Source organism: Talpa occidentalis, unplaced genomic scaffold, assembly GCF_014898055.3.
Source record: "Talpa occidentalis isolate TD23 unplaced genomic scaffold, MPIMG_talOcc4v2.1 talOcc4.8, whole genome shotgun sequence".
Taxonomy (NCBI): domain Eukaryota; kingdom Metazoa; phylum Chordata; class Mammalia; order Eulipotyphla; family Talpidae; genus Talpa; species Talpa occidentalis.
In genome coordinates, this window is record NW_023605194.1 from 119,528,085 (window position 1) to 119,600,173 (window position 72,089).

Below are 72,089 nucleotides of genomic sequence, written 5' to 3' on the forward strand. Positions count from 1 at the left end.
CATCGGGAGGCACTAGCCAAAACAAAACAGCAAAAATATCAAAATCACAAGAAGAAAAAAAAATCTTAAAAACTGATTAACTGATCTTAAAGTTCTAGTCCACCTTGATCCCAACTTTATCCAACAATATAGTAAAAATTTGCAAACTAAATCTATTTTTTTTAACTACTTGGTTGTGAACAAAGGAACCTGATTAGGGATTCATGGGAAATAAAAAGTCATTATGTGGTGTGCATTTTCTTCCACGTGGGAAAGTTCTCTGGAAAACATTGAAAGATGAGTCAGGAAAGGCCACAAACTTAAAAGAAGTTATGATGGAGAAACACAGATGGCTGTTTAGGAAGAACAAACAAAAAAACAAACAAAAAAAACCCCTAAATCTACTTTTAAACCATTTAACCTATTTTTGCATAAAACATAGGACAGCATAACCAACAGCAGTTTTAGCGGGCTGTGCTGGAATACCCCACATAGGATCAGAGTGAACTCTTGACATCTGGTCTGCGCAGGAACGAAGTTGGTCTCTCCAGAGTCCACCTGGTGTGTCCTCGTCTCAAGGTTTACCAGGTCTTTTGCTTTTTCCCGGTCGTCCAGTCCTACCAATGGAGGCAGCTTCCTCACCATCTTTGGAGGTCTCTGGAACCCTACAAACAAAAGAGCAGGTTCTCGTCCTGGTTCCGCTCAAATTCAACTGCCTGGAAGAATTCCAATCAAAGCCTCCCAATGGAACATGTTTCCAATTTTCTAGTTTAAGCAAACAAAATTCCCCATTGAAGTTATGCAAAAATACTCTGCCATGAGCACTGAAAATTACTACCACTATTTTTCATACTGTGTTGGTATCAAGGGGAGAGAAAACGCAAACACAAGTTACTCTGCTGGGAAACACAATGCAATATTGCTGCCTATCCTGGTTGGTCAAAATGAGAAAATTTCCTTTGAATCAAAACAAAATGCAAACAAAATTACCAGTATTATTTCAACCAAAACTTAGTAAAAATCAGGTTTATCTTCACCAGTCTATTCAGTCCTTTGTATGAAATTCTCACTGTCAAAGTTCCATTAATTGGAATCATTTGGGGTCTTTTTCTCCAGAAACAATTTCTGCAGATACCAAACCATTGACATATACAATATTGTGGGACAACAATCAACACAGGCAATTTACATACATAGGTAATGAAAGGTTTTACACAAGTTTCAGAAAACAGTGTTAACATTTCTGTACATGCCGAAGTTTTATCATTTTGCCAAGTTATGATGCTTCCCTTCCAGTTTTCTTTACTGAGGAAACCAAATAGGACAAATTCTCCCCAGAAGAAAAAGAGAAATTTTGTGGAGTGTCTCAGGTGCTCTACTGAGGTTCCACAAAATTTCCTTTTATCAACCAAATGACAGACTACCAAATTTTACTTCAATTTACATTTCTGGGAACGTTTTTTTTAAGACAGTTTTTTTTTAAGATTTATTTATTTATACAAGCACTGGGTACAGTCAGAAGCACGGGAGGGTGAGAGGATTCACCAGAGTCAGAGCAGGGAACAGAACAGGCAGAAGGACCGAAGGACACTGCTGAGGGGAGCAGCGGGCGCACCAGGAGAGGTCTGCGCACCATGTGGGACCCTCACTGGTGGCCGGGGATCGAACTGTGCCCGCAGAGGCTGCAGACAGCTTCGCAGCCCAGCACTCAACCACTGAGCCACCAGGGGAGGCCTGAATTTCTAGGAAGCTTTTGTCATAGAGCTCAGAAAAACAGCAGGAACAACAATATTTAATCTCTATGAAAGCTCCAGCCCAGGTCAGTAATACAATGTTGACACTCAAACCATAACCTTTAGTTCTTCCTCATAAGTGGAGACTTTTTTTCCCCCAATGTCTATAGGCACCATCTATACCAATTTTAAAACCACCAGAGGCCAAAGCAAGGACACAAGACATACAACATATAGACTGTAGATAACTAAAGAGAGCTCTTTAGTTTCACTCATAGACCAAGATGACAAAAACAAGCAAAAAAAAAAAAAAAAACCAAAAAAACAAAAAACCTCAAAGATAAAAAAAGGCAAAGGTTAAAAGGAAATACCAAAATCAAGATTGAAGGCCTTTCTATGTAATAAAAATTAAATTATTAAAGAGAAAGTACTGCCAGCAAAACTGCATGATTTCAGATGTTATTTCCTATGTCCTAAACTTTGAAAGGAAGATTGGTTAGAGCGTATTTGTCATCTCCGAGTTTTTTCAGAAAGTGAGTCCTGGAGTATCCTGCCACAGTAGCTGGAAAAGAAGACAAGAGAGTAACATACAAGTTTTCTCTTTTTTTTAAATATTTCGGGTCCCCAATGGGTTTACAAGACCAGTGGGTTTTTGTCTTTGGATCAGTTCCTCCCGGGGCTCTTTTAGATCTAGTGGAACCCCTGGGCCCCCTATTCTTCATCCGAACCTTCTCCATGTACTACCATCTGTCTCCTCTCCTCTGTAATTGCCTCTTGATTCCTTCTACTCTGTCCATATTCCCTCCTGTCTTCGTCTGAGCCTCTACTCTGTGCTATCCTTTGTCTCCTTTCCTCTATCCTGGTTCCAGAACCTTGCACTCCATCAGTATTCTCTCCTGGAACCCTTGTATGAATCATCATGTTGTGGTGTCATCAGCCATCTTTCCTGCCTTCTGTCATTATTTTGTCTCCTATTTACCTGTAATTTGGGACAACTGTACTTCCAATGTCCCTCTTTCCTGCAGTAAGTACACTGATCTCTCCCTAGGGGTTCACTTCTCCTGGGATGCTCTCCCCATTCTGTCACTGTTTCTCTGAACCTCTGTCCTGTGCTCCCTCTGTACAAAAAGCATCCAGGTTTTGGTCTCCTGTCCTCTCTGTTACTATAAACCCAAAATGCCAAGTCTACCGATTGGGATGGACTCATCTCTGTGACACCATCCACCTTTGCTAACTTTCTCCTCATTTCTAGGGCACTATGTGTCATGAACGCCATAGTGATCAGATGAGCATTTGCTGGGGCATCTGGATTTATATCCAGGTGGGTGGTACATCTCTGGATAATTCATTCAAGGAACTCTGATGGATCCTTGTTATCTCTATGTTCAAGCTGTACAATTTTACTGAAATTTCTTTGCTTGGGAGTTCCCTGCTGCAGTCCTACCAATAAACACTCTTTATAGACCAACATTTCATTCTCCCATTGTTGCGGTCCCAGCTGGGATCTACCACTGGGACAACCATCTCTGGTTCTGGGGATTCTACATCCTGTTGGTGGAGGCAATCAACCCCTCCCTGGTTTACCTGAAAACCAGTAATACAGAAGTGGGAGACGGAAATAATTAGGCATAATTTAACAAAATGTGAGCAGTGAAGAAGATCCTGTACACATTTGAGAAAATCTACAGTACTCTGATGAAATAAAAACTTGAAAAATAGAAAAACATACTTCCTGTTCACAAATAGAAAAAAATGCAATATTTTAAAGATGTCACTTTCATCCAAATTGATCTACATATTCAACTTAGTCCCCATCACATTTTCAGCCAGTTATTTTGTAGATGTCAACAAACTAACCCTAAAGTTCAAATGAAAAGACAAAGACCCTACAACAGTCAATACAATATTGAAGAAGAACAATGTCAAAGGAGTGATTCCCTACCTTTAAGATTCAGTAGAAAGCTACAGTAATCAAGACAGTGTGGTATTGGCAAAGCAACTGATAAGTAAACCAGTGAATAAAAACAGGGAGCCTAGAAATAGAGGCACACAAATATATTCAGTTGTTCTTATTCAAAAATGCAAAGGCAATTCAGTGGAGAAAATCGAACCCTTTCAATAAATGGTGGTGGAATATTTTTACATAAAAATATAAATCTAGACATGGACATAAATTTCATAAAAGTTAACACAAATCTGGTCATAAATCTATATGTAAAACACAAAATCACAAAATAATTAGAATTTAACATAGCAAAAAGAAATTTTGTGGCCTTGGGCTTGTTGATGATTTTTTAGATATGAAACTTTATATATCCTCTGCTTTATTCTGCAAATCTATAACTGCACTAAACAATAAAAGTCTTTATTTTAATGGCCACTTTTCCTTATTCAAAAATGTTAATTTTAGAACTTATAGATTAGCCAGAAATAATTCTAATTATTCTTAGAAACTATAGTTTAGCCAAATAAGAAAACATTTAAAATCACATATAATTTTTATGGGGAGTTAAACAATGTCAGCCTGTTATATATAGTTCATTTTAATATTCATACATTATGAATTAGGTTAATATTTTTTAAAGATTTATTTATTTATTTATACAAGCACTGGGTACAGTCAGAAGCACGGGAGGGTGAGAGGATTCACCAGAGCCAGAGCAGGGAACAGAACAGGCAGACTGATGAAATACCCAGTGCTGGGGGAGCAACAGGCACGGCAGGAGAGGTCTGTGCACCATGTGAGACCCTCGCCGGCAGCCGGGGATCGAACCGGCGCTGCAGAGGCTGCAGGCAGCTTCACAGCCCAGTGCTCAACTGCTGCGCCACGAGGGGAGGCCCACAAATTAGATTAATATTATATCTACTGATTTGTATTCTATTCAATTTAGCAACATCTTGTGATTATCTTATGTGTTATTAAATATTTTTTCTAAAACATTTTAACTTTGAGCATTTATTTTGTTTCTAATTTTTATCCATACTAAATACCAATATAGTGATTATATATCTAATGTCTCATCATATTTCAAATTAGTTCTTTAAACAAGGGAATGCTTAATTTCCATTGTAATTTATAATTTGAATGGCATTTGCTTTTATTGCTCACAAAATTACATATGAGGAATCAGTCATCTTCAACTCTAACCATCACTGAGCTTTGTCATATTTGACTTATAGAAAACAAAATGAAAAGAATGAGGATATCAAGTAGCTTGGACAAGTATCTTCCTAATTCCAGTTTTCATGAAACTTCTCCAACTAATTAGCCTTTAAATTTAAAGCTGATGGGACTCCCTCGTGGCGAAGGGTTAAGCACCACACTATGAAGCAATCCACAGCCTCTGCAGCCCAAGTTCAATCCCTGGCAGGACAGAGAGATACCCACATGGCATGGCAGACCTCTCCTGTTGCCCACTGCTCCCCTCAGCAGTGTATTTCAGTCAGTCTGCCTGTTGTGTTCCCAACTCTGTGTCTGGTGAATTCTCTCATGCCCCGCACCTCTGGCCTGTACCCCCGTTCTTATATGCATAAATCTTAAAAAACAAAACAAAACAAAATAGAAGATTGCGCCCACATGAAAGGAAACAACTATCAAGCCACCCTGGTGGCCAAAGGGTTAAGCACAGCACCGTGAAGCTATCTGCAGCAGCCTCTGCAGCACAAGTTTGATCCCCAGTCGGCCAGGGAGATACCCACATGGCACAGCAGACCTCTCTTGTCTCGCCCGCTGCTCCCCTCAGCAGTGTTTTCAGTTAATCTGCCTGTTCTGCTCCTCACTCTGTCTCTGGTGAATCCTCTCACCCACCCACCACCCCCCGCATCTCTGGCCTGTACCCCAGCTCTTGTATGCACAAATAAATAAATCTTTAAAATAATAAATTTAAAGCTGATATTGATATACCAAAGGTTCATAGTCTTATTTACCCAGAATGTGTTCTAGCCAACACTTAATTCAAGATCTAGGAGAGCAAGAAATCAGCACCATTCTATCAACTTGAGATCACATATCCTTTAACTTAAAAACTTCACTTTTTTAAGATATATTTTTATTTATATAAGAACTGGGGAACATGCCAGAGGTGCAGGAGGGAGCGAGGGTTCACCAGAGACAGAGTGGGGAGCAGAACAGGCAGAATGACTGAAATCCACTGCTGAGGGGAGCAGTGGGGGAGATAGGAGAGGTCTGCCACGCCAAGTGGGTAGCTCCCTAAACAGCCAGGAATCGAACCCATGCTGCAGAGGCTGCAGACAGTCTCACAGCACCGTTCTCAACCCACTGTGCCACCGGCGAGGCACAAAATTTCACTTTTTTTACAAAATAATTTTCAGCACTAACTTATATTGTATAAGTGAATATGCATTATTTATAGAAGTCTAATAATAAACCTGTGCTCTACCTACAAATCTGGTAGCAATACATAGTACTCCACAGTGACAGAAACTCATTTAGGAAATTGTAGAGAAATCAATTCTAAAATTCAGCAAGTCTAATAAAAATTCATATTGGGTTAAACAATAAAAATGAAAATCATATTCAGTAAAACACTAAACCTTCATTTTTAAGCTTCTCAGCAGGACTGATAAGTTAGAATGACAAGGATAGAGAAAAAGTCAGAAACATAGACATTAGTTAGACTCACTTTTTAATAGAATTCTTTCTTAAAAATATTCAATGACAATCTATGCACATTTACAAAAGTGTGTGTGCATATGCATATGTATTTCCCCAAAAAGTCCAAATAATGTCTGCATAAACTTTGTATCTTTTGTTTAACAAGACACAAGTCTGTCTTCAGTCCAGTACTGTGTCTTGGAGAGCTTATATACTTATAATGGTTTGGATTAGGATAGCTTAAACATCCTCCTTGTGTTTAATAAGAACTTATTTTTGAAAATAATTCCTTTTGCTAAAGCTATCCTTTCTGTTTTCTGTGACTGTATACAAAACCTTTAGTTTTAGAAATTCATTCTGCAAATTCCATTTTCAGTAAAATTGATAAGTTAAGGTGCTGTGGATGATTGGTTTAGAAGCATCAGTGCTATCAGAAACCACGGCTCTAATTACATTCCTATTGACAGTCCGATTTTTATGTAAGAAAGACCTGTACCATAACTTCTATGACACAGGACCTTTAAATATAAACATCTTGTGACTGGGGAGAGAGGATTTTAATTAAAAAATACCCTCAAGAAGATATTTTCATCTATATTTGCTCATATTTCTATAGGGTTCTTTATTGTAATTAAAGCAAGAGTATACATCAAAATTGTTCTGAATCTCTGAATATTTAAATGTGGTTGTAGGTTCCTACTGCCCTTGTGGGGTTTTATTTCTCAGGCTCTGATTACTGAAAGATATTGGGAGAAAATGAAATAGGTAATTTATAATCATTTATACAACTAGGTAAGCAGCACAAAAACAAGACTAGGTTGGAGGACTGTGGGTGCTTTGATGGTAGGAAAACTATGGTGCCACACCTGTGGCGAGAAATTCTATATCGTGTAAAAACAAATAAGGAAGTAAAATAATTATACATCATCAATAAATTTCCAGTATTCGTGGGTAGTTAGAACAGCTTATGTTTAAAAAAAAAAGATTAGTGCCGTAATCCATTGTAATCAAATAATCTCCCAGAGGACATAATGCAATTGTATCTAAGAACTACAAACTAGGAACTATTACTTTAAAACAAATACATTAAAGTGCACTATAGCAGAAAGATTGTTTTGGGAGTAAAAATATGTTGAAACAAGATGTTTGGATGCCTTTTGATTTCTAAGTTTTAAGTAAAAGTTAGCCATAGAGTAGCTAACATTTTGCTAGACCACGTAAGGCTTGTGACTTAAAGCAGATGATAGAATTTGAGATAACTAAAAGCATCTTGAAAGTGAGGGTACATCCAATAAATGCAAAGCCTAGCAAAATAAGTGCCCCAATTTTGTGTATAAACTCTGCGCAAATGTTTCATTCCTGAACCATACAATCTGAGAGCTTTCAGCAAAGGACTAGCAGACTAAACTGAATTTGAAAAAAAATGTGACTTAGAACTGAATTCCTAAAAACAAGTTCATTTCCAGTCCAAAACAACATCTATAACAACAAAATTGTAAACGCTTTAAAATGAATAAAATAGTCCTAAACGTCTATAGCAGAACAATGTTCAAAATATAATACAAAATAACCTACATATGAAAACCAAAATATTTGATCCATTTTGAAGAGGAAAGATAATCCTGAGATAATTCACAAGTTACAATTAGTAGCAAAGTATTTTTACTAGCAATTATAATAATATTTAAAGATGTAAGGAAAAGTATATAATCAATGAAAAAAGAAAATAGACATCTAGAAAGAGAAAGAAATAAATACTTATTCTATAGGTGAAAATACAAAATGCAAAAATATTTAAAACTTAAGAAATTTAACTAATTGAATGAGAGAAAGTCAGAAAAGTTAGAGAGAAAAATGTTGAAAAATAAAAGCCTCATACGTATGTCAAAATATTTAGCACAATATTTAACTGGAGTTCCAGAAGAAAACATGAGTGAATTGGGCCGACAATATATTTGAAGAAATAATGATCAATATTTTTCTAATATGGTGAAATATACAAATGCAAATATTCATGAAGTTTGCAAAAATAAAGCAGGATAAATATGAAGGAATCCATGCCTGTCACTTCATAGTCAAAGCAGCAAACACTAAATAGAAAAAAAAATATTGAAAGCAAGCGAAAGAAAACTGCAATTCCCGATGGAGAAATAATAATTTATTTAACACAGATTCTCATCAGAAATTAGTAAACCAGGGCCTCCCCGGTGGCGCAGCAGTTGAGCGCTGGGTTGCGAAGCAGCCCGCAGCCTCTGCAGCGCCAGTTCGATCCCCGGCTGCTCCCCGGCCACCGGAGGAGGGTCCCACATGGCGCGCAGACCTCTCCTGCCGCCCGCTGCTCCCCTCAGCAGTGTACTTCATCATTCTGCCTGCTCTGCTCCCTGCTCTGGCTCTAGTGGATTCTCTCACCCTCCCGCGCTTCTGACTGTACCCAGTGCTTGTATGAATAAATAAATAAATAAATCTTTAAAAAAAAAAAAAAGAAATTAGTAAACCAAATTCCTGAAAGCAATTAAAGAAAAAAACCTGAAATTCTATATTCAGAAAAATTCTCCTTTAGGAATAAATGTGAAATGAATCCACATCTAAATAGAGGAAAAACTAAGATAATTCATTTCCAACAGACCAGTACTACAAGTAATTCAAAAGAAAATGTTCAGAACAAGTTAAAACAAACAAATGTACATTGACTGTGGGCTTATAAGGTAACGTGTATGTGGTAAATATTTCTACTATGGCATAAGAGATGAATACCTCCTTTCTACAGTTTGTATGAAATGTTAGGAGCAAATTCAATGGGAAAAAAAAGATTATCTATTGTAATCCTTAGAGCAATCATTATAATAATGTAAAAGATTAAGCTAAAAAAGCTAGTAGTCACATGAAAATAAAATTCTAATAACACTTAAACAATGCAAAAAAAATCAGAAAAGAGTAAAACACTACAGAAGTAACAACCATAAAACAAATGGCAAAGCAATAGAACTAAATCACAATGTTGCCAATAATTGCATTACATGTTACATCACCAAGCTTTCCAATTTAAAGTCAGTGATTATCAGAATAGACTGATAATAGGCAGATCGACCTCCTCAGCCCACAGTCAGCTCAGGGGCCCGCCAGCAGGTCGACCTCCTCAGCCTGTAGGCTGGATTGGTGTCGGGCAGCACGGCGATCTCCTCAGACCTCCGCAGGGCTGGGGCTGACCGGCAGGGAGCCCTCTACCACCCCCAGGCTTGGGCGGGGCCGGCCAACAGGTCGACCTCATCAGCCCCCTGGCTGGACTGGGGCCGGCCAGCAGGAAAACCTCTTCAGCCCCCATGCTTGGGAAGGGCCGGCCAGAAGGTCGACCTCCTCAGACACCAGGGTGTGCTGGGGCCGGCTAGCAGGGAGATATCTAAAGCCCCCACGCTAGGGAGGGGCCGGCCACCCGGTGGACCTCCTCAGACCTCAGAGTGGGCTGGGTCCGGCCAGCAGGTCGACCTACTCAACCCCAGGCTCGGGAGGGGCCGGCCAGCAGGTCAACATCCATAGACTCGAGGCGGGGGTGGGGCCGCCCAGCAGGTCGACCTCCCCAGCACACAGGCTTGGGGGGTCCGACGAGCAGGTCGACATCCGCAGACTGCAGGCTGGGGTGGGGCTGGCCAGCAGGTCGACCTCATTAGCACCTAGGCTGGGAGGGGGCCGGGCAGCAGGTCCATATCCAGAGTCTACGGACAGCTGGAGCCGGCCAGCAAGTCGACGGCCTCAGCCCCACGGGTTGACTGTGGCCGGCAGAAAGGTGGACTTGCAGAGCCCCGAAGCTGAAATAATGAAGTAATGAAATGATTATTGAATTATAAAAATAGACCATTGAATGAGAATGAAATATTATAAAACAAGAAAAAGCTTTCTAAATAATTAAATAATAACTAAAAAGCAATTAAGTGATTATTTAAGAATGAAATGATGATTAAATCATTAGGGCATAGCAACTATAAAATAATTCAAAGATATTAAGATATTAAATGCTGATCGATAATTAAATAATGAGAAAGTAATTAAACTATAATTAATTAAGTAGATAATATAGAGTATTTAAATTTTCATCAGACAACTAAATAACAATCATAAAGTCATTAAATTATAATTAAATAATTAAAAACTAATTATACCGTAATTAAATGATTATTAGGTAATTAAATGACGATTAAGCAATCCTTCAATATCTATTATAAAATAATGAATATATTACTTTATAATCCAATGTGTATCACGTAATTATTAAAGTATAATTACCAAATTTTTGAATGGATGAGGAAATTCTCAGCCCGAAAACTAGGCTGGGACATGCCAGATGCTCCAATACCTCAGCCCCCAGGCTCAGCTGGGGCTGGCCGGCACATCGACCTCGTCATCCCACAGTCTGCTCATGGGCCCGCCAGCAGGTCCACCTGCTCTGCCTATAGGCTGGACTGGTGTCGGGCAGACTGATGAAACACACTGTTGAGGGGAGCAATGGGGAGACAGGAGAGGTCTGCCACGCCATGTGGGTATCCCTGGAGAGCTAGGATTGAACCTGCAGAGGTGGCAGATGGCTTTACAGCACTGTGCTCAACTGCCTGTGCCACCAGGGAGGACTGTAGGGAGCTATTTGTGAGTATATCTGTGTAGTGCTGGGTGATGAAGTAATCCTGCAGGAGACAGACAGACAGGCTAGGTCAAAATGAATTAATGGGGTGTAGAAGTGAATTCAGTAAGCAATGAAGCTATCCGTGTGTATGTGTGACTTGCAGGGAATGAGATTCATTGTGTGACTGTGGACTAGTGAAGAAGTTGTGTCTGTCAAAGAGCAGATGAGGGAAGAAGTAACTATAAATGCATGTGTGACAGTCTCACATGAGGAATCGTGCAAATGTACTTGGGACTGGTGAAAACTGATAGAACTGTAGCATTTTACGAGGGAGGAGGAAAATAATTTCTCGAGGGTGTATTGATCGAACAAAGTGAGGAAAGACGTGAAGGACGGTGCAATCCACCTGTTCTGCTCCCTACTCTGTTCTCTGGTGAATCCTCTCACCCCTCCCATACCTCTGGCCTGCACCCCAGCTCTTGCATGCATAATAAAATCAATAAAAAGCAAAGGACTGTATTTGTGTACATGTGGTTCTGATGACTTGCAGTAATTGTGAAGCATATGTGTGTAACTCCCTAAAGAAAGAAGTAACTGTGAAAGACTAGGTAAGAAATAAATTATGTGCGTTTGTGAGAACAAGTAAGGAAAAAAGTAACTGATTGTGTGTTCATGTGACGCTAGGTAGCAAACATAGTACCCACATGTGCGTGTGACCCCTTGGGGAATGAAGCACCTGTGTAAGTGTGTGTATGTCTATGTGAATACACAGAGAAAGTAGGTGGCTGTGTGAGACCAGGAGAAAAATGGAGTCGCTGGTATGTTTGCATGTTACTAAGGGAGGAATGAAGGAACTGTGAGTCTCTGTGTGAGGAATGAACAAACATACTGGATGTGTGCATGTGGTAAGTGAGGAATAAAACATCATGTGGCTAGGCAAAAAATCAAGAAATTGATTGTGTGACTAGGTGAGGAGTGATTCTGAATGTGTGTTTGTGGTGAGATGAGGTAACAAATGAGGTTACTGTGTGTTATTGTGCTTAACTTCAAAGGTAAGGGATGAAGTGATTTTGCGTGTGCATGTGCCTGTGACTGTGTGTGATTGTTGGGTGAGAAATGGTGATTATGTTTATGTGTGTAAAACAGGTGAGAAAAAAGTGACCATGTGTACGTGTGAGAGACAAGGTGAGCAATGAGAAACTGTCTATATGTGTGAGTAGGTAAGGAATGAAGTAATGGATGGGGTATGTGTTCACAGATGAGGAACATAACTGTGCGTGTGGAAGGTGACACAGAATGAGGTGACTGAGTGCGTGTGGGTGGACCAAGAGCAGGAGTGGAGTAAAGGATGATACATCTGTGTGTGTCCAGGTGAGAAATCAAGTAATGGCAAGTGTGTGTGAACGAGTCGGTGAGAAAAAGTCAGGATATATTGACACGTGTGGGCACGACAAGGTGAGAAATAAATACTTGTGTGTCAGCGTGTGAGAGGTTATGTGTGTGTGAATGTGTATCTGATGAGACCAGGTGAGATGGGAACAAAACAACTGTGTGTGGGAGCGAGGTCACTGATGAAGACTGACTGTGTGTGTGTCACTAGGTTCACTTTTCCTTCCCCTCTTCCTCCTCTTTACCTCTGTACTTACCTCCCCTCACCTTTCCTCACTGCTCCTTACCTTTTGTCCACAGGGTCCGATGTAGTCTCAACACCGAAGTGTTGACGGCGCCTCACCTCTTTTCACGGAGTCCAGGGTAGCCCCAACACCAAAGTGCTGCGGTGCCTCTGCTGAGGCCTCAGGAAACCAGCTCCTCTGTGTGGGCAGAGCCAGGGCCCCTGGCAGACGACCATGCACGGCAGGGATCTAAGTGGCTCCGGGTGCTCCGTGGGGGGTGGGTACAGTAGTATGCACAGCATTCACAGTCCCCACCCCAGACTTTCTACTTCAATGTCATGAAAGGATGGAAATTCAAACAAAAAGGGAAGCAACTTGATACATCCAACAATGATGATGGAGTGACGAATTGTGAAACAGTGGGATTGAAATGAATGTGAACACAAGTTTACAACTTACACCAAGTATCACCAAAATTATACATAAGCAAATAAAAAGGGTCAACCATAATTATTAATCATAGCAGAAAACAGAATAAGTGAATAGTGTGGACTTCAGAATATCAAATATTTTCTGTGACTATTTTTTGTGAAAGGACATGTTCAGAGAACCACAAGCCAAGACGAAAAGTGGAGCAAATTTGCAAACCACGAATCTGAACAGACATCTCACCAAAAATATACAGATAGTAAATGGGCGCACAAAATATATTCATTGTCATGTATAACCAGGGGGTTGTTAATTGGAACAAGGAAACATCACTACAAAGAACTGTTAAGCTCCCAACATCACTTTACCAGTTGACACACTGCTGGAGGGTGAGAACAGCAGGAAGACCCCTTCATTGCCGGTGGAATGCATGGGCAGATGCTTTGGAGGGCAGTTGGGCAGTGTTTCCCAAAGACAAAAAGAAAATCTCACCTTCAGATTCAACAATCAGGCCTCCAGTATTTAGACAACCCCCTTGAAAAACTATGTTCAAACAAAATCTAGCATGTTATTATGTGCAGATGCTCCATTCATAATGGCTAAAATCCTTTCTAAAATCAAGATGTCCTTTAATGAAGAGTGCCAAAGCAAACTGTCATTCCTTCAGGGAAACGGAGCAGTACGTGACCCCACAGAAGCCTCTTTGGCATAAGACCACTTGACAACCATAATATGAATGCAGAGCCTGTCTCATCGGTGTCAGGATTATTTGGGGTCTATTTTTAAAAACAGCAGATTGGGAGAATCTCTCAAAAACAAGAAGTTGCCCCTCTGTGAGAGTTGCACACTCATAAGGGAAATCACCAGTCCTGAGGTTGTCTGCTCTCTACCAGGAACAGAAGAATAACAAATTCAAACCAAGCCACCAACCTCATCCATGGCAAGCTCTGGGCATTCATCTAAAGAACAATGACTCCCTGGCTGATTTTTCTTTGCCTGATCACCTTCCATGGCTTTCCCCCTCTCCTGACATTTTCCTGTTTTGTTTTTACCTGAGGATGGCACTGAGGCTGATCGCTTGGGCCCTTCTATGGAGTTATTAGGTTTCCCCTGCTATCCCTCATGTATATAAGAAATATAAATGTTATGAAAGTTCAGTTTGCTTTTCTCCTCTAGTCTCTCTTGTATGATAGAGGATCTCATCTAAGATCTTAGAATAGTACAGGCAAAATTATTTGGTCATTCAAACATGCATGAATAAAATTCAGCCACAGGAACGAATGAACCATCAACCACTGTTGGAGGGAGGATGGGAAATTTCTCCCTAGCCCTCCAGCTGAAAAGCCATCCGATGAACAGCAGATGGATTAGTTGGAAAAACAAAAAATTTAAAGACACAACCACGCACTCATTCATGCTCACCTCATACCAGGCCCCAAATCCATGCTCGCAAAACAATCCAAATCAGAAACAGAACATATGCTCTCACCATAACCCTAGATCATGACTATCATCTTAGTTATCATAAAGCCTAAGCATCATGCACAACAACCCTCACCCTTACTCAAATTATTACCTGAATTCCTAGCCAAAGAAATTGACCCTATTTTTCTAAACCAGTAACACCCAACTATAATCAGTCGAATCAAAAAAAAAAAATCATCACAAGAACAGAAAACTAAAGACCTGGACCTTTCAGGCCTAGGAATCCTCCACAAAATAACAACAGGAAACCAACAGCCCATCAAAAGGTGGATACACTACAAACGAGTGTCTATCCCAGAAAGTCCAGTTGTTAACATACTAAAACCAAGACATGCAACAAACCCATGGATTGTATGAGGAACAAACATGGATCATGTCAAGTGATTCAGAAAACTCTTTCTGAAAAATCCAGTACCCTTCCATGATACAATCACTCCAAAAGCAGGAATAAAGGAAAGTTTATCAACAGAATATAGAGTATTATAAAAAAAAATTATGAGCATCATGTTCAGTTTTGAAACCTGGGCGCTTTACTCCAGGTGTAAAGAATGAGGCCAAGATACTGATTCTCACCACTGTCATTCCAAATTTTACTGGAAATTCTTTCCAGAGCAATGAAGAAAGAAAAAAAAGGCATCCAGTGTATGAAAGGAGAACATAAAACTCTGTCTATTCACAAACAGCAGCTGACATCATCTTATATATAACGAAAAATATTAAAACTGTAAACTAATTTTCTAAATATAACCCACCATTTACTTCATGTATATACACTACTAGTAAAAAAGGGAAGAGAATTTTGAAAACATTACATACATTTGACACAATGTCTACATTAATAACATATGTAAGAAGCCATTTATGCCTCCAGTGGAGTACTTGTACACTGAAAATTAGAAAACACTGATGAAAGAAACCCTCAATAAATGGGAAAACCACCCACAGTTGTGAACTGAAAGAATCGATACTGTTTAGATGACAATCATCATGGCACGTGCAGATTGAATGGGATTCCTATGAAAATGCACAAAGGGCTTTGGAGGGAACATGTGCAAGATGATCCTAACTTTAATATATGGATTTTCAAGGGCCCACAAGCAGCCAAGAAAATAGTTTTTAAAAAAACAATGTCAGAGGCTCATACTTCCCAATGTCAAATGCCACTTCAAAGCAAAGTGGCAGTGCACGAACCCTTCAGTACATAAACAGTGTCATGCCCCTTCACCTACATCCCATTGTCAATAATTGTAAAATAACAGATATTGTTTTGTTTTGTTTTTTGTGGGACCCTCGCCAGCGGCCGGGGAATGAACGGCGCTGCAGAAGCTGCGGGCAGCCTCGCAGCCCAGCGCTCAACCGCTGTGACACCAGGGGAGGCCCCCAGATATTGTTATTTTATGTATGCTTGAGGAAATCAAATATGTTTTAGGAAATCAAAAGCTTGGCAATCTATACATGACATAGCTGGACATTTTCCACTAAAGACAGAGTAACTGTATGGTTGAACATTTCCACTCCTAGATATATAGCCCAAATAACTGGAAGTGGGTGTTAAAGCCAAAGCCTGTACAGGAATGTTCGTAGCACCACTGTTCACAACAGCCAAAATGTAGACGGAGAGTAAACCCACGACTTACTTTAATTCTGTAAGATCAAATCACTCCATTTGACAAGTAGTCCTTCCTATTAAAACACCAGTCCTTTCAGAGGACTTCATATTCACATTACAATTGCAGCCCAGTAGACACTGCGGGTGGGGCATTGGTAGATGGGGCATTTCAGCAACCCTGAGCATGAGCCAATCACTGCATAATGATTGGCTTGGCGATCTTTTGTTCCTCAGGCCAGGAGTTGAGTTGTGTGTGTGTGTGTGTGTGTATGTATGTATGTATGTATATGTGTGTGTGTATATATATATACATATATAAGAAATGTTTGCTTTTTGATATTTGTGTAACCTTTCGTAAAAGTGTTTTTTGTTGAACTGCATAAAAATATTTTGTTCTAAACAAAAATCACATCAGTCATAAAAAGCATGTCAAAAGAAAATGTCAGTTAAACAAGAAACTATATAAAAACATGCTTATAGTATAAACATCAATAAATTGGTGTGAGAGAATTAGAGTTTTCCCACCTGCACCATTAGTGAACTCGAAGTGATCTTGAATGAACAGTTTTAAATTTGTTACTTTGCTAGCTTTTAGTTTCACCTTTGGAATATAAATAGTCTCTCGCTTTCTTTGTTGCTGCATTGTAAAAAAATCACCATTTTCTATAAGCTTAGTTGTATACCCAGTTTTTCAAATGATGCCGTGTTGTCCATGACCCACATACGATTGGACTTCCATGACACTATTTTCACCAAACGATGGCATCTGTAGAAGGATTTAGTATTGTCAAGTGGGAAAATACTGTTAATGTCCATCGAATGGTGAATAAGCCAAAGCTCTATTAACTTCAGTTTGATTCTGTCATTTGAGGAACAATATGACATGGCACAGCTGCCATGGGAAAGCATTCTGGCTGATTCTTTGAAAATGAAGCATGAACTGAATGGATGACAGAGCAATTCCACTTTAGGGAAAATCAAAAGAATTCAAAACAGCGACTCAAACAGACATCTGTATGCCCACAGTCATATCAGCATTACTCACAACCTGTCAAAATCTAGAAAGAACTCGAGTGTTGATGGAGGAATAAATGAAAAAACAAAATGTGGCATATAAGTGATGGACTATTATTCAGCCTTAAAAATGAAGAAAATTCTGAGACCGCACATGCAGGAAAGTGCATCTCCGACTCGCCATTTTAGAACAGGGATCTTCCTTCAATAAAGACTGTTTGAAACCAGCAGAAGGCTCACTGCAGAGCCAGAGGTGAGCTGGGAAGCACCCCAACACCAGGCCCCTTCTGGTCAGCAGTCTGAGCCCAGAACAGGAGCGGGCATCCAACCCCGGGGGCAGACCGCATATGCAGGAAAGTGCGTCTCCGACTCACCATTTTAGAATAGGGTCTTTCTTCAATAAAGACTGCTTGAGGGCCTCCCCGGTGGCGCAGCGGTTGAGCGCTGGGTTGCGAGGCTGCCCGCAGCCTCTGCAGCGCCGGTTCAATCCCCGGCTGCTCCCCGGCCACCAGAGGAGGGTCCCGCATGGCGCGCAGACCTCTCCTGCCGCCCGCTGCTCCCCTCAGCAGTGTACTTCGTCAGTCTGCCTGCTCTGCTCCCCGCTCTGGCTCTGGTGAATTCTCTCACCCTCCCGTGCTTCTGTCTGACTGTACCCAGTGCTTGCATAAATAAATAAATAAATCTTTAAAAAAAAAAAAGACTGCTTGAAACAGGGAGAAGGATCCCTGTGCAGCCAGAAGAGAGCTGAAGGCCCCCACAAGATTGGTCCCGCCTGGCAGGAAGTTGGAGCCAGAGGGGGATCCAGTGAGTTGGAGCCCAGAGTGCAATCCAGCCACCCCACCTCCAGGGTAGTCTGTGGGACTTCAAGACACATCTTTGGAATTAAACGCAGAAGGAGGCGATATTCTGTGACAGCTACCATTAACATACTCAAAGTACCACTGCCTCACTGGACTTCTGGCATAACAGTATTTGACTCATTTGGACCACCAGTTTCTGAAATCCCAGAAAGAGCACACCAAAAATATGCTGGCCAGTACCAGTGACACAGTGTCCCAACGCATAGGGCAAATTAGAAAACAGGCAGCAGGCAGAAGAAAAACTACATGCAACCTAGCCACTCCTCAGGAAAAAGACACCACAAAAAGAAAACCACCCAGAGATTGCAACAACAGTGACTTGGAAGAACTTCTGAGCCTTCCAGAAAGAGAATTTAAAATTGCCATGATAAAAAAAAAAACTGACAGAACTCATTAAGGAAAACAACACTCAGAAGAATGAAATTGAGTCCCTAAAGAGGGAAGTGAAGGAAATGCAGGCAATAAAAGGATTAACGGAAGAGCTACAGAACGCTGGGAAAAGCAGTGATAACAGAGTAGATGAAAGGAAAGAATGAATAAGCACTGTGGAAGACACAGAAATAAAAAGAACCAAAACAGAAAAGGAAAGAGAAGTACGAAAGAAAAAGAATGAAGAGAGACTTTGGGAACTATCTGACTCCATGAGGAAAGGAAATAGAAGAGTTACAGGAATCCCAGAAGGAGAGGAGAGAGACCTAGGATCAGAGAAAATATTCTAGGAAATAATTGAAGAGAACTTCCCAAATGTGAAGGAGGAACTGAAAATAGACATACAAGAAGCAAGAAGAACACCAAACTTCCATGATGAAAGGAAAAATACAGCAAGACACATAATAGTAAAGCTCCCTAGAATCCAAGACAAGGAAAAAATAATGAAGCTGACAAGAGGGAAGACACAGATAACATACAAAGGAAAACCAATCAGACTGACATCAGACTTCTCCGAAGAAACACCACGGGCAAGGAGAGAGTGGAGGGACATAGTCAACGGTCTCCAAGACAACAAATGCCAACCAAGAATACTCTATCCTGCAAAGCTTTCCTTCCTCTATGAAGAAAGAATAAGGACCTTCCCAGACAAACAGAAACTCTGGAATTTCATTACGACTAAACCCCCACTCCAAAAAATACTACAAGGAGTCCTAAAGCCAGAACCAACATAGGGATGAATAACAATGAAAGAAGGCAAAAAAAGGTATTAAAAGAATAAATAAATAAAATCAGAGGAGAGACAAACACAATGGCAAATACAGATGCTAACATATCCATAGTAACTCTAAATGTAAATGGACTAAACTCTCCAATAAAAAGACACAGAGTCGCAGGCTGGATTAAGAAACAAAACCCAACCTTTTGCTGTCTCCAGGAAACACACTCTACAGAAGATAAAAATAGACTCCAAGTTAAAGGATGGAAAGCAATCGTAGAAGCAAATACACCAAAAAAGAAGGCAGGAATAGCTATACTTATGTCAGATAAAACAGATTTCAAACTCAAAAAGGTAAAGAGACCCCAACGGTCACTACATTATGATCAAGGGGACAATACTTCAAGAAGAACTAACACTCATTAACATATACTCACCAAATGAAGGAACACCAAAATACATCAGACAACTATTATCATCTCTGAAAACAGACATCAGAGAAAACACATATGTAGTAGGAGACTTCAACACACCACTATCAACAATAGCTAGATCAACGAGACAAAAAATAAGTAAGGACACTAAAGCTCTAAATAAGGATCTAGAGCTCACAAGCTTAACAGACAACTACAGAACACTAAACCCAAAAAAATCTGAGTACACATTTTTCTCAAGCGCACAGGGATCATTCTCCAGCATCAACCACATACTGGGACACAAGACAAACATCGACAGATACACCAAGATTGAAATCATACCAACCATCTTCTCTGACTGTGAAGGCACCAAACTAGAAATAAACCATAAAAAGAAGTCAAGGAACTCTCCTACCTCGTGGAGATTGAAACCCATATTACTGGAAGACCACTGGACTAATGAGGACATCAAAGAAAAAATTAAAAAATACTTGGAGTTGAATGACAAAAAGGACACCAATTTCCTAAATGTATGGGACGCAGCAAAAGCAGTAATAAGAGGAAAATAAATAGCAATAGAGACTCACATCAAGAAACAAGAAAGAACTCAAAGAAACAACGTAATCTCAAAGCTCAAAGAACTAGAAAAAAAAGCCAGTAGAAGAAAAGAAATAATAAAAAGCAAAGCAGAAATAAAAGAAATCTAAACTAAAATAAAAAATCCAAAAGATCAATGAAACCAAAGGCTGGTTCTTTGAAAAAATAAATAAAATAGACAAACCCCTAGCCAGGCTCACAAAGGAAAAATGGGAGAAAGCACAAATAAATAGGACCACAAATGAGAGAGGAGAAATCACAGCAGACACAGCAGAAATCAAAAGAATAATCAGAAACTACTATGAACAGTTATATGCAAACAAGTTCAACAATCTAGAAGAGATGGACAAATTCCTACAACTCTACAATCACCCAAAGCTAGATAAAGAAGAAACAGAACACCTAAACAGACCAATTACAAGCAACGAAATTGAAAGGGTCATCAAAAACCTCCCCAAAAACAAATGCCCAGGACCTGATGGATTTACAGATGAATTCTACCAAACATTCAGAGACAAATTAGTGCCTATCCTTCACAAACTCTCTCAAAACATTGAGAAGGAAGGGATAATACCAAACACGTTCTATGAAGCCAACATTACACTAATACCAAAACCGAACAAGGACAACACACAAAAAAGAAAACTATAGGCCAATCGCTCTAATGAACACGGATGCAAAAATCCTCAATAAAATTTTAGCTATCAGAATCCAAAAATGTATCCATAAGATAATTCACCATGACCAAGTAGGATTTATTCCAGGGACACAAGGATGGTTCAACATCCGAAAATCAATCAACATTATCCAACACATCGACAAAAAGAAATACAAAAACCGTATGATAATATCAATAGATGCCGAAAAAGCTTTCGACAAAGTACAACACCCATTCATGATAAAAGCCCTTGAAATTCTTGGGATACAAGGAACATACCTCAACATCATAAAGGCCATATATGACAAGCCAACAGCCAGTAACATTCTCAATGGCAAAAAGCTGAAAGCATTTCCATTAAGATCTGGAACAAGACAAGGATGTCCACTCTCACCACTGCTTTTCAATATAATACTAGGAGTCCCAGCCAGAGCAATAAGACAAGAGAAAGACATACAAGGAATCCAAATAGGAAAAGAAGTTAAACTATCACTATTCACAGATGATATGATAATATACATAGAGAACCCCAAAAACTCCACAGGAAAACTAATTCAACTAATCAATCAGTTTAGTAAAGTGGCAGGATACAAAATCAACACGCAAAAATCAGTAGCCTTCCTATACACAAACAATAAATCTGAAGAAGAAATAAAAAAATCCCTTTTATTACTGAAACAAAAAAAAATCAAAACTTGGGAATAAATCTAACAAAAGAGGTAAAGGATCTATACAAAGAAAACACATAAAACACTGTTAAAAGAAATAGAAGAAGACACAAAGAAATGGAAAGACATCCCCTGCTAATGGATTGGAAGAATTAACATTACTAAAATTGCCATCCTACCAAAAGCAATATACAGATTCAATGCTAGTCCAATAAAAATTTCAATGACATTCTTCAAAGAAATAGAACAATTATTGATGAAACTCATATGGAATCACCAAAAACCCCAAATAGCCAAAGCTCTCCTGAAAAAATTAAAAGAAGGGAATGGAGGCATCACACTCCCGGTCTTCAAACTACACTACAAAGCCATAATCACCAAAACTGCATGGTATTGGAACAAGCAGAGACACACAGACCAATGGAATTGAATAGAAAATCCAGAAATAAATCCACAGATTTATGGTCAACTATACTTTGACAAAGGAGCAAAGAATATGCACTGGAGCAAGGAAAGTTTGTTCAATAAATGGTGCTGGGAAAACTGGGTCACTACATGCAAAAGAATGAAGCTTGACTATTACTTCACACCATGCACAAAAACCAACTCAAAATGGATTAAAGAACGAGACATAAGACCTGAAACCATAAAATACATAGAAGTAAATACAGGCAAAACACTACGTGACATGCACCACAAAGACATCTTTACAGACACATCACCCAAAGCAGTGACAGTGAAGGTAAAGATCAACAGCTGGGACTACATCAAATTAAAGAGCTTCTGCACAACGAAAGAGACAATAACCAAAACAAAGAGACACCCACCAACTGGGAGAACATTTTTGCACACAACACTAATGATAAAGGACTGATCACAAAAATCCACAAAGAGTTGATGAGGCTCAATAAAAACAAACAAAAAAAATAATCCAGTCAAAAAATGGGCAGAAGAGCTAAAAAGAAACTTCTCTGAAGAGGAAATACAAATGGCCAATAGGCATATGAAAAATGTTCAACATCACTTGTAATCAGGGAAATGCAAATCTCATTTGCATTTGGTACAAAAACTACCATGAGATACCATCTTACACCAGTGAGAACGGCACATAAAAAAACTAGCAACAACAACTGTTGGTGAGGATGTGGAGAAAAAGGAACTCTCCTGCATTGCTGGTGGGAGTGCAAACTGGTCAAACCACTATGGAGAGCTGTGTGGAGATTCCTCAACCTACTAAAGATAGAGCTTCCATATGATCCAGCAATTCCACTCCTAGGCATTTACCCAAATGACACGGAAACATTACTTCCAAAGGGCACCGGCATCCCTATGTTTATAGCAGCACTGTTTACAATAGCTAAGCTATGGAAACAACCCAGATGACTGGATCCAGATGACTGGATCAAGAAGATGTGGTCCATATACACAATGGAATATTACTCAGCACTCAAAAAGATAAACACATGCAGTTTGCAGCAACATGGATGGAGCTAGAAGGAATCGTCCTCAGCGAAATAAGTCAGAAAGAAAAAGAAAAATACCGGATGGTCTCACTCATAGCAGGAATTTAGAAAACCTAAATAAGGGACCAGGAAAAAGACTAATTAACACAAAGTAAAAATTAACATCAACAAGCATCTATAAACCAGAGACACACTACAGGGGCGGTGGAAGAGCGGGGAGAGGAAGGACTAGGGTCAAAATAAGGGGGGTGAAATTGTATGGGGAATATAACCAAAATTAAAATGCATACGTTGTGTAAAAATGAAAAATGATGTAAGAATTCTATAAAATAAAATATTTTTTTAAAAAATGAACCAAACTCTGATACATGCTACAACTGTAGGAACCTTAAAGTCATTACGTTAAGTAAGACACAAATGGACTAACAGGGTATAATTCCATTTCTATTAGGGGTCCAGAGCAGTCAAATTCAGAGACAGCAGTAGAATGTGGTTGCTAGGGGATGAGGTGAAGAGGAATGGGGAGCTTTGTTTAACAGGGGGAATGAAACATTCTAGACCAGGATGGTGGGGTATTTGTGCAACGATGTCAATGTAGTTGATACCATAACATGCCTGGCTTAACAAAATATATTTAGTGGTAAATATTATGTAGAATTTATAACAATGAAAAAAATTGCACATGGATCTGACACATTGACAACACACATCAACATGAGAAAGGAATCTGGAAGGCACAGGGAATGCCAGGCAACCTCCTCCACACGTTTACAGCCAGATTATCACTAAAAAACGGTAACAAGCAGGGCTTCCTGGTGACCTAGGGGTTAAGTATCAGGGCTATCATGACTAAGGCCGTAGTTTCATCCCCGGCCAGGGAGCTGACCCACATGGCGCAGCAGACCCACCCTGTCTCCCCACTGCTCCCCTCAACAGTGGATTGCAGTTAGATCCACCTGCCCTGCTCCCCACTGCATCTCTGGTGAATCCTCTCACACACACCCCTGCACCTCTGGCCTGTACCACAGTTACATGCAAAGAAAAAAAAAACCCTGAGTGCTCACTGACAGAGCATTGGATCAAGATGTGGTCGATCCACACTACAGACTACAAGTCGGCGTAAAACCATGAAAGGTTACCATTTACAGCAACATGGACGGAGTCTGAGGCAATCGTGTGCGGTAAAGCCAGATAGAATGACCGAGAGAAACACTGGAAGCTTCCATAGCAAACAAATCCATAAAGCTAATTACTAATAAAAGCCGCACCTGCTAATAAACAGTGAGGTTGAGCTTCAGAGGGCGGGGAAGGGCAAGGAGGTAAAAGGGATGAGGTTGGGGGAATCATCTCAGGTAGAGACAGGTGTCACGAATAAAAGGCTGGAACTGCGGTCAATGTACGGGGGCGCATTACAGACAGTACCTGGGAAGGGTCCCCTGAGAATATTCTTTCACACAAAGGACGGAACCTCAGGTGCGAAAGCCCTGGGGGGTGGGTGCATAACAAGAACGCTGTCCTCACAGGGGCGTCTGCTCGCCCCAGGCCCGAGCCCCTCCCTGGAGGCGCTGACGGGGTGCAGCCTCCGCCTCCGAGAAGCCCCGAGGGGCCCAGGCCGCGGGTTAAGCCTCCTCAGGGGCCTCCAGGGCTCGGGGTCGAGGAGCCGCCTCCCTGCCGGCGAGGCCGGGGCGGGTCGGGCTGCTCAGACTGGGGGTCGGGCCGGGGCTTCCCTCCTGCCTGCTAGGCCCGGGGAGGGGGGGGTCACCCCAGAAAACCTCAGTCTGCCCCAAGGACACCATCACCCACAGTAGCAGCCGCGCGGCCCGGGGCAGAGCAGCGCCCAGAACCCCCAGGCGCGGCCTCGAGGAGCCGGGAGCAAACTCGGGGGACCCATGGCCGTCAGGGGGTCCCCTCAGGCATGAAACTGACCCCCTAGGTGACTCCGTGCTCAAAACTGAACCCCAAAGACACCCAGTTGTCCTCACCAGCCCCCGTCCTCTGACCGGGCCCCTCCCGTCAGCCGCCCAGGGAGATGCGCTCGCCCTCCCGCCCGCCCTCCCCCGGCTCACCTCGTCCTCCCGCGACGCGCCTGGGCCCGCGGGGTCCTGAGGGGCGCGACCCGCAGTGCCGACCTCCTCGCGGCCCAGGACGCCAGGGACGCCTGAGGGAGCCGCGCGCAGCCAGGGCGGGCAGGGGGCGGCAGGGGGGCGTCAGGGGGCGGGCAGGGGGGCGGGCAGGGGGCGTCAGGGGGGCGGGCAGCTGGGCATCAGGTGGGCGCGCAGGCGGGCAGGTGGGCGGGCAGGTGAGCAGCCCAGACACACCTGGGCGCTCGCGTGGCCACGCCCGCCGGGCCGGCATTCCAGGGTTCAGTGACCTGGGGCCAGAGGCCGCGTCTTCCCCAAAATAATGTCCCCAGAGCCGCGGGCGCCCCTGAAAGGCGAGACGCGTCTATCTGGAGTGAAAGACTCGCGCCTGCGCCTCCCTCACGCCCTCCTGGGCGCCGCCCCCCTGCTCCCCGCGCCCCGCCCCGCCGCCCGCCCCAGGCCGCTCCCCGCCCCGCGCCCTCCTGCGCCCCCGGCTCCTTCCCGCGGACCCGGCCGCCGCGTCCCCCCGCGCCTCGGCCTTGGCGCCGCCTGGTCGCCGGCTTCGCTTCTCGCCGGCCCCCCCCCCCCCGCCCCCCCCCGCGCTCACCACGGCCGCTCCACCCTCCCTCGCCCCTTCCCGCCCTGCCTGCTCCCCATCCCCGCCCCGCCTTCCCTGCCCGTCCCCGCCCCGCCCCGCCCGCTCCTCCTCCCCGCCCGCTCCTCCTCCCCGCGCCAAGCCCGTCCCCGCTCGGACGCCGCCATCACACTCTCCGCGGCGCCGCTTCACGGCCTCCCCGCCAGGGGGCGCCTCCGCCGTTTCTGTGCCTTTGTCCCCCCAGGACCCCCAGCGTTCCTCTGCCCCCCAGTCCGGGTCCCCCTCGAACTGCTGCCCGTCATCAGATGGACATACAGCGATTATTCACCCGTTCCCGAGGGTTTTCATGCAGATGTTTCCAGACACTTGTTGCTATAAAGCAGGTGTTGGTCAGCAGTTTTATACGTAGATTGTATCAGTGTTTCCAGCATTTCCTTAGGTCGTTTCCCAAAAATAGACAATTACTAGAACAGGCAGCAGAAATAGTCTAAGCTCACAGTTCTCTGCAGAAGGGTGGAGCAGGTGTCCTCTCCTCAGGAATGAAATACAGCACATAGTTCACCTCACCCCCGCCAACACTTCATTCCGTCTCTCCATCCGTCTGCTTCAAGATGTTGATGCCACCTTCGCACTAGAACCAAGTGTTACAGGGCATCAACACAAAACATAGGAGACTTTAATGGGAAGGAACTTTAATAAAACTAGGAAACAACACAGGTAAGGCAAGGAGTCTAGTTTCTAAATGAAGCACCCATCCCCTCGTGGGTAAAAGTCCATCCATATGGGATCGGCCCACAACAAGGCCCCAAAGCCTGCCACAGTCTAAAGCCTCTTCCAGTGGGGACCCACAGAAAAGGGTCAGAAACAACCAGACAAGCCCGGAAGGAAAAGAGCAAAATCAACATCAAGATAAAAGCTGCCATGGTCACCTCCCCACGGGTCTCACCCACATCTGTGTCACCCCGTCCACAACCAAAAGACAAGCGCAGTTTCTTCACGTGTCTCTAGGCTCCATGTGCCTCCTCCAGGCTCCTTCTGGCTCCATCCTGCTTCCTTCCTCAGTCTCTTCTGCAGCTTCTCCTCTCCCTGCTCAGCTCCACCCTCCCTTGGGTGGGGCAGGGAACCTCCCCCTTTCCTGGGGACCACCCTGTTACACAAGGACACAAAGAGTTCCATTATGTATAAGCAATAAATACTTTAGACTCTCAAAAAGGAACATTAGCTCAGTATACTAGCAAATGAAAATGAAATTAAACTATCTTAAAGTTTAGGAAGGAAAATAAAAAGGGTAAAGAAATAAAAAGAGGTTTTTTCCCTAATCATGAAATTTTAATACCACAGGTAATTATCTGTGGATGCACTATATGTATACATACCCCCCCCCACACACACATAAAACTTTTCCTGTGTCTCCAACAATCAGTTTGCTCCCTATTCCAGTCGCTACTGACACCACTGAGAATGTCTTGATGATAGAACATGTCGTATTGGAGGAAGGTACTTCTGTATCCTTGTAGCATCCCAAGCAAGTGAGGAAGGAGAAGACACATGGGGCCTAATTTCTGGAGACCCGCTCCTGCTGAATGTCGTGTCAGGAGTCCCTGAAAGGAGAGAATGGCATCGGCGAAAACTTGGGGGGTTGAGGGGAAGTGGAGTGAAGTAGACACAGACACTCTCTCTGGTGCAAGTATCTCCTGCTGAGGGTCTCAGAGGGTCTTTATTTATACAGTCAGGCAAGCGGTGAGATTACATCAACATAAGCATTGAAGCAGAACAAAGACAATCATTACATATTTTCTCATGAACACACAGAGACTCCCTTGGTCTCATACCAAAAGGGCATTTCTTTGGTTGCCTTAAAAAACATCAGGGACATTTACTTTTCTTAGTCCAGCTCTTTTTCTAACATGATCAGTTATTTCAGACAGCACAACATTTGGTGACAATCATTCTACTAAACTTTCCTAGTTTTGGAGTGGGCGTGAAAGCCCTAGTCTATATTCTATTACTGAAATCAACCTATCTCCTTAGCACTCGATTAACCTGGCTAATTTATCAATTACTTCAAAGTGGCCTAAAGCAACTCATCAAATCTATGTTAGTTCTACGGAAGTCTAACTCTCCACTATAAATACCTAACCTCCACACAGCCTGCGAACTACTGACCCTTTGCACACACCAGGAAATGTACTGCTGCCGCAAACACATACCCCCTGGGTTAGGCTACGGTTTCCAAGCACAGCTGGTTCAGGGCAGCTTGTTCTCCATAATTCTCAGTGCCAAAACGTTTCTTTCCTGACTATACCTTTAGCATTTTTTACTTTCTTTAGTAATGATTCGAGCGTAAGAACAATAAACCAATTATCGCCTAGGTCTGAATTAGGTTTTTACAAGCCAATTTATAACTAACTTACTTCTGCATTAACCAAGAACAGACAGGAGAGCATTAGCAGGCGTTGCCATGGAGACTCCCTAGTTCAGGTCTTCTGGGAAGTGCAGGAACTCCCCTCTTCTCGGGAGTCTCCCCCAATGCCCAGACCTTGTCAAGAGACAGCATGGGTAGCACAGCCCGCCGCACCTAATGAAAGAAAAAACTCGTGTTTAGTCAGCATAATCTGGAGACAGCCTGAGAAAATAGCAGGAAGAGCAACTGGCAGGACTAGGAAGTGGAGAAGCGTCAGCAGTGCCCGCCTCAGGGGAGAGGCGTCAGCAGTGCCCACCTGATCTATTGAGAAGCTGGAAGAATCAAGGTACACACTCACCTTCCTATCATGGTAAAGAGTTTCTGCATGGTAGGCAATACACTTCAAAAAGATTTCATTGAGAGAGTAAATAATGTGATTATCAGATGTGATTCTGACAGGAAAAGGACTAGGCAGCTGCAGCTCCAAAGCTGCCTCATGCTTACAGCTCTGTGATTCCCAGGTGTAAGAGGAACACGGCTGAAGGGCTGCTCCTTGGCAACCTGACCTGGTCTGCTGCTCAACAAGCATCAACTCAGACACTCACCTCAGTTTTCTTTGGGGTTCTGAGTTCTACACAGGAAGGCATATAAGACAAGACACCGGCTTCTCAGTGCCCTTTTGTTCATGAGCGCATTGGCTGTAGCAGTTTTGGCGGCCTGGGGTGGAAGCCACAACCTTCCTCATCCCTGATTAGTGATACAAAACCACAAGGTTTCATTCATAGACATTTAAGGGAACCGTACACGATGGCCACTCGTTTGAACCCTTGATTATTTCCCTGCAGTCTTAACTAAGGTACCTTCTACATATCCATTAATTATCTGTGGTTCCCATAAGATCACATAAGATTTATTCATTTCAGCAGAAACACCCAGATACCCTGCTCACAGAAGAGACTGTCTTCCCGGAACATGAGCACAGCATTGGTATGTTAGGGATACTCAGACCTCAGCCTGCTTCGTTCACATAAAAATTCTCAATACAAAAACTATGATCTTTAAATTGTAAAGATTCTTCTTTTTAAAAAAGATTGATTTAGGGGCCTCCCCTGGTGGCGCAGGCAGTTGAGTGCCACGCTGGGAAGCTGTCTGCAGCCACTGCAGTGCCGGTTCAATCCCGGCCAGTCGGTGAGGGTCCCACATGGCGCGGCAGACCTTTCCTGTGTCACCCGCTGCTCCCCTCAGCAGTGTATTTCATCAGTCTGCCTGTTCTGTTCCCCGCTCTGGCTCTAGTGAATCCTCTCACCGTCCCACGCATCTGGTCTGTACCCTGGATCTTAAATAAATAAATAAATAAATAAATAAATAAATAAATAAATCTTTTTAAAAAAGATTTATTTGGGGCCTCCCCTGGTGGCTCTGCGGTTAAGCGCTGGGCTGTGAGGCTGCCCACAGCCTCTGCAGCGCCAGTTCATTCCCCGGCCGCCGGGGAGGGTACCACGAAAAACAAAGATTTATTTATACAAGAACTGGGGTGGAGTCAGAGGCACGGGAGGGTGAGAGAATTCACCAGGGACAGAGCGGGGAGCAGAACAGGCAGACGGATCAAAGACACTGCTGAGGGGAGCAGCAGGCAAGGCAGGAGAGGTCGGCTTCACCCTGTGGGTTGCTCCCTGGCTGGCCAGGGATCGAACCCACACTGCAGAAGCTGCAGACAGCTTCACAGCGTGGCGCTCAAGCCACTGCGCCACTGGGAGGCCCCTGTAAATGTTCTTCTTGTTCTCTTCCAGTTCTTAAGGAAAACCGGCACCTGTCACTGCAAATGTCACAATCTTTCCAATGTACACTAAGGATAAATAAACACCCTACAAGTTGTTCTATAAAATTAATTACCTGCAGTCTCAAGTGAAAGGCTACTTTTGGTGTTGTTACATGTATGACCTTAGCTTATTTTCCACAGTGTGGAAACCATGAAAACTCAACACCAAATATTGGGAACAAACAGTAGAGGAGGTTCACTAAACCCACCAGAACAAAATGGCCACTGAGGATGTCCAAGCAATAGCACAAACTTTGAGGACCTCCCTGGTAGACTAGGGCTTAAGTCTCAGCACTATCACCACAATGGCCCACAATACAGCCTAAGTTAGACCCCTGGCCAGGGAGCTAATCCACATAGGGCACCGCAGACCACTCCTGTATTACCCACTGCTCCCCTGAGCAGTGTATTTCACTAGATCCCTCTGCTCTGCTCCCCACTCTGTCTCTGGTAAATCCTCTCATCACCCGACACCTCTGACTGCACCCCAGGTCTTCTACACAAAAGTAAATAAAATATTTAAACAAAAAGAAAAACAAACTTTGAATTAGAAATCGGTAGAGTTCTTGTATGCATAAATAAATACAAATGCATAAATAAATAAAAATAAATCTTTAAAAACACCAACAATTCAAAGCAATAAAGCACGGCGATGTTACCATGATCCCAAATGTGGACAGTGATGTCTAGTTTGGGGAGCAAAAGGTTCAGAGTGTGGTGGCAGGGAGCACTGGCTACTTCAATGCAGACACATGCATTTACAGGCTGGGGAAGAAGTCAAGTCATATGTGTTTCCTCTGCAGCTGTTCAATAGCATAATAAAAACTAAACTCCCTATTTTCTACTTACAACTGAGATTCAACCAACGATAGCTATAAGTTTTTGACATTTTTAAAGGACCACAATGAATTTTAAAGAGGCTGTGTGTATAGCCCAGTCCCTGGCGGACCGCAGGCACTTAGCTAACCCTTGTTCACTACCTTGAGTGTTCATAGTACTTTCTATCATGGAAAAGAATATACACCCTCCCGGGCCTCCCTGGTGGCGCAATGGGTTGAGACGCAGACTATGAGGCTCTCTGCAGCCACTGCAGCATGAGTTCGATTCCCCCTGCCTGCCAGGGAGTAGCCCACATGGTGTGGCAAACTCTCCTGGTTAGCCCACTGCTCCCCTCAGCAGTGTGTTTCAGTCGGTCTGCCTGTTTTGTTCCCTGCTCTGTCTTTGGTGGGCCCTCTCACCCCCCCACACATCAGGGCTGTGCCCCAGTTCTTGTATGCATAAATGAATAAATCTTAAAAAAATACACACCCTCCCATGCTGACATAGCTGCTGAAAAAATAGTTATGTACAGACATCATCATTAAATTGAAGTCCACTTATCCAGATGTGTATACTTTATTAAAACCCAAAGGATCATTCCCAGAAGTGTCCATCAAGGCACACCCCATCGTGCTTGCTTTGCTTTATCAGATACTGCTTTTCACAGATTGAAGGTGTGTGACAACCTGGACTGGAGCAAGTCCAGCAGCGCTATTTTCCCATAAGTATATGCTCACTTCATGTCTTGGTGATATGTAATTAGGGTATTTTCTCATTAGACAAAATACTATTGCACACTTAATAGACTACACTATAGAGCTAACAATTTTTATTCACACCAGGAAACCAACAAAAAGTAGTGACTTGATTTATGCAATGTTAGGTTTGTTGTGGTATTCTGGATTTGAACCAACAATATCATCAAGGTATGCCTGTACCACCTTTCATTTTTTGCAGTGTAAGTACACCTATTAAAGCAAAGAAATTTATTTTGCTAAGGCTGCTGTTTGGAGCTGGCCCTATGCCCACTATGGCAAACCTAATAAAGATGGGAGGCGATCACAGCCTGTGCTTGGATGGAGAAACGCTTGTCACAGAATGCTTAAGAACATGTATCACGATGAAATAGACCTATTTTCAACTCCAGAGAATTTTTTTGTACTTTGCGACAAAAGTGAAGGTAAGTAAAGGACAGTGCACAGACACCAGCGGGCAGAAAGAGCTGCAAACGCAAAAGGTTTGTGAAAAGAAACACCTGCACAGTCACAGGCAGGCAGGAGAGCTGCCTCGATCTCCAGGGCATTTTTTTTAAAGTAGGACATATACATCTTTACACTCAACTTTACATTCGGTCCATTGTAATGACAAAAATAATCAAGATCATTTCAGAGAATGGATGTGTGCTCTCCAATACTGAAAGATAATTACTGAGAGCGATAGGCAAGAATCTAAACTTTAGAACTATGTAAATAACCTTTTTTTAAATCTAATCACAAAATGACACAAGTTCACTGATAAACTTGTCAACAGAAAGAACATGAATAACAAAACAATCACCACGAACACCAACATCCTGAGGACACTAGTCACTGCTTCTAGTATGTTTCCCACTTGTATAGATGAGACAGATCTAAACATTAACAATGAAAGGGGGGGTCTTATCCTCAATATCCTGCAGGCACTGCTGAGGCATCACTTCTTATCAATTGTTCTAGATGTGCAGGAATTCCCTCTGGTAGGTACAGCAGCTAAGCCTGCTGTATGGGAATAATTACAGAAAAGTCTATGTTGAAATGCGGTGTGTTACAAGTAGCAATCACCTTTGGGATTAGAGCTACTTCTAAAACTATTAAGTAAATCATGTGCAACATTAAAGACAGCATCTGCATGTAACACAATGACACATTAAACTTTTTGTTTTAACCTGAGGCTCCTTCCTTATGAAGGAGGAAGCCCAACACCCATGGAGTTGTTCTGAGTGTGGACAGGGTCACCCACATGCCTCCCTCCCCTGGAGTTGAGGGGGTTTACGGTATAGCCTCATTTGACAATCTCTGACTCGGACAAAAATATGGAGGCCAAAATCCCTGATCCTTGTCCATATTTGTATGATCTTAAAACAGGTTCCTGGTCTCTTTTGGACCTTAGGATTTTCAACTATGGAGTAGGAATAATATCTCTATAGTGCCATCAATGAGATCACATAACTTAAGTAATGAACTTGTTGCACAGGGTCAGGTAATGTCCAGCAGGTGCTCAACAAACATCAATTTCTTTCTCCTACCCTGAAGAGTTCAAAGCAAGCATGAAAGGTTTTACAACGGAGGAGGTAATATCAGTTCAACAGATTCTAAATATTAAAAAGTAAGTAGATAATCCACAAAATGTCCACTTCCCAGGTGAATGAGTGATTGTGGATTATTCACTTTCTAAAATGGGAGGGATCCTCTTAGTGCCAGGCATAAGTAGAGAAAAGATCTCCAGAGCTTAGAAAAGGGCCCTTCAGTGTCTCAGATGATTCCCCATGTAGAAACTTTCCGTCCCCATTGGGGATAGCAGCCAGCTGACCCTGCTGTGGGAATCTCGGGTGTGTCCTTTAGTCACATAGTGACGGTCACAGGTTTCAGTACAGTGAATCGGTGACTACAAACCCATTTTTGAAAACCAAACATTGTAGCCAGAGTGTGGCAGCCGTGTGGCTCTTGGTCATTCAAGGCTCAGGAAAGTCTGGATTCTATTCAAAGAGAGTCTAAAGTTGCCTCCTGAGGCTGTTTCCAGGTGTCAAAGTTCCCTCTTCCAGGCTCTCAATGGCCACATCAGCTGCACAACAGTAAGTGACACCTCAGACCTCAGATGTGGGCCCAGAACCAGCATGGGCAGCCTCTCAGACCCCATGAGATATGCAGAGCCCCAGGCACCATGCAACCCACTGGGTCAGAACCTGCACCTCGGGGAGACTGGGTCACAGCTTTGCCCTCCTGCCTGCTAGATCTGGGGAAGGTGATGTCAGCCCCAGAAAAGTTTACAATACGTTCCCCAAATTATAAGTCTACAGAAATAAAACACACAGATCAATGGAACAGAGTGGAGAACCCAGAAAACCCACCCTGGGGGGATCCTCCTAGTGTAGCAGGGCCGAACCAGGAGCAAACACGGGGGACACATTTTCATTCAGGGGCGCTGGGCACCCACAGGGTCACACTCAGGAATGACCTGACCCCCATGTTCCTCCAGGACACAAAATGACCTGCGCAGAGCTCTCCACAGCCAGCCCGCCCAGCCCTGGGTCCCCTGACTCACCGCTCTGCAGTCAGCCACCTGCAGGGAGTTGTCCTCGCCTTCCCCTCGCTTTGGGGTGGTTCCTGAAGAAACCAGGTTCCCCTAGGCAAGAACTTCACCCTGAGTCCTGGGAAGCAAGTGCCAAGGCGAGCCCAGCAGCTGAACAGGCAGGAGCCACGTGTAGGCGAGGGGCTGCAGGGGCGGGGAGCAGGGCTGCAGGTGCAGGGCCGGGAGCGGCAGCAGGCGTGTGGGGTGGGGCTGCAGGTGGTTGGAGCAGGGCTGCAGGGGCGGGGAGCAGGGCTGTGGGTGCGGGTGTACAGGGTGGGGATGTGGGGGCAGAGGCCAGCGGAACAGCCCCGGGTGCTCACGGGCCCGCGGCCGCCGGTCCTGCTGCAGCTGAAGTTTAGAAAATCAAACCGAAATGCAGCGAATCTCCCACATCTCTGAAAATACTACTAACCCAAAATGTCCACACGTCATTACAACAGCAAATCGCGTCCATGTGCTTTAAAGACCCGCCACCACAGAGGGCCCCCAAAACCCGCTGCTCACCCCACAGTGAGAGAAGGGGCGTCCCGCTCCGCCTGCCCGGCCTTTCCCTCCCGGCGCCTCCTCACGATTCCCCGCGAGGCCGCACTTCCCCGCCTCGCCACCAGGCGGCGCGCGCGCCCCTCACCCCTGCGCGCTGCCCCCAGGACTTCTCCTTCCTCTGCCCGCGGGCCCGCTCCGCCGGGGCGGGCGCTCCCGGCTTTCGCGTCTCCACCAGTTCCGCCCCCACGGCCGCTCCCGCGTCAGCGCGCAGTGCCCTGACGTCAACACGCAGGGGGCGGGGCGAGGTCGAGGAAGGAGAGGCTCTCAGGGGAAACCAGGGCTGGAGCCGTGGCGCGCGCCGCCTGGTGGCGCGGAGGGGCGGTGCGGCCGAGGCGGGGTAATGGTGAGCGGAGGCTCCAGGGCAGGCGGGAGGCGCGGGGTGGGGTTGGGGGCCAGAGCCGCGGCCAAGGGGCGGGTCGCCCGGGCGAGGGGGAGATGCAGCTGCGGAGAGTCGGGGGGGGGAAGGCCCACGCAGAGGGGGAGCAGGAAGCAGGAGTGTGTGCCGGTGTGACGTCAGAGCCTTGAAGATGGGGAGACAGAATGACATGGAGATAAGAACCCGCTGAAATCGGGATTCTCGCTCTTTCGGAGAAGAGAACAAATTGGTATCACCCTTTTGCTGGGGAAATTTGAATTTAGATATCAGAATCTGGAATATTATCTATATGTGTATGTATTAAAAGAAATAGTAATTCAATAGTAATTCCCAATAGTAATTGGGAAATGACCTAAGGAAATGATTTTGTCAGGGGGAAAGGATGTCCTGAGCTAATTCCATGCAGGCTTTGTGGACTCCACCCCCCTCCAGACCAAAGCCATCAAGACATTGGGAATGGTGAATACTGTCACCACCAAAGGGAAGGTGGCTGGGACCTGAGGGTGGAGTTAAGCAGCCAGGTTGGGTATCAAAACCAAACACGTGGGCCTTGGGGTGCTCGCTCCCTCTCCTCCTGGCTTCATGGCTCCTGGCTTGCGGCCAGCACTCACAGTGCCATTTGGGATTCCAGATCCGCGGATCGGGTAGGACACATTTAAAACTTTGTCTCCCACTTTTCTCCCTGAGTTGTACATTTCCTCATTTGCCCTTCCCTTGTAAATAAACCTTTTATTAACCTTTCGTGTGTGCCTGCAGTAGAATATTGATAAATCCTTTTAAGCGTGTGGGTGAGGACCCACAGTCAGGCACCCTGTTTTGTATCGGGGCTTCCCTTTAACAGTTTGAACACAAATAAAAATCTTTATTTGTAAAATGCTAACCAGCATTTTATTATACTACAAATACTTGGGAACACTCTAAATCAAAACGCCAGGAATCACTAAAATATATTACACTATATACATAAAGCAAATGTAGAAATTAGGTACAATAATTCTGAATAGTTTTCAATAACTTGAAAAACATGTATGTTATAATGTTAAATAAAGGAATAAAGATATAAAATTTTAGGCATACTGTTATTCCAGATATAAAATAAACATAATATGATTTATTCAAATCTTCAATACCAGACAAAATTAAAATTGTGTCTTAAGTATGCATTTATTGATACACACTTAGGTGATGAATTGTCATGAAGGGCAAGGAAAATAATTATAATGACAGACACAGATTCGTGAGGAAGATTAGTGAGGAAGATGATGATATAGTGTGGTTGTACATTTCCTCACTCAGCTAATGCGAGTTCATTTTGTAATTCTACAATTTCACGTTTATAGTCTCTGCCCATACACATGGGTCTTATAGTTCACAGTTCAAAACACTGAAAATTATGAGGAAAAAAGTAAGCTAACTCACAAAATTATCTCTTTTAAAAAGATTTATTTATTTATGCATACAAATACGGGGTGTAGGCCAAAGGTACAGCGTGTAAGAGGACTCACCAGACACAGAGTGGGGAGTACAACAGGTAGATCCACTGAAATCCACTGCTGAGGGGAGCAGCAGGGAGACAGAAGAGGTCAGCTCTGCCTTGGGAGTCAACTCCCTGGCCAGGGATCAAACTCAGGTCACAGTGGTTGGCAATAGCTTGACAGTGCTGAGACTTTAACCCCTGTACCACCAGGCAAGCACTAAAAGTATTTCTCTTTTGATGAACAAATCACAGTTCACTGTTCCTCATTGTATTTTATTCTAATGTTCATATTTTCCACAATGTACACAACTCCTTTTCAGTTTCAGAACCAGCCAACCAAAGCTAATAAAAAAATTAGTGCAATCAGTGGTTCAATTAGCCCCCTGTTCCTTGGCAGGTGAAAAGTAACCATAGAATATTTTTTAAAACCAGTCTTAAGAATTCTGTTGTGGGGCTCCCTGGTGGTGCAAGGGGTTAGCATGCAGCCTGTGGAGTTGTCCGCAGCCACTCAGCATGAGTTCAATCCCCAGCCAGGGAGCTACCCATGTGGCACAACAGACCTCTCCTGGTTCCCCACTGCTCCCCACAGCAGTGTATTTCAGTCAATCTGCCTGTTCTGTTCCCCATTCTGTCTCTGGTGAATCCTCTCCCCTCCGCCCCCCCCCCACTACTGGCCTGTAACCCAGATCTTGTATGCATAAATAAATAAGCCTTTAAAAAAGCATTCTGTTGTGGTTATGTAGCAGGGTGGTGCCCAGGAAAAGGGGGAGTTACAGGTCTTGCCTCACCCAAGGGAGGGTGGAGCTGAGCAGGGAGGACAAAAGCTGGACAGGAGACTGGAGAAGGAAGGAAGCAGTGTGGAGAGCAAGATGGAGACCTGGAGGAGACACATGGAGCAAGGAGACATGTGAAGAAACTGTGCTTGCCTTTTGGTCGTCGACTGGGTGAAACAGATGTGGGTGAGAGACCCGTGGGGGAGGTGACGATGGCGGTTTTTGTCTTGATTTTGATTTTGTTCTTTTCCTCCCAGACTTGTCTGGCTATTTCTGACCCTTTCCTATGGGTTCCCCTGGAAGGTGCTTTGTGGCAGCTTTTGGGCCTTGCTCTGGGCCAATCCCATTTGGCTGGACTTTTGCCCAGAGGGGATGGGTAACTTTGGGTGATTAATTTAGAAATTATATTCTTTGTCTTTTCTGTATTGTTTACTAATTGTATTAAAGTTCCTTTCCATTAAAGGTGTTATGTTTTTTCTTGATGTGGCAGATGGCAGAACCTATTTAGAGCAGGCAGATTTGGGGGTTTTGGGGTGCCCCTCTCCCTGCCCTGTAACAGTTATAAAAAATTTAAGGGTGAAAATATGGCATTCCTGATAGTAAAGCAGGGGTGGACAGAGCACCTGCATGTCAGTTAATGTCAAGCTCACCTCGTTTTTGTTTGTGTTTTGTTTTCTGTTTTATTACTGTGTGGTGATGGATTATTGGAATAGAAAAATTGAGAAAGGAAGATACTGTAAGGACAATTTATAAATCTTTATTAACCCAACTATGGAAGGTTCCAGCAAACTAAGGTGGGGTCAGAAAAGATGATCAGCCAGAGGTGGGAGCAGAGAGGATTATCAAACTTAGAAGACCAATCCATTCTGACACCAAGGCAATAATTTCCACAATAATTCCATCAAGGGACCTTATGAAAGAACGCCCCTTACCCTGGTAAAATGCGGCTTTTTTTCTTTCAGAAGCCTGTGCCTATGCAGACGTCTCTCTTTGCTGTTCTCTTTTCCTCAATAAACGTGATGCGTGCTAGTGAAAAGTAACATTACTCAATTATTTGTCAGAGGGATCCAAGAAGCCCCCCTATACTGAGCCCTATCACCTGAATTCCATCAAGGGGTTTTCAATTTTTAGTTTGAACTGAGGCTCCTATTCATTTGTTGGTCCAAATGAACACATTTTACCCTTTTTCAATTTTTAAAATATTTATTGTGCTTAGTCAACAAGCTTCATATAGTTATAGGTAAAAATAAAAAAAAATGGTGAAAATAATAAGGCACTAATTCAAAGTTCAGACCCTTTCAGCTTTCGATAGAAGATGTCTGGAGCCTCTCTCATGGCGCAAGGGGGTAAGTCTCAGCACTATCAAGCTACTGGCAGCCACTGTGGCATGAGTTCCATGCCCAGCCTGGGAGCTGGCCCACATGGTGCAGTAGACCTCTCCAGTCTTGCCCACTGCTAACCTCAGCAGAGTATCTCTGCATCTATGGCCTACAACCCCATCTTGTATGCATAAATAAATAAAAATTTTACAAAATAAACAAGTACAAGAGGCCTGAAACTTGAACAAAATTATGGGAAGAAAAAGACAAAATTTTGAATGGAGCAATGACATTTCATAAAACAAAATTTGAAATAACTAATAAAACCTTCCTGTGACTAGTTCATTGCCTTTAGAAAAAGAAATATAGAACATAATAGAATGAAATTCCTCTGTTCCAAGTCAACTTGTCACAGATCAATATAAATCTAGTGTCCTACTGTAACAGGGTGGTCCCCAGGAAAGGGGGAGTTTCCAGGTTTCCTGTCCCGCCCAAAGGAGGGTGGAGCTGAGCAGGGAGTAACGAAGCTGCACAGGAGACTGAGGAAAGAAGGAAGCAGGATGGAGCCAGAAGACCTGGAGGAGGCACAGGGAGCTGAGAGACACATGAAGAAACTGTGTTTGCCTTTTGGTCGTGGACTGATTGACACACATGTGGGTGAGGCCCATGGGGTGGTGACAATGGCAGTTTTTGTCTTAATTTTGATTTTGCTCCTTTCCTCCCAGACGTGTCTGGTTGTTTCTGATACTTTTCTGTGGGTCCCCACTGGAAGATGCTTTAGAATTGTGGCAGCTTTAGGGCCATGCTCTAGGCCAATCTTGCTTGGATTGACTTTTACCCACGAGGGAATGGTTAACTTTGGGTGCTTGATTTAGAAACGATAATCTTTGTCTCTCCTGTATTGTTTACTAATTGTATTAAAGTTCCTTTTCACTAAAGTCTCATATGTTTTGTGTTGATGTGGCGGATGGCAGAACATATTTAGAGCAGGCAGGTTTGCAGGGTCTGGAGTGCCCCTCTCCCTGGAAGGTAACACTACCAAACAGAACACTTTCATTTTCTGTCTCATCCTAGAACTGAAAACCTGATTATTTCAGTGGAGGTTCCATAATAGACAAGAAATACGGTGATATCAACATTTATATTGATTCATCTGTGGTAATACAACAGTGAGCCTATTTCTGGGTAAGCTTGCAAACCATACAAGGTCAGAAGCATCATAAATGAAGAGGGTGCTAAGGCTCAAGGAAAAGAAAGAAAAAACACTGGGGGGCCTCCCCAGTGGCTCAGCGGTTGAGTGCTGGGCTGCGAACCTGCCTGCAGCCTCTGCTGCACCAGTTCGATCCCTGGCCACCGGCGAGGGTCCCACATGGCACAGCAGACCTCTCCTGTCTCACCCGCTGTTCCACTCAGCAGTGTATTTCAGTCAGTCTGCCTGTTCTGTTCCCTGCTCTGGCTCTGGTGAATCCTCTCACCCTCCCGCACTTCTGACCGTACTCAGTGCTTGCATAAATAAATAAATACTTAAAAAAACAACACTGGGAATAGCAGAGTCATATGAGGAACCAAAGAATGCCAACAATATTTAAATCCCATTTTTTTAAAGGGAATTTTATTATTTGCTAAAAAGCTACCCTATAAATGAATTTTGTCAACTGTCAATGAAAGTAAGTCACTAATACATAGCAGACAACTATTGCAATGTCTGTCCGTGACTTTTATTGTTTTTGATGGGGTGACTTTCAAAGTAGCAATGATAGCAACAAATGTTGTAGTCTCAACCCATTTGAGCAATGTTGAAGTGGAATTGTGTACTGACCCACAAAATGGACATCCTCATCAACATTTCCACCCAAGACGTAAAGACACTCGAGTCTTCCCCATTAATCTTAGAATTTTTAGATTGTCACCATCTTTGGAGGAAAAATGGGCTATTTACTTGTATCTCACTTTAAATTTCCACACCATTATGATGCAGCAAGATCATCGGGTAGGTGTCGCCAACGTGAGTCCTGCCCTCCTTTGTCAGGACTCTCCTAAGAATTGGAGTGAAGTTCCGACCTGGGCCACGGGTACGTGAAGGTCTGATCACTGTTGTGCTTTGAGTGCTCTGAGCAGAGGACTCAATGGAACAAGATAAAAATGCACCATGGTCCACCCAGGAGCTCGCCCTGCAGCTGAGTCCATCACACTATGGGTCCCGGTGGAGCTGGTCGCTGCCTGTGACGGAAGCTGCACAGACTCTCTAAGCACCTTCATCCTCCCCGTAGCCAGAAGCTCTGCCCTGGGGGTGCAACAACCACACCATCTCCTCACTGGCCACGAGGGATTAGCGCCTGCCTGGCAGTGTCATTCCAGGCATCGAGGCCCCTGGCAGTTGAAAGAGAGGTGGATAGGGCTGCTCCAGCACTTCCCCCCGCCCAAGAAGATGCCAGGTCTGTGCTTCCACCTACACTGAATAAGGAGAGAGAGGAGCTGACTGGCAGGGGCACCAAGACTACCCCCTCTGCTGAAATGGAAGGTTCTAGGCTCAGGCAGGCCCAGGGGGTGTAGGTTTTTCTTTTTGTGGCTCCAATACCTGAGCCACAGTTTCCTCATCTGTACAAAGGAAAGTATCTCCTCAACTCTAGAGGTGGACACGACCCCTTCACCTGTTGTTGCTGAGCGCCCACTGTCTGCTAGATGCCTAGGACACAAGCTGAGCCGAGCCCACAGCTCAGGATACCCTCACGAGCAATCGGGGACACAGGGAACTTCAACAGATACACAAGAATTGTGACGGGAAGTTTGAGATGCCACGATCTTCCCTGGAAGGGGCACCTGACACGCTCCTGGCCAAGGGGGCATCATGCAGCCCAAGGGGGCTCCAGCGGAATGACCCTTGAAGTGGACTCGGTCAGGTGAAAGGGGTGGGGGAGAGAGAAGGAGGCTATCAGAGAGGGGCCGCGGGCCTGAGACAGCAGGAGCAGAGGGCAAGACTCTCGTCAGCTTGTCTGGAGGCTTGGACTTTAGCCTGAGCGCGGACAGTGGGAGCCACTGAAGAGCTCTTTGAGGCTGTAAATAAATGACGTGACCCAACAGGTTGTCTTGTGAGGGCAGCGAGGACCGAGGGAAGGACTGAGACAGCCCTCGGGAAACATTCTGTTCCTCCCTTTCCTCTCCCCAGCCAGGTAAAGATAGGAGGACGTGAACCAGCCCGCCCGGGACAGCAGCGACGTGCCCTTGCTCTCCAGGTAAATTCAGACCCCAGGCCCAGCTTCAGAAAGGACCATCCACGGATGAGTGGGTCTGGCCCTGCCTTGTCCAGCAGCAGGTGATCAGCCCACAATCAAGGATTGTGGATTTTACGGACACATGTGACCAGAGACGTGGTTCTATCTTTATGACCAACTTCATGTTTTCCAGTTTCACGTTTTGAATTTCATGACTTAATTCCCGTCCTTGATTCCTTTATAAAGCACACTGGCACTATCCTGCAATTAAGTCACTTGAGCGCAACGTTTTCTCAGGTGGCATCATGAAGCAGAAAGGTGGAAGAATATCCTAATATTATACTATCAATAACTTGTCGTCTATTATATGATAAAACACCTTTGCCTTTCAATCTGGAATATTCCTTCTTCATCTCTAGAGAACAGACCTACTTTGCTTTTTAGAAATTATAGAAAATAGGGCCTCCCCTGGTGGCGCAGTGGTTGAGCGCCGGGCTGCAAAGCTACCCACAGCCTTCGCAGCACTGGTTCAATCCCAGCCGCTGGCGAGGGTCCCACATGGCACGACAGACCTCTCCTGTCTCGCCCACTGCTCCCCTCAGCAGTGTGTTTTCGTCAGTCTGCCTGTTCTGTTCCCCACTCTGGCTCTGGTGAATTCTCTCATCCTCCTGCACTTCTGACTGTACCCAGTGCTTGTATAAATAAATAAATAAATCATTTTTAAAAAATAAAAAAAGAAATTATAGACAACGACACCTATGTTTTTTATTAATACTCTGTTTTATGAATGTTCCATAATTGGAAAAGAGTAGCATACCTAGGTGGGACTTCCTATTTGTATGCAATTGGCAGATTCAATGCAATTCCAGTAAAAATTTCAATGGTGTTCTTCAATGAAATGGAGCCAATACTGTTCAAATTCGTATGGGATCACAAAACCTCTAATAGTGAACGTTCTTCTGACTAAAAGGGGGGAAGGATGGAGGTATTACACTCACAGACATCAAACAATACTGTTAGGGGGAAAGGATGTCCTGAGCAAACTCCATACAGGTTTTGTGGACTCCACCCCTACTCCAGTCCAAAGCCATCAAGATGCTGGGAATGACAAATCCCATCATCACCAGAGGGAGGATTGCTGGGACCTGAGGGTGGAGTTAAGCAGCCAGGTTTGGTATAAAACCAGACATGTGGGCCTTGGCCCTCTCTCTCTTAGCCTCATAGCTCTTGGCTTTTCAATAGCTCTCAGCGTGCCATTGGGATTCCAGGTCAATGGAACTGGTAGGACACATTCACGAATTTTCTCCCTCTTTTTGTAAATAAACCTTTTATTAACCTTGTGTGTGTGCCTGCAGTTGAGTATTAATAAGTCCATTTTAAGCACGCAGGTGAGGAACCACAGGCAACCCATTTCATGTTGGGGTTGCCAGTAACAGGATTACAAAGCTATTATAATAAAAACATTATTGGAACAAAAACAGACACAGAGACCAATGGAATCTAATTTAAAGCCCAGAAATAAAACCACACTTCTATGACACAGGAGCAAGGAATATACATTGCAACAAAATAGCCTCTTCAATAAATGGTGCTGGAAAACTGGATTGCAACATGCAAAATAATGAAAGTAGACCACTATCTCACACCATGCACAAACCAACTCAAGTCGATGAAAGACTTGAATGTGAAACCTGGCATCATAGACTATAGAGAAGGGAACATAGGCAAACACTCAATGACACAATCCTCAGAACATCTTTGAGGATTCTTCTCCAGAAGCAAGGAAAACAAAGGAGAATGTAAACAGTTAGGGACACATAAACCTAAAAATCTTCAGAACAGCAAGAGACAGTGATCAAAACAAAGAGACGCCCCACTGAATGGGAGAAAATATTTGCAAACCATGTGACATATAAGGGACTGATATCAAAGAGTTACAAAGAGCTTACACAACTCAAAACAAACAAACAAACAACCCAGTCCAAAAAGGGGCAGAAGTCAAAAGACACTTCTCCAAAGAAGAAATGCAAATGACCAACAGGCACAGAAAAAAGGTTTAGCATCACTAATATCAAGGAAATGCCTATCAAAACCACATAGATGCCACCTCACTCCAGCAAGAAGGCTCTACATTAAAAAAAAAAAAACTGGAAACAACAAATGCTGAAGAAGCAGTGGAGAAAAAGGAGCCTCTGACACTGCCGGTGGGCGCGCAAACTGGTCCAGCCACTATGGGCAGCTGTGTGGAGGGTCCTCAGAACACTGAAAATGGGTCTACACATGTCGGGGCCCAGACCTGAACATCCGGGTTCTTGCCTGAAGCAGGTTCTGAATGTTAGCTCGAGTGAAGCTTTCAAGTTTCCTATTGTGACGACGGAACCTTTCCCCCTGCTTGCTGCTTGTGGCTTGTTTGCATTGGTGGTCTCTCCTTGTTAGAGATAACGAGAGACCTCCTCCTCTGAACCCTATGGAACATTGTACACATTCCTGAATAAATGAGACAGGCGATGATCCTGGCTTTGTCTCCACTCCTCGCATACCCCTGTCCTATACCAAGCCCCTGCTTCCTCCCCCGGGTACCGCGTTGATCTGCCTGGCTGGCCCGGACATACACATGATCCGGCGTTCCACTCCTAGGAATCCACCAAAGGGACAAAAAAACCCCAGGAAACCCGAACTGCTGTGTTCATTGCATCCCTATTTATAATAGCCGTGACATGGAAACAACTCAAATGCCAGAAAACAGATGAATGGATCAAAACGCTGTGGTACAGTTACACCACGGAATATTGCTCAGCAATCAAAAAAGACACATTCATGCCACTGGTGGCGATATAGATGGAGCTGCAAGGGATGATGCTACCACAATAAGGCAGGAGAAAGATAAATATCAGGTGGTTTCACTTACATGTGGAAAATAGAGAAACTGAACAAAAGGTAGAGAAAAAGACAACCCTAGCAGGCTGACCAAGACCTGAGGCACCCAGCGGGGACGGGAACGGAGGGGGGTGAACAGAGGGGAGGGAAGACCACAAGGGATTATGGTGATGGGGCACGGGGGCTATTTCAGTGGGAGCACTATGGGGACCACCCCTGAGGGGAGACACCAATCACTAAAAAAATGAACAACCATGCAAGAAAAGAAAAAAAGAGAGAGATGGTCTTTAAGGACAGGGAAGACCCGAAGATAATATAAATAAATAAATGCTCTAAAGGGGGTCTCACCTGAGCACTGCTGGAGGCACTGCCGAGGCATCCCCTCATCAGTTGTTCTAGATCTCAAGGAATTGTCTCTGGCCTGTGCAGCAAGTAAGCCTGTTGTGTGTGAATAATTAGAAAAATGCTATTTTTATTTTTAAAGATTTATTTATTTATACAAGAACCGGGGTACAGGCCAGAGGTGCGGGGGTGAGAGGAGTCACCAGAGACAGAGTGGGGAGCAGAACTGGCGGATGGATTGAAATCCAGGGCTGAGGGGGGCAGCGGGGAGACGAGGAGGTCTGCTGCAACCTGAGGGCTGCTCCTGACCCGCGGGTGTGGACTCGTCCTTCAGGGGCTGGCCAGAGCTGGGGATCTCCATCTGTACTCCCCTGCCCCCCAAGAACCCATGAATATGACCTGAAATGGTCCCCAGTTCTCATGGGGAAGCTGAGCACGATCTGAGCTGTAGGAGAGACGGCGCCGCCATGGCGATCACGATGGAGAGACCTCACGCAGGGCAGCGACAACCTGCCCCAGGACGGTGCGGGGGCTCCTGACCCCAGCTTCCCCTGCACGGGCAGCAGCTATCGGCCCCCCTGGTGCCCCCTGGCGCCCCCCACCCCCAGCCAGGGCCTCTCTACCCGCCGGCCCTCAGCAGAGGCAGCGCCAATCAAGGCCCCGCCCCTCCCGGAACCCTGGATATCCAGTTGCTGCATCCCCAGGACTACCCAAACCCTCTGAGCACGCCCTGGCCCTGGCCACACTCGCCGGGGGCTAGAGGGTCACCTGCACCCTCCGCTCCCACTAACACCCCCAGAAGCGGCGAGGGCGAGGTCACTTGTCAGGGAGGCTACCCCAATCTAGCCACCAGCAGTGACCGCGCCCACAGCCAGGAAATGTAAATAGGCCCCCTGCAGTCACCTCAACGCACCCAAGCCCCGGACAACCCGCATCCCTGATGGGGAAAAGCCCGCACCTGCCCCAGCTGACCTGAGAAACCCCAGGCTCAGCCCCCAGGTGAGCCAGGCCCCACCCACCCGCTGTGAAGGCACAAAAGTGACAATTTCAGAACCGTGGGTAGGGGCCTCCAGAAACCCCCTAGACCCTCTACTCCCTGCTTCTCAGTATGTGCTTCACAACGTGTCATTACTCCTCAGATACCTCTCAACACTCCTTACTGCAGTATTTCTCCTCAGATTTTTCTCCACAGAGGCCAGTCTTCTCTCCAGAATCTGCTTCCAAGGGTGTCACTTCTCAGATATTTCTCCTCAACACTCCCTACTGCAGTATTACTTCTCAGATTTTCTCCTCAGAGGCCTGTCTTCTCAGAATCTGCTTCCCAACGTGTCATTTATTGTCAGACATCTCCTCTGCACTCCTAACTACAGTATTGCTCCAGTTTTTTCTCCTCAGAGATCTGTCTTTGCAGTATTTGCTTCACAACGTGTTATTACTCCTCAGACACTTCTCCTCAATAATCACTGCAGTATTTCTCCTCAGACTGTTCTCCATTAGGCCTGTCTTCTCATCAGAATATGATGCCAAGGGTGTCATTTCTCCTCAGATATTTCTACTCAACACTCAATGCAATATTTCTGCTCAGATTTTCTCCTCAGAGGCCTGTCTTCTCCTCAGAATCTGCTTCCCAGGGGGTTATTTCTCCTCAGAACTTTCTCCTCAACACTCCTTACTGCAGTATTTCTCCTTAGATTTTTCTGCTCAGAGGCCTGTCTTCTCCTCAGAAACTGCTCCCAGGCGGTCATTTCTCTCAGATATTTCTCCTCAACACTCCTTACTGCAGTATTTCTCCTTAGATTTTTCTGCTCAGAGGCCTGTCTTCTCCTCAGAAACTGTCTCCCAGGCGGTCATTTCTCCTCAGATATTTCTCCTCAACAAGAATTACTACTTAGTTCTCAAATTTTTCTCATCAGAGGCCTGTCTTCTCCTCAGAATCTGCTTCCCAGAGTGTCATTTTTCCTCAGAACTTTCTCCTCAACAAGAATTACTACAGTAGTTCTCCTCAAATTTTTCTCCACAGAGGCCTGTCTCCTCCTCAGAATCTGCTTCCCAGGGGGTCATTTCTCCTCAGATATTTCACCTCAACAAGAATTACTACAGTAGTTTCCTCAAATTTTTCTCCTCAAAGGCCTGTCTTCTCCTCAGAATCTGCTTCCCAGGGGGTCATTTCTCCTCAGAACTTTCTCCTCAACACTCCTTATGGCAGTATTTCTCCTCAGATTTTTCTCCTCAGAGGTCTGTCTTCTCCTCAGAATCTGCTTCCCAGGGGGTCATTTCTCCTCAGATATTTCTCCTCAACACTCCTTACTGCAGTATTTCTCCTCAGATTTTTCTCCTCAGAGGCCTGCCTTCTCCTCAGAATCTGCTTCCCAGGGGGTCATTTCTCCTCAGATATTTCTCCTCAACACTACTTACTGCAGTATTTCTCCTCAGATTTTTCTGCTCAGAGGCCTGTCTTCTCCTCAGAATCTGCATCCCAGGGGGTCATTTCTCCTCAGACTTTCTTATCAGAGGCCTCTTCTCCTCAGAATCTGCAGTATTTCTCCTCAGATTTTTCTCCTCAGAGGCCTGTCTTCTCCTCAGAATCTGCTTCCCAGGGGGTCATTTCTCCTCAGACATTTCTCCTCAACAAGAATTACTACAGTAGTTCTCCTCAAATTTTTCTGCTCAGAGGCCTGTCTTCTCCTCAGAATCTGCTTCCCAGGGGGTTATTTCTCCTCAAATATTTCTCCTCATAACTCCTTACTGCAGTAGTTCTCCCAAGATTTTCTCCTCAGAGGCTTGTCTTCTCCTCAGAATCTGCTTCCCAAGAGGTCATTTCTCCTCAGATATTTCTCCTCATCACTCCTGACTGCAGTAGTTCTCCTCGACTTTCTCCTCAGAGGCCTGGCTTCTCCTCAAAATCTGCTTGCACGGCATCATTTCTCCTGAGATATTTCTCCTCATCACTCCTTACTGCAGTAGTTCTCCTCAGATTTTTTCCTCAGAGGCCTGTCTTTTCCTCAGAATCTACTTCCCAGGGGGTCATATCTCCTCAGGCATGTCTCCTCAACAAGAATTACTACAGTAGTTCTCCTCAAATTTTTCTCCTCAGAGTCCTGTCTTCTCAGAATCTGCTGCCCAGGGGTTCATTTCTCCTCAGATAATGAAATGATTGCATATTTATAATAATTAATCATTGAAATGATAATGAAATACTAATTATAAAGCATAACATGATTACTAAATAATTAAATAATAATTATAAAGCAATTAAGTGATTATTAAAGAATGAAATAATGATTAAATAATTATGGGATAAGAACTATAAAATTATTAAAAGATATTAAGATATTAAATGATGATTGATAATTAAATAATGAGAAAATAATTAAACGATAGTTGAATAATTAGTAACAATTATAGAGTATTTAAATATTCATCAGACAATTAAATAACAATCATAAAGTCATTAAATTATAATTAAATAATTAAATACTAAATATACCATAATTAACTGAGTATTAGAAAATTAAATGACGATTATGCAAACCTACAATAACTATTATAAAATAATGAAAATATTATTTTAAAATCCTATGTGTATCACATAATAATGAAAGAATAAGTACCAAATAATTGAATGCGTGAGGAAATTCTCAGTCCGAAGACTAGGTGGGACCAGCCAGCTGCGCGACTTCCTCAGGCTCCATGCTCAGCTGTGACTGGACGGCAGATCGACCTCCTTAGCCCACAGTCTGCTCAGGGGACCGCCAACAGGTCGACCTCCACAGCCTTTAGGCTGGACTGGTGTCGGGCAGCAGGTAGAACTCCTCAGACCCCTGCAGGGCTGGGGCTGGCTGGTAGGGATCCCTCTACAGACCCCAGGCTTGGGAGGGTCCGGCCAACAGGTCGACCTCATCAGCCCCTTGGCTGGACGGGGGCCAGCCAGCAGGTCGACCTCATCAGCCCCCCCTGGCTGGACTGGGGCCGGCCAGCAGGGAGAACTCTTCAGACCCCATGCTTGGGAAGGGCCAGCCAGAAGGTCGACCTCCTCAGACACCAGGGTGTGCTGGGGCCAGCTAGCAGGGAGATATCTAAAGCCCCCAGGCTAGGGAGGGGCCAGCCAAATGGTCGACCTCCTCAGACCCCAGACTGTGCTGGGCCCGGCCACAGGTCCACCTCCTCAGCCCCCAGGCTCGGAGGGTCCGGGCAGCAGGTCAACCTCCATATACTCGAGGCTGGGCTTGGGCCGCCCAGCAGGTCGACATCCCCAGCACACAGGCTTGGGAGGGACCGACTAGCAGGTCGACATCCGCAGACTCCTGGCTGGGGTAGGGCCGCCCAGCAGGACGACATCATTAGCACCCAGGCTGGGAGGGGGCCGGGCAGTAGGTCCATATGCAGAGTCTATGGACAGCTAGAGCCGACCAGCAAGTCCATGGACTGAGCCCCTCTGCTGGGCTGTGGCCGGCAGAATGGTGGACTTGCAGAACCCCAAAGCTGAAATAATGAAGTAATGAAATGATTATTGAATTATAAAAATAGAACATTGAATGAGAATGAAATATTAATTATAAAACAAGAAAATGCTTTCTAAATAATTAAATAATAATTAAAAAGCAATTAAGTGATTATTTAAGAATGAAATAATGATTAAATCATTAGGGCATAACAACTATAAAATAATTCAAAGATATTAAGATATTAAATGCTGATCGATGATTAAATAATGAGAAAGTAATTAAACTACAATTAATTAAGTAGATTATGTAGTATTTAAATTTTCATCAGACAACTAAATAACAATGATAAAGTCATTAAATTATAATTAATTAAAAAATAATTATACCGTAATTCAATGATTATTAGATAATTGAATGTCGATTAAGCAATACTTCAAAAACTATTATAAAATAATGAAAATATTAATTTATAATCCAATGTGTATCACATAAATATTAAAGAATAATTACCAAATAATTGAATGCATGAGGAAATTCTCAGCCCGAAGAATAGGCTGGGACATGTCAACTGCTCAACTTCCTCAGCCCCCAGGCTCAGCTGGGGCTGGCCAGCACATCGCCCTCCTCAGCCCACAGTTGCTCAGGGGCCTGCCAGCAGGTCCACCTCCTCAGCCTGTAGGATGGACTGGTGTCGGCAGCTGATCGAACTCCTCGGACACCCACAGTGCTGGGGCTGGCCGGCAGGGTGCCCTCTATAGCCCACAGACTTGGGAGGAGCTTGCCGACAGGTCGACCTCATCAGCCCCTTGGCTGGACGGGGGCCGGCCAGCACATCGAACTCATCAACCCCCTGGCTGGACTGGGGCCGACCAGCAGGGAAACCTCTTCAGCCCCCATGCTTGGGAAAGGCCGGCCAGAAGGTCGACATCCTTAGACACCAGGGTGTGCTGGGGATGGCTAGCAGGGAGATATCTAAAGCCCCCAGGCTCGGGAGGGGCCGGCCAGCAGGTCAACATCCACAGACTCGAGGCTGGCCTGGGGCCACCCATCAGGTCGACCTCCCCAGCACACAGGCTTGGGAGGGGCCGACTAGCAGGTCGACATCCCCAGACTGCAGGCTGGGGTGTGGCCGGCCAGCAGTCCACTCATTAGCACCCAGGCTGGGAGAGAGCCGGGCAGCAGGTCCATATCCAGAGTCTACGGACAGCTGGAGCCGGCCAGCAAGTCGATGGCCTCAGCCCCTCGGCTGGGCTGTGGCCGGCAGAAAGGAGGACTTGCAAAGCCCCGAAGCAGAAATAATGAAGTAATGAAATGATTATTGAATGATAAAAATAGAACATTGAATGAGAATGAAACATTAATTATAAAACAAGAAAATGCTTTCTAAATAATTAAATAATAATTAAAAAGCAATTAAGTGATTATTAAAGAATGAAATGATGATCAAATCATTAGGGCATAACAACTATAAAATAATTAAAAGATATTAAGATATTAAATGATGATCAATAATTAAATAATGAGAAAATAATTAAACGATAGTTCACTAATTAAGTAGCCATTATAGAGTATTTAAATTTTCATCAGCCAACTAAATAACAATCATAAAGTCATAAAATTATAATTAAATAATTAAAAACAAATTATACCATAGTTAAATGATTATTAGATAATTAAATGATGATTAAGCAATCCTTCAATAACTATTATAAAATAATGAACATATTAATTTATAATCCAATGTGTATCACATAATCATTAAAGAATAATTACCAAATAATTGAATGCATGAGGAAATTCTCAGCCCGAAGGATAGGCTGGGACATGCCAGCTGCTCGACTGCCTCAGCCCCCAGGCTCAGCTGGGGCTGGCCTGCACATCGACCTCCTCAGCCCACACTCTGCTCATGGCCCCGCCAGCAGGTCGACCTCCTCAGCCTGTAGGCTGGACTGGAGTGGGGCCGCAGGTCGAACTCCTCAGACACCGGAGGGCTGGGGCTGGCCGGCATGGAACCCTCTACAGCCCACAGGCTTGGGAGGGGCCAGCCGACAGGTCGACCTCATCAGCCCCTTGGCTGGACGAGGGCCCAGCCAGCAGGTCGACCAAATCAGCCCCCTGGTGGACTGGGGCTGGCCAGCAGGGCAACCTCTTCAGTCCCCATGCTTGGGAAGGGTCGGCCAGAAGGTCGACCTCCTCAGACACCAGGGTGTGCTGGGGCCGGCTAGCAGGGAGATATCTAAAGCCCCCAGGCTGGGGAGGGGCCGGCCATCAGGTCGACCTCCTCAGACCGCAGAGTGGGCTGGGCCCGGCCAGCAGGTCAACCTCCTCAGCCCCAGGCTCGGGAGGGGCCGGCCAGCAGGCCAACCTCCATAGACTCAAGGCTGGGCTGGGGCGGCCCAGCAGGTCGAGCTCCCCAGCATACAGGTTTGGGAGGGGCCGAATAGTAGGTCGACCTCCCCAGACTGCAGGCTGGGGTGGGGCCGGCCAGCAGGTCGACCTCATCAGCCCCCTGGTGGACTGGGGCCTGCCAGCAGGGAAACCTCTTCAGCCCCCATGCTTGGGAAGGCCCGGCCAGTTGTCGACCTCCTCAGACACCAGCGTGTGCTGGGGCCGGCTAGCAGGGAGATATGTAAAGCCCCAGGCTATGGAGGGGTGGCCAACCGGTCGACCTCCTCAGACCTCAGAGTGGGCTGGGCCTGGCCAACAGGTCAACCTCCTAAGCCCCAATCTCGGGAGGGGCTGGCCAGCAGGTCAACCTCCATAGACTCGAGCCTGGGCTGGGGCTGCCCAGTAGGTCGACATCCCCAGCACACAGGCTTGGGAGGGGCCGACTAGGAGGTCGACCTCCGCAGACTGCAGGCTGGGGTGTGGCCGGCCAGCAGTTCGACCTCATTAGCACCCAGGTTGGGAGGGGGCCAGGCAGCAGGTCCATATTCAGAGTCTACGGACAGCTGGAGCCGGCCAGCAAGCCCACGGCCTCAGCCACTCGGCTGGGTTTTGGCCGGCAGAAAGGTTACTTGCAGATCCCCGAAGCTGAAATAATGAAGTAATGGAATGATTATTGAATTATAAAAATAGAACATTGAATGAGAATGAAATATTAATTATAAAACAAGAAAATGCTTTCTAAATAATTAAATAATAATTAAAAAGCAATTAAGTGATTATTAAAGAATGAAATGATGATTAAATCATTAGGGCATAACAACTATAAAATAATTAAAAGATATTAAGATATTAAATGCTGATCGATGATTAAATAGTGAGAAAGTAATTAAACTACAATTAATTAAGTAGATAATATAGAGTATTTAAATTTTCATCAGCCAACTAAATAACAATCATAGTCATAAAATTATAATTAAATAATTAAAAACAAATTATACCATAGTTAAATGATTATTAGATAATTAAATGATGATTAAGCAATCCTTCAATAACTATTATAAAATAATGAAAATATTAATTTATAATCCAATGTGGATCACATAATTATTAAAGAATAATTACCAAATAACTGAATGCATGAGTAAATTCTCAGCCCGAAGGATAGGCAGGGACATGCCAGCTGCTCGACTGCCTCAGCCCCCAGGCTCAGCTGGGGCTGGCCTGCACATCGACCTCCTCAGCCCACACTCTGCTCAGGGCCCCGCCAGCAGGTCGACCTCCTCAGCCTGTAGGCTGGACTGGTGTCGGGCCGCTGGTCGAACTCCTCAGACACCGGAGGGCTGGGGCTGGCCGGCATGGAACCCTCTACAGCCCACAGGCTTGGGAGGGTCCGGCCGACAGGTCGACCTCATCAGCCCCTTGGCTGGACGGGGGCCCGGAAGCAGGTTGACCAAATCAGGCCCCTGGTGGACTGGGGCCGGCCAGCAGCCCCCATGCTTGGGAAGGGCCGGCCAGAAGGTCGACCTCCTCAGACACCAGGGTGTGCTGGGGCCGGCTAGCAGGGAGATATCTAAAGCCCCCAGGCTGGGGAGGGGCCAGCCATCCGGTCGACCTCCTCAGACCGCAGAGTGGGCTGGGCCCGGCCAGCACGTCAACCTCCTCAGCCCCAAGCTTGGAGGGGCCGGCCAGCAGGTCAACCTCCATAGACTCGAGGCTGGGTTGGGGCCGCCCAGCAGGTCGACCTCCCCAGCACACAGGCTTGCGAGGGGCCGACTAGTAGGTCGACCACCGCAGACTGCAGGCTGGGGTGGTGCCGGCCAGCAGGTCGACCTCATTAGCACCCAGGCTGGGAGGGGGCCGGGCAGCAGGTCCATATCCAGAGTCTACAGCAGCTGGAGCTGGCCAGCAAGTCGACGGCCTCAGACCGTCGGCTGGGCTATGGCCGGCAGAAGGTGGACTTGCAGAGCCCCGAAGCTGAAATAATGAAGTAATGAAGTAATGGCTCGGGAGGGGCCAACAAGAAGGTCGACCTCCTCAGACCCCCCCCAGGTGGGCTGGGCCTGGCATGCAGATAGATCTCCTCCGCCCCCATGCTAGCCTGGGGCGGGACAGCAAGTGGACCCCAGGCCGGGTGGGGCCAGTAGGCAGTTTGACCTGCTCCGCCCCAAGCTGAAATAATTAAATAATGAAATGATTATTAAATTTTAATTATGAAACATTAAAATGATAATTAAATAATAATAATAAAACAATAAAATCGTTAAGGTCTGAATTGGAAAAAAATGTGTGTGTGTGTGACCAGGAAAAGAGTCATTTCACATATTAGAAATAAAGCATCTGAATGTTTGTGTATGTAAACTTGGGAAGACTGAAGAAACTGGTCGTGTTGTGTGTTTGTGACCAGGTGAGCAGTCCGGTCACTGGTGTGTAGGAGAACAGATGAGGAATGAAGTCGGGATTCTGTATCCTTGTGGCCAGTTAGGAATTAAGAAGCAGCTTATTCCTTTTTTTTTAAGAATTATTCCGGGCCTCCCCAGTGGCACAGTGGGTTGAGCGCAGCGCTATGAAGCTGGCCTCATCCTCTGCAGCACTGAGTCGGTTCCTAGCCACTCAGGGTGATACCCACAAGGGGCGGCAGACCTCTCCTGTCTCGCACGCTGCTCCCCTCAGCAGTGCTTTTGGTCCTTCTGCCTGTTCTGCACCCCGCTCTGTCTCTGGTGAATCCTCTCACCCTCCCCCACCACTGGCCTGTACCTCAGCTTTTGTATGAATAAATAAATCTTTAAAAATAAATCAGTGGAAAAAAATTATTCCTTTATTGTAACATTTTATTTTGCTTACTATTGCGTAGAATAACTGGGGTGTAGACCAGAGGTATGGAGGGGATGAGAGTATTCAATAGAGACAGAGTGGGGAACAGAACAGGACGATCCATTCAAAGACACTGCTAAAGGGAACAGCCAGCGAGACAGGAGAGTTCTGTGGTGTCATGTAGGTTAGATCCCTGTCAGGGGATCAAACTCAGGCCACTCTGTCTCAGGAGACCGCCTCAACGGCAGTGCTGAGACTTAATCCCTAGGTCACCAAGGATGCCCTGCAGGTTACTGCTACGTGTCTCTCTGTAAGACTGGGCGAGAAATAGAAACTGATAGTGATGCATGTGTGTGAGAGAGACTGCATGAGAAAAGGAAGATACTGTGTATGTGTGACCAGGTGAGAAGACAAGTAATTGATTGTGTGTGTGTTTCCGTGCATGTGTCTGTATTGACTAGGTGAGGAATGAAGTGATTGTAAATGTGGAGAGACCAGGTGTGGAGAGAAGTAACTATGAAACTACGCATTTGACAGAGAAAGTAGATTAGAAATGAAGACCTGTCTGTGAAGGCGTGTGCCTTGATGTGGAATGCAGAGCTGATGTGTCTGCAAGATTAAGTGAGGAAACATTAAGTGATCGTGGGCTTTGCTTGTGATCAAGGGTGGGAAAAATTAATGGATTGTGTGTTGTGAACCCAGGTGATTTATGAATCATGTGTGTGAGCCTACATGAATAAGGAAGGAAGTGTATTGTATGTAAAAAGAGGTGATCTATAAAATACTGATTGTGTGTTTGTGATTAGGTAAGAACTGATTTGACATGTACATGTGTGAGAGAGGTAAGGACTGAAGTAAATTCTTTGTGTGTACACTTAAGAAATGAAGTATCAGACTGCACATGGTTGTACTAAGGAAGAATGAAGAATGTTTCTGTTGCACAGACGATGGAACCAAATAGAGAGCCCAGAAATAAAGCCACACTTATATGGACAACTGATCTTTACAAAGGCGCAAAGGATATGCAGTGGAACATGGACAGTTTGTTCAATAAACGGTGCTGGGAAAACTGGATCTCCACATGCAAAAAAGGAAACTAGACCACTACCTCTCACTGTGCGCAAAAATCAACTCCAAATGGAAAAAAGAACAAGACATAAGGCCTGAAGCCATAAAATACATAGAAGAAAATATAGGTGAAACACTGCAAGACATACAGCTCATTAACATCCTTACAGACGCATCTCCCAAAGCAAAGAAAGTCAAGGAAAAGATAAACACCTGGGATCACATCAAACTGAAAAGCTCCTTACATCCAAAGAGATTTTAACTGAAACAGAGAGACACCCCACTCATTGGCCAAAAATTTTTGCACTCCATATAACTGATAAGAGAGTGATCACAAACATATACAAGGAATTCACCTGACTCAACAAAAACAAAGTAAACAATCCAGTCACGAAATGGGCAGAAGAAATTAAAAACATTTCTCCAAAGAGGAAATGCAAACGGCCAACTGGCATATGAAAAACTGTCCAACATCCCTGATAATCAGGAAAATGCAGATCAAAACCACACTGAGATACCACCTAATGCCAGTAAGAACGACACATATCAAAAAAAAAAAACTAGCAACAACAAATGTTGGCGAGGATGTGGTGATAAAGGAACTCTCCTGCACTGGTGGTGGGAGTGCAAACTGGTCCACACTGTGGAAAGCTGCCTGGAGGTTCTTTGGTCTACTGAAAATGGAGCTATCATACAACCCGGCAGTTCCACTCCTAGGGATCTACCCAAGGGACACAAAAACATTGATCCAAAAGAACACCTGCACCACTATGTTTACTGCAGCACTATTTACAATAGGCAAAACCTGGAAACAACCCAAATGCCCAAAAATAGATGACTGGATCAGGAAGATGTGATACATACACACAATGGAATATTACTCAGCAATCAAAAAAGATAAACTCATGCAATTTGCAGCAATGTGGATGGGGCTGGAAGGAATTATGCTCAGTGAAATAAGCCAGGAGAACAAAGGAAAATAGTGGATGGTTTCACTCATAGAAGGAATATAGGGGAACGAATAAGACATCAGTGTAAAAAAATAAGAGTACAAAACACAACAAAGCAAAAACAGACAATTATAAATCAGAGACTACTGCAGGGAAGGAGGAGGGAGGGGATCAGAGGGAGGGAGGGAGGAGCACAGGGGAGTGAGGTGAAGGTGCACGGGTGCACTGGGGAAGGAAATTCTATGGGGACTACACCTGAGGAGGTGGGAGAAGCAAATATTGTTTAAAAATGAAAAATGATGTAAAAAATTTTTAAAAAGAGAATGTGTGTGTTGGAGAAACTATGTAAGGAGATAATTTTTTAAAGGTTTGTGTATTTATGCAGACAAGAACCGGGGTACAGGCCAGATGTGCGGGAGGGTGAGAGGATTCACCAGAGACAGAGTGGGGAACAGAACAGGCAGACTGATGAAACACACTGTTGAGGGGAGCAGCGGGGAGACAGGAGAGGTCTGCCACGCCATGTGGGTATCCCTGGAGAGCTAAGATTGAACCTGCAGAGGTGGCAGATGGCTTTACAGCACTGTGCTCAACTGCCTGTGCCACCAGGGAGGACTGTAGGGAGCTAATTGTGAGTATATCTGTGTAGTGCTGGGTGATGAAGTAATCCTGCAGGAGACAGACAGACAGGCTAGGTCAAAATGAATTAATGGGGTGTAGAAGTGAATTCAGTAAGCAATGAAGCTATCCGTGTGTATGTGTGACTTGCAGGGAATGAGATTCATTGTGTGACTGTGGACTAGTGAAGAAGTTGTGTCTGTCAAAGAGCAGATGAGGGAAGAAGTAACTATAAATGCATGTGTGACAGTCTCACATGAGGAATCGTGCAAATGTACTTGGGACTGGTGAAAACTGATAGAACTGTAGCATTTTACGAGGGAGGAGGAAAATAATTTCTCGTGGGTGTATTGATCGAACAAAGTGAGGAAAGACGTGAAGGACGGTGCAATCCACCTGTTCTGCTCCCTACTCTGTTCTCTGATGAATCCTCTCACCCCTCCCATACCTCTGGCCTGCACCCCAGCTCTTGCATGCATAATGAAATCAATAAAAAGCAAAGGACTGTATTTGTGTACATGTGGTTCTGATGACTTGCAGTAATTGTGAAGCATATGTGTGTAACTCCCTAAAGAAAGAAGTAACTGTGAAAGACTAGGTAAGAAATAAATTATGTGCGTTTGTGAGAACAAGTAAGGAAAAAAGAAACTGATTGTGTGTTCATGTGACGCTAGGTAGCAAACATAGTACCCACATGTGCGTGTGACCCCTTGGGGAATGAAGCACCTGTGTAAGTGTGTGTATGTCTATGTGAATACACAGAGAAAGTAGGTGGCTGTGTGAGACCAGGAGAAAAATGGAGTCGCTGGTATGTTTGCATGTTACTAAGTGAGGAATGAAGGAACTGTGTGTCTCTGTGTGAGGAATGAACAAACATACTGGATGTGTGCATGTGGTAAGTGAGGAATAAAACATCATGCGGCTAGGCAAAAAAGTCAAGAAATTGATCGTGTGACTCGGTGAGGAGTGATTCTGAATGTGTGTTTGTGGTGAGATGAGGTAACAAATGAGGTTACTGTGTGTTATTGTGCTTAACTTCAAAGGTAAGGGATGAAGTGATTTTGCATGTGCACGTGCCTGTGAATGTGTGTGATTGTTGGGTGAGAAATGGTGATTTTGTTTATGTGTGTAAAAATAGGTGAGAAAAAAGTGACCATGTGTATGTGTGAGAGACAAGGTGAGCAATGAGAAACTGTCTATATGTGTGAGTAGGTAAGGAATGAAGTAATGGATGGGGTATGTGTTCACAGATGAGGAACATAACTGTGCATGTGGAAGGTGACACAGAATGAGGTGACTGAGTGCGTGTGGGTGGACCAAGAACAGGAGTGGAGTAAAGGATGATACATCTGTGTGTGTCCAGGTGAGAAATCAAGTAATGGCAAGTGTGTGTGAACGAGTCGGTGAGAAAAAGTCAGGATATATTGACACGTGTGGGCACGACAAGGTGAGAAATAAATACTTGTGTGTCAGCGTGTGAGAGGTTATGTGTGTGTGAATGTGCATCTGATGTGACCAGGTGAGATGGGAACAAAACAACTGTGTGTGGGAGCGAGGTCACTGATGAAGACTGACTGTGTGTGTGTCACTAGGTTCACTTTTCCTTGCCCTCTTCCTCCTCTTTACCTCTGTACTTACCTCCCCTCACCTTTCCTCACTGCTCCTTACCTTTTTTCCACAGGGTCCTATGTAGTCTCAACACCGAAGTGCTGACTGCGCCTTACCTCTTTTCACGGAGTCCAGCGCAGTCCCAACACCAAAGTGCTATGTTGCCTCTGGTGAGGCCTCAGGAAACCAGCTCCTCTGTGTGGGCAGAGCCAGGGCCCCTGGCAGACGACCATGCACGGCAGGGATCAAACTGGCTCCGGGTGCTCCGTGGGGGGTGGGTACAGTAGTATGCACAGCATTCACAGTCCCCACCCCAGACTTTCTACTTCAATGTCATGAAAGGATGGAAATTCAAACAAAAAGGGAAGCAACTTGATACATCCAACAATAATGATGGAGTGACAAATTGTGAAACAGTGGGAATGAAATGAATGTGAACACAAGTTACAACTTACACCAAGTATCACCAAAATTATACATAAGCAAATAAAAAGGGTCAACCATAATTATTAATCATAGCAGAAAACAGAATAAATGAATAGTGTGGACTTCAGAATATCAAATATTTTCTGTGACTATTTTTTTTGTGAAAGGACATGTTCAGAGAACCACAAGCCAAGAAGAAAAGTGGAGCAAATTTGCAAACCACGAATCTGAACAGACATCTCACCAAAAATATACAGATAGTAAATGGGCGCACAAAATATATTCATTGTCATGTATAACCAGGGGGTTGTTAATTGAAACAAGGAAACATCACTACAAAGAACTGTTAAGCTCCCAACATCACTTTACCAGTTGACACACTGCTGGAGGGTGAGAACAGCAGGAAGACCCCTTCATTGCCGGTGGAATGCATGGGCAGATGCTTTGGAGGGCAGTTGGGCAGTGTTTCCCAAAGACAAAAAAAATCTCACCTTCAGATTCAACAATCAGGCCTCCAGTATTTAGACAACCCCCTTGAAAAACTATGTTTAAACAAAATCTAGCATGTTATTATGTGCAGATGCTCTATTCATAATGGCTAAAATCCTTTCTAAAATCAAGATATCCTTTAATGAAGAGTGCAAAAGCAAACTGTCATTCCTTCATGGAAGGGAGCAGAACGTGACCCCACAGAAGCCTCTTTGGCATAAGACCACTTGACAACCATAATATGAATGCAGAGCCTGTCTCATCGGTGTCAGGATTATTTGGGGTCTATTTTTAAAAACAGCAGATTGGGAGAATCTCTCAAAAACAAGAAGTTGCCCCTCTGTGAGAGTTGCACACTCATAAGGGAAATCACCAGTCCTGAGGTTGTCTGCTCTCTACCAGGAACAGAAGAATAACAAATTCAAACCAAGCCACCAACCTCATCCATGGCAAGCTCTGGGCATTCATCTAAAGAACAATGACTCCCTGGCTGATTTTTCTTTGCCTGATCACCTTCCATGGCTTTCCCCCTCTCCTGACATTTTCCTGTTTTGTTTTTACCTGAGGATGGCACTGAGGCTGATCGCTTGGGCCCTTCTATGGAGTTATTAGGTTTCCCCTGCTATCCCTCATGTATATAAGAAATATAAATGTTATGAAAGTTCAGTTTGCTTTTCTCCTATAATCTCTCTTGTATGATAGAGGATCTCATCTAAGATCTTAGAATAGTACAGGCAAAATTATTTGGTCATTCAAACATGCACAAATAAAATTCAGCCACAGGAACGAATGAACCATCAACCACTGTTGGAGGGAGGATGGGAAATTTCTCCCTACCCATCCAGCTGAAAAACCACCCGATGAACAGCAGATGGATTAGTTGGAAAAACAAAAATTTAAAGACACAACCACGCACTCATTCATGCTCACCTCATACCAGGCCCCAAATCCATGCTCGCAAAACAATGCAAATAGAAACAGAACATATGCTCTCACCATAACCCTAGATCATGACTATCATCTTAGTTATCATAAAGCCTAAGCATCATGCACAACAACCCTCACCCTTACTCAAATTATTACCTGAATTCCTAACAAAAGAAATTGACCCTATTTTTCTAAACCAGTAACACCCAACTATAATCAGTCGAATCAAAAAAAAATCATCACAAAAACAGAAAACTAAAGACCTGGACCTTTCAGGCCTAGGAATCCTCCACAAAATAACAACAGGAAACCAACAGCCCATCAAAAGGTGGATACACTACAAATGAGTGTCTATCCAGAAAGTCCAGTTGTTAACATACTAAAACCAAGACATGCAACAAACCCATGGATTGTATGAGGAACAAACATGGATCATGTCAAGTGATTCAGAAAACTCTTTCTGAAAAATCCAGTACCCTTCCATGATACAATCACTCCAAAAGCAGGAATAAAGGAAAGTTTATCAATAGAATATAGAGTATTATAAAAAAATATGAGCATCATGTTCAGTTTTGAAATCTGGGCGCTTTACTCCAGGTGTAAAGAATGAGGCCAAGATACTGATTCTCACCACTGTCATTCCAAATTTTACTGGAAATTCTTTCCAGAGCAATGAAGAAAGAAATAAAAGGCATCCAGTGTATGAAAGGAGAACATAAAACTCTGTCTATTCACAAACAGCAGCTGACATCATCTTATATATAACGAAAAATATTAAAACTGTAAACTAATTTTCTAAATATAACCCACCATTTACTTCATGTATATACACTACTAGTAAAAAAGGGAAGAGAATTTTTGAAAACATTACATACATTTGACACATTGTCTACATTAATAACATATGTAAGAAGCCATTTATGCCTCAAGTGGAGTACTTGTACACTGAAAATTAGAAAACACTGATGAAAGAAACCCTAAATAAATGGGAAAACCACACACAGTGTGAACTGAAAGAATCGATATTGTTTAGATGACAATCATCATGGCACGTGCAGATTGAATGGGATTCCTATGAAAATGCACAAGGGCTTTGAAGGGAACATGTGCAAGATGATCCTAACTTTAATATAGGGATTTTCAAGGGCCCACAACAGCCAAGAAAAAGTTAAAAAAAAAAAAACAATGTCAGAGGCTCATACTTCCCAATGTCAAATGTCACTTCAAAGCAAAGTGGCAGTGCACGAACCCTTCAGTACATAAACAGTGTCATGCCCCTTCACATACATCCCATTGTCAATAATTGTAAAATAACAGATATTGTTTTGTTTTGTTTTTTGTGGGACCCTCGCCAGCGGCCGGGAATGAACCGGCTGCGGGCAGCCTCGCAGCCCAGCGCTCAACCGCTGTGACACCAGGGGAGGCCCCCAGATATTGTTATTTTATGTATGCTTGAGGAAATCAAATATGTTTTAGGAAATCAAAAGCTTGGCAATCTATACATGACATAGCTGGACATTTTCCACTAAAGACAGAGTAACTGTATGGTTGAACATTTCCACTCCTAGATATGTACCCCAAATAACTGGAAGTGGGTGTTAAAGCCAAAGCCTGTACAGGAATGTTCGTAGCACCACTGTTCACAACAGCCAAAAAGTAGACGGAGAGTAAACCCACGACTTACTTTAATTCTGTAAGATCAAATCACTCCATTTGACAAGAAGTCCTTCCTTTCGGAGGACTTGATATTCACATTACAATTGCAGCCCAGTAGACACTGTGGGTGGGGCATTGGTAGATGGGGCATTTCAGCAACCCTGAGCATGAGCCAATCACTGCATAATGATTGGCTTGGCGATCTTTTGTTCCTCAGGCCAGGAGTTGTGTTGTGTGTGTGTGTGTGTGTGTGTGTGTATGTATGTATGTATGTGTGTGTGTGTATATATATATATATAAGAAATGTTTGCTTTTTGATATTTGTGTAACCTTTCATAAAAGTGTTTTTTGTGAAAACAGGGATCATTCTCCAGCATCAACCACATACTGGGACACAAGACAAACATCGACAGATACACCAAGATTGAAATCATACCAACCATCTTCTCTGACTGTGAAGGCACCAAACTAGAAATAAACCATAAAAAGAAGTCAAGGAACTCTCCTACCTCATGGAGATTGAAACCCATATTACTGGAAGACCACTGGACTAATGAGGACATCAAAAAAAAAATAAAAAATACTTGGAGTTGAATGACAAAAAGGACACCAATTTCCTAAATGTATGGGACGCAGCAAAAGCAGTAATAAGAGGAAAATAAATAGCAATAAAGGCTCACATCAAGAAACAAGAAAGAACTCAAAGAAACAACGTAATCTCTAAGCTCAAATAACTAGAAAAAAAAGCCAGTAGAAGAAAAGAAATAATAAAAAGCAAAGCAGAAATGAAAGAAATCGAAACTAAAAAAAAAAAAAATTCAAAAGATCAATGAAACCAAAGGCGGTTCTTTGAAAAAATAAATAAAATAGACAAACCCCTAGCCAGGCTCACAAAGGAAAAATGGGAGAAAGCACAAATAAATAGGACCACAAATGAGAGAGGAAAATCACAGCAGACACAGCAGAAATCAAAAGAATAATCAGAAACTACTATGAACAGTTATATGCAAACAAGTTCAACAATCTAGAAGAGATGGACAAATTCCTACAACTCTACAATCACCCAAAGCTAGATAAAGAAGAAACAGAACACCTAAACAGACCAATTACAAGCAACGAAATTGAAAGGGTCATCAAAAACCTCCCCAAAACAAATGCCCAGGACCCGATGGATTTACAAATGAATTCTACCAAACATTCAGAGACAAATTAGTGCCTATTTTCACAAACTCTCTCAAAACATTGAGAAGAAGGGATAATACCAAACACATTCTATGAAGCCAACATTACACTAATACCAAAACCGAACAAGGACAACACACAAAAAGAAAACTATAGGCCAATCGCTCTAATGAACACGGATGCAAAAATCCTCAATAAAATTTTAGCTATCAGAATCCAAAAATGTATCCATAAGATAATTCACCATGACCAAGTAGGATTTATTCCAGGGACACAAGGATGGTTCAACATCCGAAAATCAATCAACATTATCCAACACATCAACAAAAAGAAATACAAAACCGTATGATAATATCAATAGATGCCGAGAAAGCTTTCGACAAAGTACAACACCCATTCATGATAAAAGCCCTTGAAATCTTGGGATACAAGGAACATACCTCAACATCATAAAGGCCATATATGACAAGCCCAGAGCCAGTATCATTCTCAATGGCGAAAAGCTGAAAGCATTTCCATTAAGATCTGGAACAAGACAAGGATGTCCACTCTCACCACTGCTTTTCAATATAATACTAGGAGTCCCAGCCAGAGCAATAAGACAAGAGAAAGACATACAAGGAATCCAAATAGGAAAAGAAGTTAAACTATCACTATTCACAGATGATATGATAATATACATAGAGAACCCCAAAAACTCCACAGGAAAACTAATTCAACTAATCAATCAGTTTAGTAAAGTGGCAGGATACAAAATCAACACGCAAAAATCAGTAGCCTTCCTATACACAAACAATAAATCTGAAGAAGAAATAAAAAAAAATCCCTTTTATTACTGAAACAAAAAAAATCAAAACTTGGGAATAAATCTAACAAAAGAGGTAAAGGATCTATACAAGGAAAACTATAAAACACTGTTAAAAGAAATAGAAGAAGACACAAAGAAATGGAAAGACATCCCCTGCTAATGGATTGGAAGAATTAACATTACTAAAATTGCCATCCTACCAAAAGCAAAATACAGATTCAATGCTAGTCCAATAAAAATTTCAATGACATTCTTCAAAGAAATAGAACAATTATTGATGAAACTCATATGGAATCACCAAAAACCCCAAATAGCCAAAGCTCTCCTGAAAAAAAAAAGAAGGAATGGAGGCATCACACTCCCGGTCTTCAAACTACACTACAAAGCCATAATCACCAAAACTGCATGGTATTGGAACAAGCAGAGACACACGGACCAATGGAATTGAATAGAAAATCCAGAAATAAATCCACAGATTTATGGTCAACTAATTTTTGACAAAGGAGCAAAGAATATGCACTGGAGCAAAGAAAGTTTGTTCAATAAATGGTGCTGGGAAAACTGGGTCACTACATGCAAAAGAATGAAGCTTGACTATTACCTCACACCATGCACAAAAACCAACTCAAAATGGATTAAAGAACGAGACATAAGACCTGAAACCATAAAATACATAGAAGTAAATACAGGCGAAACACTACGTGACATGCACATCAAAGACATCTTTACAGACACATCACCCAAAGCAGTGACAGTGAAGGCAAAGATAAACAGCTGGGACTATATCAAATTAAAGAGCTTCTGCACAACGAAAGAGACAATAACCAAAACAAAGAGACACCCACCAACTGGGAGAACATTTTTGCACACAACACTAATGATAAAGGACTGATCACAAAAATCCACAAAGGGTTGATGAGGCTCAATAAAAACAAAAAAAAAAATAATCCAGTCAAAAAATGGGCAGAAGAGCTAAAAAGAAACTTCTCTGAAGAGGAAATACAAATGGCCAACAGGCATATGAAAAATGTTCAACATCACTTGTCATCAGGGAAATGCAAATCTCATTTGCATTTGGTACAAAAACTACCATGAGATACCATCTTACACCAGTGAGAACGGCACAGAAAAAAACCCAGCAACAACAACTGTTGGTGAGGTTGTGGAGAAAAAGGAACTCTCCTGCATTGCTGGTGGGGGTGCACACTCGTCCAACCACTATGGAGAGCTGTGTGGAGATTCCTCAACCTACTAAAGATAGAGCTTCCACAGGATCCAGCAATTCCACTCCTAGGCATTTACCCAAATGACACAGAAACATTACTTCCAAAGGGCACCGGCATCCTATGTTTATAGCAGCACTGTTTACAATAGCTAAGCTATGGAAACAACCCAGATGACTGGATCCAGATGACTGGATCAAGAAGATGTGGTCCATATACACAATGGAATATTACTCAGCACTCAAAAAGATAAACACATGCAGTTTGCAGCAACATGGATGGAGCTAGAAGGAATCATCCTCAGCAAAATAAGTGAGAAAGAAAAAGAAAAATACCGGATGGTCTCACTCATAGCAGGAATTTAGAAAACCTAAATAAGGACCAGGAAAAAGACTAATTAACACAAAGTAAAAATCAACATCAACAAGCATCTATAGGGCCTCTCCGATGGGACAGCGGTTGAGCGCTGGGTTGCGAAGCTGCCTGCAGCCTCTGCAGCGCGGTTCGATCCCCGGCTGCTCCCCAGCCACCGGAGGAGGATCCCACATGGCGCGCAGACCTCTCCTGCCGCCCGCTGCTCCCTTCAGCAGTGTACTTCAGTCCCTCTGCCTGCTCTGCTCCCCGCTCTGGCTCTGGTGAATTCTCTCACCCTCCCGCGCTTCTAACTGTACCCAGTGCATGTATAAACAAGACAAACAAACAAATAAAATAAATAAATGAAACATGCCTCTATTCAAAAAAAAGCTAAAAAAAAAAAACAAGCATCTATAAACCAGAGACACACTACAGGGGCGGGGAGGGGCGGGGAGAGGAAGGACTAGGGTCCAAATAAGGGGGGTGAAATTGTATGGGGAATATAACCAAAATTAAAATGTACACATTGTGTAAAAATGAAAAATGATGTAAGAATTCTATAAAATAAAATATTTTTTTAAAAATGAAGAAAATTCTGATACATGCTACAACTGTAGGAACCTTAAAGTCATTACGTTAAGTAAAAACACAAATGGACTAACAGGGTATAATTCCATTTCTATTAGGGGTCCAGAGCAGTCAAATTCAGAGACAGCAGCAGAATGTGGTTGCTAGGGGATGAGGTGAAGAGGAATGGGGAGCTTTGTTTAACAGGGGGAATGAAACATTCTAGACCAGGATGGTGGGTATTTGTGCAACGATGTCAATGTAGTTGATACCATTACATGCCTGGCTTAACAAAATATATTTAGTGGTAAATATTATGTAGAATTTATAACAATGAAAAAAATTGCACATGGATCTGACACATTGACAACACACATCAATATGAGAAAGGAATCTGGAAGGCACAGGGAATGCCAGGCAACTCCTCCACACGTTTACAGCCAGATTATCACTAAAAAACGGTAACAACCAGGGCTTCCTGGTGACCTAAGGGTTATCAGGGCTATCATGACTAAGGCCGGAGTTTCATCCCCGGCCAGGGAGCTGACTCACATGGCGCAGCAGACCCACCCTGTCTCCCCGCTGCTCCCCTCAACAGTGGATTGCAGTTAGATCCACCTGCCCTGCTCCCACTGCACCTCTAGTGAATCCTCTCACACACACCCCTGCACCTCTGGCCTGTACCACAGTTACATGCAAAGAAAAAAAAAACCCTGAGTGCTCACTGACAGAGGATTGGATCAAGATGTGGTCGATCCACACTACAGACTACAAGTCGGCGTAAACCATGAAAGGTTACCATTTACAGCAACATGGACGGAGTCTGAGGCAATCGTGTGCGGTAAAGCCAGATAGAATGACCGAGAGAAACACTGGAAGCTTCCATAGCAAAAAAATCCATAAAGCTAATTACTAATAAAAGCCACACCTGCTAATAAACAGTGAGGTTGAGCTTCAGAGGGCGGGGAAGGGCAATGAGGTAAAAGGGATGAGGTGGGGAAGCGTCTCAGGTAGAGACAGGTGTCACGAATAAAAGGCTGGAACTGCGGTCAATGTAGGGGGGCGCATTACAGACAGTACCTGGAAGGGTCCCCTGAGAATATTCTTTCACACGGAGGACAGAACCCAGGTGCGAAAGCCCTGGGGGGTGGGTGCATAACAAGAACGCTGTCCTCACAGGGGCGTCTGCTCGCCCCAGGCCCGAGCCCCTCCCTGGAGGGGCTGACGGGTGTAGCCTCCGCCTCCGAGAAGCCCCGACGGGCCCCAGCCGCGGGTTAAGCCTCCTCAGGGGCCTCCAGGGCCCGGGGTCGAGGAGCCGCCTCCCTGCGGGTGAGGCCGGGGCGGCGGGTCGGGCTGCTCAGACTGGGGGTCGGGCCGGGGCTTCCCTCCTGCCTGCTAGGCCCGGGGCGGGAGGGGGGGGGTCATCCCAGAAAACCTCAGTCTGCCCCAAGGACATCATCACCCACAGTAGCAGCCACGTGGGCCGGGGCAGAGCAGCGCCCAGAACCCCCAGGCGCGGCCACGAGGAGCCGGGAGCAAACTCGGGGACCCACGGCCGTCAGGGGTCCCCTCAGGCATGAAACTGACCCTAGGTGACTCCGTGCTCAAAACTGAACCCCAAAGACACCCAGTTCTCCTCACCAGCCCCCGTCCTCTGACCGGGACCCTCCCGTCAGCCGCCCAGGGAGACGCGCTCGCTCTCCCGCCCTCCGGCTCACTTCATCCTCCCGCGACGCGCCTGGGCCCGCGGTGTCCTGAGGGGCGCGACCCGCAGTGCCGACCTCCTCGTGGCCCAGGAAGCCAGGGACGCCTGAGGGAGCCGCGCGCAGTCGGCGGCGGGCAGGGGGCGGGCAGGGGGGCGTCAGGGGGGCGTCAGGGGGCGGGCAGCTGGGCATCAGTGGGCGCGCAGGTGCGCAGGTGGGCGGGCAGGTGAGGCCCGGACATACCTGGGCGCTCACGTGGCCACGCCCACCGGGCCGGCATTTCAGGGTTCAGTGACCCGGGGTCAGCATCCGCGTCTTCCCCAAAATAATGTCCCCAGAGCCGCGGGCGCCCCTGAAAGGCGAGACGCGTCTATCTGGAGTGAAAGACTCGCGCCTGCGCCTCCCTCACGCCCTCCTGGGCACCGCCCCCACTGCTACCCGCGCCGCGCCCCGCCCCCGCCCCAGGCCGCTCCCCGCCCCGCGCCCTCCTGCGCCCCCGGCTCCTTCTCGCGCCTCGGCCTTGGCGCCGCCTGGTCCCCGGCTTCGCTTCTCGCCGGCCCCCCGCCCCCCCACCCGCCCCCAGACCCGCGCGCTCACACGGGCCGCTCCACCCTCGTCCTGCCGCCCTTTCCCGCCCTGCCTGCTCCCATCCCCGCGCCCGCCTTCCCTGCCCCTCCCCGCCCCGCCCGCCCACTCCTCCTCCCCGCGCCACGCCCGTCCCCGCTCGGACGCCGCCATTACACTCTCCGCGGCGCCGTTTCACGGCCTCCCCGCCAGGGGGCGCCTCCGCCGTTTCTCTGCCTTTGTCCCCCCAGGACCCCAGCGTTCCTCTGCCCCCCAGTCCGGGTCCCCCCTTGAACTGCTGCCCGTCATCAGATGGACATACAGCGATTATTCACCCGTTCCTGAGGGTTTTCATGCAGATGTTTCCAGACACTTGTTGCTATAGAGCAGGTGTTGGTCAGCAGTTTTATATGTAGATTGTATCAGTGTTTCCAGCATTTCCTTAGGTCGTTTCCCAAAAATAGACAATTACTAGAACAGGCAGCAGAAATAGTCTAAGCTCACAGTTCTCTGCAGAAGGGTGGAGCAGGTGTCCTCTCCTCAGGGATGAATTACAGCACATATTTCACCTCACCCCCGCCAACACTTCACTCCGTCTCTCCATCCGTCTGCTTCAAGATGTTGATGCCACCTTCGCACTAGAACCAAGTGTTACAGGGCATCAACACAAAACTTAGGAGACTTTAATGGGAAGGAACTTTAATAAAACTAGGAAACAACACAGGTAAGGCAAGGAGTCTACTTTCTAAATGAAGCACCCAAAGTGACCGTCCCTCGTGGGTAAAAGTCCATCCATATGGGATCGGCCCACAACAAGGCCCCAAAGCCTGCCACAGTCTAAAGCATCTTCCAGTGGGGACCCACAGAAAAGGGTCAGAAACAACCAGACAAGCCCGGAAGGAAAAGAGCAAAATCAACATCAAGATAAAAGCTGCCATGGTCACCTCCCCGGGTCTCACCCACATCTGCGTAATCCCGTCCATGACCAAAAGACAAGCGCAGTTTCTTCACGTGTCTCTAGGCTCCATGTGCCTCCTCCAGGCTCCTTCTGGCTCCATCCTGCTTCCTTCCTCAGTCTCTTCTGCAGCTTCTCCTCTCCCTGCTCAGCTCCACCCTCCCTTGGGTGGGGCAGGGAACCTCCCCCTTTCCTGGGGACCACCCTGTTACACAAGGACACAAAAAGTTCCATTATGTATAAGCAATAAATACTTTAGACTCTCAAAAAGGAACATTAGCTCAGTATACTAGCAAATGAAAATGAAATTAAACTATCATAAAGTTTAGGAAGGAAAATAAAAAGGGTAAGAAATAAAAAGAGGTTTTTTCCTTAATCATGAAATTTTAATACCACAGGTAATTATCTGTGGATGCACTATATGTATACATACCCCCCACACACACATAAAACTTTTCCTGTGTCTCCAACAATCAGTTTGTTCCCTATTCCAGTCGCTACTGACACCACTGAGAATGTCTTGATGATAGAATATGTCGTATTGGAGGAAGGTACTTCTGTATCCTTGTAGCATCCCAAGCAAGTGAGGAAGGAGAAGACACATGGGGCGTAATTTCTGGAGACCCGCTCCTGCTGAATGTCGTGTCAGGAGTCCCTGAAAGGAGAGAATGGCATCGGCGAAAACTTGGGGGGTTGAGGGGAAGTGGAGTGAGGTAGACACAGACACTCTCTCTGGTGCAAGTATCTCCTGCTGAGGGTCTCAGCGGGTCTTTATTTATACAGTCAGGCAAGCGGTGAGATTACATCAACATAAGCATCGAAGCAGAACAAAGACAATCATTACATATTTTCTCATGAACACACAGAGACTCCCTGGTCTCATACCAAAAGGGCTTTCTTTGGTTGCCTTAAAAAACATCAGGGACATTTACTTTTCTTAGTCCAGCTCATTTTCTAACATGATCAATTATTTCAGACAGCACAACATTTGGTGACAATCATTCTACTAACTTTCCTAGTTTTGGAGTGGGCATGAAAGCCCTAGTCTATATTCTATTACTGAAATCAACCTATCTACTTAGCACTCGGTTAACCTGGCTAATTTATCAATTACTTCAAAGTGGCCTAAAGCAACTCATCAAATCTATGTTAGTTCTACGGAAGTCTAACTCTCTCCACTATAAATACCTAACCTCCACACAGCCTGCGAACTACTGACCTTTGTTTTACACCAGGAAATGTACTGCTGCCGCAAACACATACCCCCTGGGTTAGGCTACGGTTTCCAAGCACAGCTGGTTCAGGGCAGCTTGTTCTCCATAATTCTCAGTGCCAAAACATTTCTTTCCTGACTATACCTTTAGCATTTTTTACTTTCTTCAGTAATGATTCGAGCGTAAGAACAATAAACCAGTTATCGCCTAGGTCTGAATTAGGTTTTTACAAGCCAATTTATAACTAACTTACTTCTGCATTAACCAAGAACAGACAGGAGAGCATTAGCAGGCGTTGCCATGGAGACTCCCTAGTTCAGGTCTTCTGGGAAGTGCAGGAACTCCCTCTTTCGGGAGTCTCCCCCAATGCCCAGACCTTGTCAAGAGACAGCATGGGTACCACAGCCCGCCGCACCTAATGAAAGAAAAAACTCGTGTTTAGTCAGCATAATCTGGAGACAGCCTGAGAAAACAGCAGGAAGAGCAACTGGCAGGACTAGGAAGTGGAGAAGGAGAGGTCAGCAGTGCCCACCTCAGGGGAGAGGCGTCAGCAGTGCCCACCTGATCTATTGAGAAGCTGGAAGAATCAAGGTACACACTCACCTTCCTATCATGGTAAAGAGTTTCTGCATGGTAGGCAATACACTTCAAAAAGATTTCATTGAGAGAGTAAATAATGTGATTATCAGATGTGATTCTGACAGGAAAAGGACTAGGCAGCTGCAGCTCCAAAGCTGCCTCATGCTTACAGCTCTGTGATTCCCAGGTGTAGAGAGGAACATGGCTGAAGGGCTGCTCCTTGGCAAACCTGACCTGGTCTGCTGCTCACCAAGCATCAACTCAGACACTCACCTCAGTTTTCTTTGGGGTTCTGAGTTCTACACAGGAAGGCATATAAGACAAGACACCGGCTTCTCAGTGCCCCTTTTGTTCATGAGCACATTGGCTGTAGCAGTTTTGGCAGCCTGGGGTGGAAGCCACAACCTTACTCATCCCTGATTAGTGATACAAAACCGCAAGGTTTCATTCATAGACATTTAAGGGAACCGTACACGATGGCCACTCGTTTTAACCCTTGATTATCTCCCTGCAGTCTTAACTAAGGTACTTCTTACATATCCATTAATTATCTGTGGTTCCCATAAGATCACATAAGATTTATTCATTTCAGCAGAAACACCCAGATACCCTGCTAACAGAAAAGACTGTCTTCCCGGAACATGAGCATAGCATTGGTATGTTAGGGATACTCAGACCTCAGCCTGCTTCGT

General features: G+C 44.7%; 1 long non-coding RNA gene across 1 annotated transcript; it reads right to left on the reverse strand.

The window, feature by feature from the left end:
* Nucleotides 1-25,958: 25,958 nt before the first annotated feature.
* On the reverse strand, nt 25,959-34,078 carry LOC129145073 (uncharacterized). The gene is made up of 3 exons (XR_008550117.1): nt 33,917-34,078; nt 27,989-28,152; nt 25,959-26,205 (listed from the first exon to the last, which is right to left on the reverse strand). It is a non-coding gene; the product is annotated as an uncharacterized LOC129145073 (long non-coding RNA).
* Between the last annotated feature and the right edge of the window lie 38,011 nt (nt 34,079-72,089).